At 41.2% G+C, this 72,089-nt stretch overlaps 1 pseudogene; it reads left to right on the top strand.

Moving 5' to 3' along the window:
• The first annotated feature begins 42,630 nt into the window (after positions 1–42,630).
• LOC149208573 (putative nucleoredoxin 1 pseudogene) lies at positions 42,631–70,397 on the top strand (annotated as a pseudogene).
• The last annotated feature ends 1,692 nt before the right edge of the window (positions 70,398–72,089 follow it).

Genomic DNA, 72,089 nt, shown 5'->3' with positions numbered 1-72,089 from the left:
TCCGCCGAGCTAGTGCCTTTTCCTCCTTTTCCGAACCGGTTTGCTTCAGCTTGCTTTGCCTCGTCTGCACTCGGTCCTTCGTCAAAGGGACAACAGTTACCCTGTTCTTATCTTCTTCTTTGGAACAACAGCTCCTCGTTTCTACCCTTTCCTGCACAGGAGAATGACAATCATCAGCGGATAAGTCTTTGCATACTAATTCCACGTATTCTACCACAATTCACTATTGTTTTCTTCATTCATGATGTAAAAGATTCATAAGTCCTTCTGAAAAGCCACTAAAATGATCATTAAAAACATACCTTTTTAGTACTCCACACACCCCCTGCTTACCCTGTTTCATGCCCTCATGAAAACGTTGTAGTTGACATGCAAAGTAGTGAGAGAGTAGGCTGGAGAAGGAATCTCATGTGGAGGCCTACAGCCATGGTGAGTGACTAGGTAGTCAAAGAACTGGCCTGTTTGACCTTCAGGCATCTCATATAGGGCTTGATATCCGGGTGTAGGGTGCCAGATAATTGGACTGCGGAATCTATATCCTAACCAGGATGGTCCTGCCCTCAAGATGCTTTCTCCATAGAGGTTCAAACGATTGGCGGCTAACTGAAAATTCTCATACTTAAATGGCTCCCTGAGCTGGATGTTTGGATTAGAGGTTCGGTACCGGAATTTGGCTGCATCAATGGCGAGGTCTTTGATAGAAAGAAAATATTCTAAACTTTGTCGAATGAGTGCCTCGTGCATGGGTCCTAATGTTTCAATGACACCCGAAGTTCTCATAAGGTTTCTATGTGCTCTCCATAGCTGTGCTGGGTCCCTAGGCTCAGCCCTTACCCACAGGTCTAGGCCATTTTCCTGTCTCTGAAAAGTGTTATAGGCTTTGAGCCATTTAATCTGATTGACCCCGAATGAGATGAATGCTTGCAATTGAATGTCCCCAACAAAAGGGCCAGGGTTCAACTCAGTTTCCTGATCTAGCATGAGGTTATGAAAATAGAATTCACATAGCAATCTTTGGACCTTCACCCCATAATGTTTACAACAATCTATAAAGTCATTGACAGTATTAATTTGTATTGGGGCACCTGCTTTAACAACCTTTATCTTTAATTGCAAGTATCGCTCCAATAAAAACAAAGCATAGTTTTTGGCAGGGGCCCTACATGCTAAAACGTCATTGTATAAAGAACACAAGGTATCCATCTGTTTGATAACAGTATCTAACCTACGGGTTACCTTTGCAACTTTCTCCTGTTCCTTTTGCCACCCTTCAAAGGCCTGGCTTTCAGATTGATTGACATTCCGTAGTTGCTGTTGGAGTTCTTCATACTTCTCACGAGGGACTGTCTGCTCTCTAAGCCTCTCCATCTCCTGCTGAGCCTCTTTCAATCCTTTGTGCAGGGTCCTTGTCTTTGGATCTCTTTTCCATGCATCAGTGGAGGCCGGGAGTTTTACCTGAACTTTCTTATTTCGTTGCTTTGAGTTCAGAACCCTTATCACCCCTGAGGGTGGTGCCTCTGTTTGAATCTCCTTGTTGTCTTTTTCTTTTTTAACACGAATACCGGCTGGCAGCTGTTCCTTTTCAAATGGAACAACAGTCTGTCCCTCAGCTTCATTTGGAACAGCAGCTGAACTTTCAGCTTCATTTGGAACAGCAGCTGGGCCTTCAGCTTGATTTGGAATGTCAGCTGGGCCTTCGGCTTCATTTGGAACAGCAGCTGGGCCTTCATCTTCAATTGGAACAACAGTTGGATTTTGGGCAGGGTTTTGATCAACAGAGCGATTTTTAGTCCTCCGCCGTTTTATCTTGCGGTTTCTTACTGCAGTGGTCATCTTTTTCTTACTGGCGGTCTTCCTTGTCCTCTGCCTTGCTTTCAGAATCCTGATCTGCTAGTGGAGCTTGGCTATTATGCTCAATAACCTCCGTTGTTCCTTTCATAATTCTCTAATTTCCAATGTTTTGTTAGAAGGAACAGCAGGCTTTTTGCTGCGTTCTGGGTCGTGACTAGTCCCTTGATCTTTCTCCTGGGGTACTTCTTCACTATGTTGTGCTGGCTGTTCCGGGGTAAGAACCCTAGCTGATTCCGTGGCTTCGTTTTCTATTCTCACTTCTTCTGGAATTTCTTCTGGTGCCGTGGGAACAGATTGTTCCCTCTCAGTATCTCCTATCTCTTTTTCATCATGAACGGGCAGATTTCCTTCCTCTGCCTCTTCTGCATGTGGTTTCTCAGGTGCATCTTCTTCCTGGGGTTTGTCGCAGAGGTATGGTGGAGTGGAAGGTTGGCCATACTCACCCATATTGGCCAAGATTGCGGCCAATTCCTCTTCTCCTACTGGGTCTTGTGGTGGGCTACCTACCTACTGTCCCATTTCCTCCTCCTGCCTGGATTGTCCATCTTCTGCCTCAGGATGCTCAATTTCCATTTCAGGGTTCTCAGATTCTATCTCAGGATGTTCAACTTCTGTCTCAGGGGGCTCGACTTCTGTCTCAGGGTGTTCAACTTCTGCCTCAGAGGGCTCGGCTACTTCATCGTTTTCTTCTTCGGATTGCTTAGCCTTCTCGGCCTCCCCTTCCTTTTCTCCTTCAACTTGCTCTTCTTCTATCTCTGGTCGTGTGGGTTGTTCATCCTCAATTACCACTGGCTGGCTAGTGCTTTCCTAGAGTTTTTCCAGCCTTCCTCTTATTCGGGCTAACCGGACTGATTTTCTGCGTTTCTCTGGCTGTTCCGGTGTCTCAGTGTCATGCTTCCGTTTTGCTGACTCCTGGCGGGTTTCTGGTCGTTCGGATGTGCTTGCAACAGGTGTTTGTTTTCTTAATTCTCTGCGTTTTTCCAGACGTTCTGGTGTGCTTAGAGTATGTTTACGTTTTGGGGAAGGTGCTGTCGCTCTCCCCTCAATTATTGCAATTAATTCTTTCCAGCTGCTTTGCTGCTGGGTGAGACTATGACTAACTATTAATCGGATTAATCCATGGTGGCTGACAACTGATTCTACATGCTGTGCCTTTTTCAGGCTTCGTGCGGCGTCATGGAGTAAAGAATTCAAAAGTGCAGGAAGGTTTACAGAGCATTTCTGTTTTAAAACAACTAAGAGTTTAAGGTGTCGTGGCCTTACCACGTCTTTTCTCCCCTCGCAGGTGATGTAGCTTTGCACTGTTCTCGCTAGTTCTGCCCAGGGTTCTCCTAGCGTTGCTGGCAGGACTCCCTTCCCTTTAACTGTTAAGCTCTGGCCTTCGTCCTGGAAAATTTCCATGATCTTCTGGAGTCTTTCCTTCTTCAATGTCCATATAGGTCTGGTGGCTGGTAGTCCCGAGACTTTGGCAATTATGTCGTCGGTGACTGCTATTTGCTTCCCCCGCACCGTGGAGTGATCCTCCTGCAGATTCTGCAGAAATTCCATTGCTACTGTTTCATTGGACTCCTTCAGGCGACTGAGATAAGTCAGCCACCCTGCTCTTTCCAGGATCTCCCGAGCAGCAGTGGAGACTGTCAACTTTTGTGGTTCGCTTTGAACTGCCCTGCCTCCCATGGTTTCACTGTGGATTCACAATGGAACAACAGCTGCTTGTGCTGTTTGAAACACAGAGAGAGTAGTGATCGTCGGATTTGGAAAAAAAACACAGAGTATGCAACAGAAATGAGTTATGAACAGCAACTTGTATAGAAAAAATAGAAATGTCATGCCGTTAAACCGTGCCATTTCCTGGTATGCTATCTTTCCCGAATAATGAGCTGACACATAACCCGGGGAATCATGAGGTGAACCTCCCCCCCGCAATGCGATAGGCTGCCCCAGCCGTCAAAGAAAGGAGCGGCACCCCGATCTATAACCAAGTCATAAAGGAACAACGTATGAAAATATGCCATGTTTAGAAAAACAACGGTTTTCCGAAATTGAGGCGTAAAGTTGGATCGCATATTACGTAAGAGGCTGCTGTGATATGATGCGAGGCCAGGGATAGGACGTCTGTTGTACTTGCCAAATCTCAAGTGGTTATTGTCACCTCCTTTGCCATGATTGGTGTAATAAATGTCCATGCGGTATATAAGTCAGGAGATAATGTATGATTAGTGCCTAGGATATAAGAAACAAAAGAGTATTAATATCCTGCCTATTGGTGTAATTAATGTGACCTCGATACCATTAACAGTGCTTTGTGGCTGACAGGTGTCCATAACCTTGGCAGAGTTGTTTATTTCACCCGCGGAACCATGATCCTTTGTGTGCATATTAAGGAATGCGATGTCAAAGTGTAGGTCATTATGCTGGCTTGGTAACCAGGTAGCCATAATGGCATTCACGAGGAGGGGGCAAAAAGTGGGCAGGCCGGCTCGTGATGAGACCTCCTGTTCCAAGGTTTTTTTTTTTTTTCTTTTACTATACCTTTTGGACCATATCCCTGGTGTGGTGGCCATAGTGGGAATGCCACTTTGCTTCCATCCTCATGATCATGGTAGGCTGGCTCTTGATGAGACCCCCTATCCTGCATTTGACATTTTATAATTCATTTGCTTTTTCTTTCTCTTTTTTGATAAAGCACTATTCCTTATATATCCACAAAGGGTGGTTCAACACTCCTTAAGAGTAGGAATGGTGGAAGAAGTCTTATCATCTCAATAGGAGGATATAAATCCTTTGCTCTTATTCCTGAACAAAATCAAAGAAAAGAATGGCATGATAAAAGATAACCAATCAGGGCAAGATTAGTAAGACAATGATAGCAAAAAGATAAGTACATCCTCCCTTCTGTCCTCTTACCAATACATAGCCTTATAAAGATAGCGATTTATAATTGCCTAATTTCAGTGTGTTGTGATTTGGATTCATTGCATAAGTGCATTGCTTGTCTCTAAAAGATTTTTGAAAGAATAGGGGCAAGAAGCATCCTTACTTGGACCAGCAAGAGGTTAGTTGTGTCACAAAGAGAGAAGAAGTATTCTAGATGAATAAAGGAGCATGAGTTCAAAAAGTGCAAATGCTGTTCCTTTTGGAAAAGAAACAGCAGAACACAGCAATGCCATTCCTTTTGAAAAAGGAATAGCAAAAATCAAAATGTGTTGTTCCTTTTGAAAAGGAACAGCAGAAAATCAAAACGTGCTGTTCCTTTTGAAAAGGAACAGCAGAAAATCAAAACGTGCTGTTCCTTTTGAAAAGGAACAACAGAAAATCAAAACGTGTTGTTCCTTTTGAAAAGGAACAGCAAAAATCAAAATGCGCTGTTCTTTTTGAAAATGAACAACAAAAAAATCAACAAGTGTTGTTCCTTTTGAAAAGGAACAACAGAAAATCAACAAGTGCTGTTCCTTTTGAAAAGGAACAGCAGATAATCAAAAAGTGTTGTTCCTTTTAAAAAGGAACAGCAGAAACATGAAAATGCCATTCGTTTTAGGAACGACAGAAAAATTGAAATCTATGTATGCACAACAAGTTTGAAAAAAAAAGAGATTATGTACAAATTGTGAAAAGAAATAAATTCCTTAATGAATTACGGGTGAGGAAGATTTCTCTTCCTCCCCTAAAATCTCCATATCAGCGTCTCTACGTAGTTGTTGGCAGAAGGATTCCCAAGTGAGTGGTTTACGATAGAGACGAACCCAGTGGCCATTCACTTTGAAGGTGTATCCAGACCTGTCAATGGTAGTTAAAGTGATGGTCCCATTGTCATGTACCTTCTGGATTTCGTATGGTCCTAACCAACGAGCCTGGAGTTTCCCAGGGAAATCCTGAAACTGAGAGTCATATAATAGGGCCCAATCTCCTTCATGAAAGACTTTGTTTTTGATAAGGGCATCATGCCATTTAGCTTGCTGTTGTTGAATCAATGCTGTATTTTGTAGTGCAGAGAGCCTGATTTTGTCCAATTCATTGATATGTTGTAGTCGATTAATCTGTGCCTCAGTTAAATCTAAGCCGACTTCCTGTGCTGTTTGTAATGTTTGGATTTCAAATTCTATAGGGAAAATGGGTTGTTTTCCAAACACTAATTGATAAGGTGAGTAACCAGTGGTGCCTCTCCATGTTGTTCTATAGGCCCAAAGTGCTTCAGGTAGTCGGGCAACCTAGTCACGCCTATGTGAGGCAATGGTTTTTGTTAGGATCGATTCTATTATCTTATTGCTGCTTTCTACTTGTCCGTTCGCCTGTGGGTGATATGGAGTAGTAATTTTGTGCTGGACATGATAATTATTAAGTGTTGCTGCTAATTTATGGCCAACAAATTGTGGTCCTCCGTCTGTGATTATTTCCCTTGGAAGGCCATAACGTACAAATAGATGGAAGAGGAACTGTATAACAGAGTCCTCTGTGGCCCTTGGCAATGCTTCTGCTTCAACCCACTTGGTGACATATTCTGTTGCCACCAAGATATATGTTCTCTGATTTGATGAGGGGTTGATGGGTCCAATGAAATCAAGAGCCCATCGCTCAAATGGTTCGATGACTAACTGAGGTTTAAGGGGCATCTCATCAGCTTGACCAGGACGTCCTGCTCGCTGGCAGCTGTCACAGGCTTGGACAAATTTCTTTGCATCTCTGAAAATCGTGGGCCAGTAATATCCTGTCTGTAATACTTTGTGTCCCGTTCTACGCTCAGCGAAGTGTCCCCCACATGGTCCGTCGTGACAGGCTTTTAGGATGTCAAAGATTTCATCTTCTCGAACACATCTCCTAATATGCATGTCTGCCCCTGTATGAAACAAATAGCCCCCAATCCAGGAAAATCGAGTACTCTTCTGAACAATCTGTTTTTGCTCATTAGGGGTTAAGTGTTTTGGTAGTTTGCCTACTGCAAGGTAATTGGCAACATCGGCATACCAGGGTGTTTGAATAGCAACAACAAACAGATGTTTGTCCGAAAATTGGTCTTCAACTGTTGCTGCATCAACTGGCTTTGGCATTCTTGAGAGAAAATCGGCTACAGGGTTCTCTTTGCCAGGCCGGTCCTTGATTGTGATATCGAATTCCTGCAATAAAATCAACCATCTAGTTATTCTGGCATTTGTGACAGGCTTATTTGCTAAGTATTTTATGGCGGAATGATCCATATACAAAATAACAGGATAGCTTGTAATATAATGTCTAAATTTATTGACAGCATGTATTACAGCTAGGAATTCCTTTTCAGTAACAGTGTAATTTAATTCAGCAGGGGATAAATTTTTGCTGATATAATAGATAGCATATGGTTTTTTATCTTCTTCCTGCCCAAGGACTGTGCCAATGGCTGTATCTGAGGCATCAGCTGATATTTGAAATGGCAGGTCCCAGTTTGGTCCTCGCAGGACTGGGGCTGTAGATACAAGCTTCTTTAAATCCTTGAAAGCACGTTCACATTTGTCTGTCCAAAGAAAATCAACGTTACCAGTTAGTGCATATAAAGGTGCAGCAATATGTGAATAATGTTCTATAAATCGTCTATAATATCCAGAAAATCCAAGAAAGTTGTGTACCTCTGTTTGAGTAGTAGGAGTGGGAATAAGCAAAAGTATTTGGATTTTGGCCAGGTCTACCTGAATGCCGGCTACTGAAATATAGTGTCCTAGAATAAGTCCTTCAGTCATCATCATGTAACATTTTTCGTGACTTAAGCAGAGCCTGGTAGCTATACAGCGTTGTAGGACTTTTTCTAGGGTATTTAATGCTGGATCAAAATCATCTCCATAGGGTGTAAAGTCATCCATATACACTTCAAGTCCATCATTTATTAAATCTGCAAAAATGCTAAGGATAGCCCTTTGGAATGTGGCGGGAGCATTACATAGGCCAAATGGTAGGACTCGGTAGGCAAATGTCCCCCAAGGACAAGTGAAAGTTGTTTTGTCCTGGTCTTCAGGGGCAATCTGAATCTGATTGTATCCACTGAAGCCATCCAGGAAGGAAAATAATTTTTTTCCTGCCAAAGTATCTAGCACTTGGTCTATGAATGGAAGTGGAAAATGGTCTTTTTGTGTTGCTTTATTGAGTTCCCTGTAATCCACACAAATTCTCCATTTCCCATTCTTTTTTGGTACGACCACAAGTGGAGAGACCCATTTACTGTCATAAATAAGATAAATAAAATTAACATCTAACAGTTTCTGAAGTTCCGCTTTGACCACATCTTTTAAATGAGGATTGAGTCTTCTCTGCGGTTGACGGACAGGTCTAGCATCTTTTTCTATATAAATGTGGTGTGTACACAAATGTGGGTCGATTCCTTTCATATCAGGGTAATCCCATGCAAATGCCTGTTGATATTTTCTTAATACATGGATGAGCTTAGTTTCTTGTTCAGATGTGAGGTTGGCATTGATATTTAAAGTTTTTCCCGGTTCAATTTCCACAATTTTACTATTTGCGACAGAAGTAACAGGTATTGTTTGATCATGTGTGTCTTTCAGAGGATCTTCCTCTAATTCATTATCAAATGCTGCTTCTATCATGTGACATTGTGTGCAGGATTCAGCTTCAGTTTGACTGATGAAATTATTAATGGCATCATCTTCTGTTTGATCTTTAAAATCAAGTGCCTCTTGCAACGTCAATGGAGATCTAATGTTGTCAGTAAGGTATGATACAGGATACTTGTTAGTTTTAATTATTGTGAGACTTGGCTGCGCTGGAGGGTATAGAACCAAATTCTTAATATCGGGTCCTTTAGTTATGGTCATATTTCCTTGCCGGCAACCAATGTAAGCATCGGCGGTGGCAAGCCAAGGCCTTCCTAGGATTAGTGGGTGTCCATCAAGTCGGGTTTTTGGATTAATTATCAGGAAATCGGTCGGATATTCCCAGGAGTCTACAGAGACCATGACATCATGTAGAGTACCTTCCGGTCTAATCACAGATCGGTCAGCTAATTCTAACAAAGTAGAGGTAGGTTCTACAGATGTAATGCCGAGCTTTTGACAGGTGGTGGTTGTTAAAATATTAATTGCAGCTCCTAGATCAACTAAGGCATTAGACAAGTTCTGACCGTAAATTTGAACAGTTACAATTGGATTTCCTGGGTCTTCATTTTTTATGGGTGTTTCTTTCCCGGATAAGAGATCAGATAAAGTGCCGACTACTTGGACTCTTGGATTAGTTGTTATATTCCTCCTTGGTTTCTTTATGCACAATTCTTTAATAGTTTTTGCATATATAGGAATGTCTTGAATGGCTTGGAGGAACGGGATTTTTATGTACAAATTTTGTAATTCACCCAGAATGTCAAAGTCAGGGTATTGTAAAGGTCGAGGTATGACTAATCGTTCTGGGAATGGGGGAGAGGATGTGGTTGCTTGATTATGAGACTGCTGATTATTTACATCCTCTCGTTGCAATTGATGTTCTCTTACTAACTGATCTTCATTATGAACTGTTTTATCCCCCTCATTTTGAATGATACGTCCAGATCGTAATTGAAGATCATTACACTCCCGCAGATCAGGTCCTATTTCTGGTGATTCAATGATTTGAAGAGATTGGACTGGTCTGTTATTTGGATTAGGGTTGGGTTGGGCTGGGAGTTGCGGTCTCAAATTAGACTGGGGATTTTGTTGTAGAGCTGGCAGAGTAGGTTGAGGGAGCGGAATAGTTCCTACTGGCTGTTGCATCGGTCTTTGCCAGTTTGTCTGCCAGGATGAACCTTGTGAAGTAGGGGGAGTCCATTGCGGAGGATATGGGCTATTTTGCCAATATGGTGAATTATAAGGGAAATTCGGCCAACTAGATTGATTTGGATGATTCAGCCATGGGTTTGAAGAAGGAAACGATGGTGGTGACCAATTTGGGAATGGGGGTGGGGGCTGATTTTGCCACATATTATATTGTTGAGCGTTATATTGTGGAGGCTGAAAAGAAGAGGTTGGGTCTGAAAACATACCGGATTGTCTTTGCTGCCACTGGCGGCGCTGGTTGATCAAGTACACTGATTCTGGTTCTTCCTCTGCTTCCTTATATACTGCCTTTAATCTAGGAAGTGAGGGGCAGCTTTCCGTAAGATGATCGTTTGTACAGATGGCACATGTTTGGACTGTATCCTGTGAACACTCCTTGTGGCTATGTTTTTTTCTGCATCGAAGGTAGAAGATTACCAAATTCTGTTTTGCCTCCATCTGCTTCTGCTTGGCCTGCAAAATATCAAGTTGTGTAGTTAGTGTCCCTAGAATATCAGTTTTAAAATTTTCTAATAAATTTCCAATCTCCACACACGTTACTCCTTCTGTTGCTATCTTATTGTCTCTTGCAAACCGATCATATTCTACTGGTTTTATTCTTGTGCTGCCTCTCGAACTCCTGATACATAGATCAATAATGTCAGCAAAATTTTCTTGATAAATATCCCCTTTTCCCATAATGTTTAATGTTTCGATCCACTATTCTTTCATGCCCCTTATCAATGCAGTTTTTAACACATTATCAGGTAAAGGTAGTGATGCATAAGGAGATCTTTGTAAATTATATTGGAAACGTTCCACATATTCTTCTAATGTTTCGTTTGGTTTGGCTGTCATTTGAAATATTTCATCTTTCAATTCTCTAGACCTACAATAATCCTGATATTTTTTTAAGAAGGATTCTTTCATCTGATCCCAATTATTTATGACCCCACCACCTAGTCCCATAAACCATCTTAGAGCAGCCCCTTTTAATGTTGAGGGGAATAATTTCAATTTATGGGGATCGGTGGTGTAATCATATCCCCTACACAACACATCGAATTCGAATAAAAATGCATCCGGATCTTCTGATGTAAGACCGTGAAAGGTTGGGATATGTTGAAGAGGGATAGCTTTCATGGGTGCATTTGCTGCAGAATCCACTATAGGATATTGTAATGTAGAGGTTTGAGTATTTGGCTGATTCTGAGCCATAGGATCAAATATGTGCCAATAACCTTCTGGGATATCTAGGAGGGTATTCCTAGGTTGAGAGGGAACGATTTTAGCAGGGATAGTTTTAACGACACTTCCTTTATCTGGGATAAGAGGAATACCTGATGTTTGAGGAGATTGAATTCCTTCAACAATGATTTTCGCAGCACTCCCCTTATCTGGGCTGTTTACTGGCTGATCTGTTCCAATGGGAGATTTTGGTTCTTCTGTTTCCCCTGTTTCTCCTTCTCCTTCACAAAAGTTACTGAAATTCCCTTCCTGCAATAGTTCTGGAGTAGAATTTTCAATTTCCTGAAAGTCCTGCTCTTCAGTTTGACTATGCACCTCAGCAAAGGCTACAGATGGTGATCCTGTGGCCTGAAGGGAACTAGTAGGCTGCTTAGAAATGGTTTTCCTGAAACCTACTGATGGCTGAGATTCTGTTTTCTTATAGATTTCGTCTATGAAAGTTGTTCGGCCAAGGGTCACCGGCCCCTTGGCTTTTTCAGGTTTGGATGGAAGCTTGATATTCTTTTCTGGTTTTTTTTGCTTAGTCATGCACTCAAATAAACTGCTAAGTTCTATTCAATCAAAGCAAAAGCAAATCTGTTAGGAAAGCGGACAATGGAGCAGGGCTTTTACATGCTCCGTACGCAGGTTCTTACCTTTCGTTTTTAAAATCCAACTCTTTCCCAGCAGGTTCGTACACCACTCTGAAGAAACAAATGGCTACACTCTTTCCCCGGCAACGGCACCAAAATGTAGAGCTATAAAAAGGGTCTCTTTCACCTCTAATTACCTCACATTAATATGTCAATCCAGGAACGTTTGGTTATTTCAAAGAGTGACTCAATCCGAGGCTATTTGTCAGAGTAATGCAAGTAGTACAACGTCCTACAAAATACAAGAGTAAACTGATGCTTGTCTATAACTAAGTTCCTTCAAATGACTAAAGCACACACTCTCAAAGTATCAGTCAAGGATCCGACAACTGTAGTCCATCCCTTTGGAAACTGATGGAAAAGGAAACTAGAGCATGGATCACGGGTCTGGGAGCAAGGCAATAAATGCAGAGGCTCACTACAGCCACAGATCGTCTCTCACACCAAATGCGGGTAAATGAAACGGCAGATAGAAATGGAACGACAAATAGGAATTTAAATAGTAAATCTAGAAAGGAACAACAATGCTTAAAATGGAACAGCAATTCTGAAATGGAACAGCAATCACTATAACTAAACCTCGCGAGTAACAATCAAACTTTATCCTATCAACTCAAAAGCTCTTATCGTAATCAAAACTCCAATCTTTCATTCTCCAAGCAAATCACGCAATCCACTAAAGGAACAATAATAACTCTCAATGATGGAACATCATGTGAAAGTCATACACACATAATATTCTAAGAAAGTAATCTGAATTTAATCTCAATCATCAACAGGAATTATAACTGTGTTTCCAAATGGACCACCATGGATTCTGAATCATAAAGAACACACCTTTCAGATAATTAGCTTAACACACATACTCAGCATAGAAGCTTCATAACACAAGGATAACACTGTTGAATCTAATAGGATTTCATCCACTCCGAAAGTATTGATAATATAATGCAGAGTCAATGGAAAGAACATTAATGAACGAATCTTAGCAGAGCATGTAATGTAACTTATAAAGCATATCAGATTACCAACTAGTGACGATAAGCAAACCACGCAGAAATCAAATCGTAGTGATACAGAAGCAAGTGTCCTCCGGGGCCGGGCCCTTAGCCTCAAGGGTACACCGCTTTAAGCTAATCCAGACGCGAAGATGAGATAATCACCAAGTTTATATTAATGCATAAAACAGAAAATACAATGAGCCAAGTTCAACGAGACTCGATGATCAAAGTTAAGTCTTAACAAAAAGTTACATAAAAAGTCTCCCCTCAGACTAACAGTGCCGTCCCTTTATATAAGGATAACGGCGGAGATGTCTAAGTGATAAGATAAATAAAGCAGTGATCCCTCAGGATCGAAGATCCTGAGGGATTCGCAAAACTGTTAATCCCTAATCACTTCTTTCTCTTCCGCCGAGCTGGTGCCTTTTCCTCCTTTTCCGGACCGGTTTGCTTCAGCTTGCTTTGCCTCGTCTGCACTCGGTCCTTCGTCAAAGGGACAACAGTTACCCTGTTCTTATCTTCTTCTTTGGAACAACAGCTCCTCGTTTCTACCCTTTCCTACACAGGAGAATGACAATCATCAGCGGATAAGTCTTTGCATACTAATTCCACGTATTCTACCACAATTCACTATTGTTTTCTTCATTCATGATGTAAAAGATTCATAAGTCCTTCTGAAAAGCCACTAAAATGATCATTAAAAACATACCTTTTTAGTACTCCACAGTTATATAATAATATGTTGTGGGGGATGGTGGGGTTTGACCACTTGCCATTCCATAATATATGTATATATTTATTCTATATAATTCTTTTTTTGGTCTAAAAAACAGATTCAAAAGCCACCGACCGAGTTTTTAAGGTCACTAGTGTTGAGAAATCCAAGGCATCAAGTATTAGGTGATTTCTCTTCTTAGATAACTACTTGTGAATGCTTTTTACTTCTTATATTAAGATCTTCTTTTACTTATGTTATTATAGTGTTCTTCTTCATCAAACAACTACCTATGCATAAACATAAAGAGACAAGAGGCACATAATGTAGGCTATCAACTAGGGCAAAAACCTCTCCCACTTGAGAAGAAAACTTGAACAAATTCTTCTTCTTATAGAGACTTCAATTGACAAATAACAAGACCAATGCCCTTGACCTATTTGCCACTCCAAGACCAAGTCACAAACCTTTCTTGATGAAATCCTTCCGGAAACAAACTTACAACTCTTTTCTTCTTCTATGGTCAACGCACGTCAAACTGTTTGCACTTCTACAATTTCGGTCTTATCCACAAATCTACAATTCTTGGTTTGTCTATATCCTTGCAATTCTCATGTGTGAGTTATTTTGAGATATCTTCCTTCTGCGCTTGAATAAGAGACTTCTCTCATGACCTTGGCTAGGATGTACGCTGATATAGAGACTCCTTTATTGGCTCCTTTGCTCACTAAGAAACCCTACTGCATAATAATGACACATGACACACATGCTAAGAAAAGTACCCAAAAACAATGCCACAAATAGATCGAATTATCCTCCTTTGTTCTTCGCTTGATGAGAGGTTTTTGTCTCCCTTTCTTGCACTTCTGTCAATAGCAGATCATGACTAAAAGCTTCACTGAAATTTTCCATCATAAATGAGGTCGAGCTGCCTATTTATAGTTGTTTCCCATCATAATGAGCCGACATGAGTATATGCGAGCCGACATGTCCTTTGGAGAGTTTACATTATTCCTTTTTGAAACCGACTTGAAGGAGAGGTCTTATGCTTGCCTTGGAGGGATTTCATACTTATTTAGTGACTCATACAAAATGTAACATGCCCAAGAAGGGTCCTTTATACATGACACAGACTCAAATTGACTTTTATGACTAGATGACAAATCGTAAAGGATCACAATGGGAGCCATCACTAAAACTAAAATTCCTTGGTCATGAAACCCATGAGACAAGTATTACAATAATAATTTTATTTTTCTTATTTTCATGAATTACATAAAATCACATTTACACATGTCATGAAGACCAAACCTAGTTACACTTTTCAACGCTCCCTCTTAACTAGGGAGGTATTCATAATGGTACTTGGTCATTCTCAATTTGAATAATTTCTCATTAAAAGAGTCGGATTGGTAACCCATCTGTTTAGCATCATATCAACCAACATTGTAACATAGCAAGGCCTTGACTAAGAACTCTATCTCTCCATGAGATTTGAGCTCAATGTTGGCGAGACCAATGATGTATAAAGACCCTCATCATTGTCTCTCTCAAAACATACTCCACCCGGGTTCTTAGGGTGTGTTCTACTAGGACTATTCTTATCTTGGATTCCCAATCCTCAAAAAAATATCGGTCCTCTACGACTACTCTTATCTTGGATGCCCTAACTCATCCTCAAAGAGTATCAGATACCAGATGTTTACCCAATTTCCCATTCTGTCTTCCCAAGCGAAGACAAGAATGATGTGGCTATCTCTCCCTCTTAATTAGGGAGGACATATCTATTCCAGTAAAGGAATGTACTCATTCTTACAGAAGGAATGTACCTAAGCTCCCTTTTGGCTTAGGAATTTCCAAGTTTCTTCCAAGAAAGAAAACTGTTTCTAGGCTCCCTCTTAATTAGGGACCTACATCAGCTCCTCAAGTGGAGATAATGGGACAGCCATCTACTTGAAGAATTCCTCCTCACGATGTCATGAACTTGTTTTTGTTCTCTAGGAGTCTTCATGTTTGGGATTTCTACATAGGGCACTAACCATCCATCACTTTCAACCATGAGTCAGCCATGTCATCATCGGAAAGTGATCCATCAGTCCATATCTGGCCTTCCTTCATGCCATGTTTACTTAAGGATCTTTCATCCTACTACATGTGCATCGGTGGTGGAAGGCATCCATAGATCTTCCCTTGGAAACCCTATATAACCCATCTAGATATTTGTTCAAAAATAAAGGAATGAACATTAAAATCAACATTACCTTTGTGATGGTCTTTCATCATGACGTCTTCTAGTTTGCATCAACATCCTGCATATATATTGACACATCTCCCAAAGATATATATTGTCAAGGGTGTCTTTCTCTTTCAGACTCCATCAAAGTCTTCATATCTTTCATGGAGATATCCTAGTCAAATATTCTTGGTCTTTCAGATGTTGATTGCCTTTACCATGGTTGCATATTCCACAATCTGTTGCTTTCTTTCTTCACACATTTCATTTCCAGGAGTTTCCAATCAGAATTCCTCCAATTGTTGTCAACCACCTCATATGACATATGAGGACACATTATGCTGGTTTCATCTAGACAATGTGTGACTCATTCCTTCTTGCATCCTTTCAGAGGAGGTGATCCTTTCTCTTTTGATCATGCTCTCAAGATAGAGCGTTGGTCCATGTTACTTGCAACCATATGACATGACTCTTTAATATTGAATATACACATACATACCTCATTTTCCTTTGGGTCATCCAGACTTCCTGTAGCAGCTCCCGTGATTGAAAAAGCTTCAATCCATTACTCTACTTCTTTTATGTCATCGTACCATCATCCCATGAATTCCACAAGTTAAGAATTATTGATGAAACAATTACTTCCCCTCATGATTGATGAATCTTTCAATGAAGATTCCATCAGAGAAACTTGAGGATCTAAAGTATCCCCATTAGCAGATGTTTCCTTTTGACAAATGTATGATGAACCTTGTACTAGATGACCTTGCCACTTATGTTTCAATGAGATTCCCAAGAGCTATATCCTTGACTTCCATATATTCTAACCATCTTTCATGCTTCTTTATGGTGATGTCCCGAGCTCTTGCTTTCAATGCTTCTATGATGCCATGATGCATCCCATCATTTTTCTTAGTGAATAATGATAGCCATATCTTACAATAGAATACTTAGGAACTTGAGAAGAACTTAGGTGAGGAAGACTATCTCAATCATAATAGAGATCTCTTACTTCCTCATTATTGGATTTATTCTTTCCAACTTCCTCCACTTCTTCGGTGATATGGGCTTCTTCTCTTCCTCTTTTGTTATTGTCCTTCTTGATCTTAGGACAATCTCTTTTGTAGTTCCCATATTCTTGACACCCATAGCATTGAATCTTAGACATGTCCCTTTTCTTTTTCCAAGAACCAGACTTTCCAAATTTTCCCTTTCTTCTTGTCATTGTAGCATAAGCTTGACTTTGCTCACCTACTCCCACATCAGATTTGGCCTTTAGTCTAGATTCTTCAATCTTGCATAGTGACCATAGATCCTGGAATGGAGTAGCTTCTTTCTTCCCATAAATAGTTGAAGTAAAGTTACCCCACTCCTCTAGTAGTGCATTTAATACCACTGTAGTCATTTCTCTATCACACATTACTTCTCCCAGATCTTGTTGTTGATCCCGAATTTCATATATCCTCATAATGAGGCTATTCCATCTTGTCTTGACATCTTCAACTTGTAGAGTTCTTTCCTTAATTAGATGACTTCTATAGTAGTACTTACGGAATACAACTCTACTAGTTTGTCATAGATTTCTTTTGAAATTTCTAGTTTAGATACATATGGGATGAGGGGATCCTTGATGGATTCTATAAGAATCCTTTGAGCCCTTATTTCCTCTTTCATATACTTGGCAAGAGCTTGAGCATCTTCCTTTCTTGGTTTAGTGATAGACCCTTTGACATGTTCCATAACCACATTTTCAATGAGAGTCAGATTTGTCCTTTTCTTCCATGGAAGATAGCTTGAAGCCCCAACCAATTTGTTGCTTTCCTCGCAAAAAGACATTTTGACAAATTTTAATGTGGACATAAATATACTTACTTGACATGATGCTCTTTCTCCTTGCTTCTTCCTTGATGTTGATGATGATATAGGGACTAGAAAACTTCTCTTTGATGAATATATTTTTCTTCAATAATGATCCTTGATCTCACAAAGAGAGAGTGTTGGCTTTTTGGGGGCCTGACCCAGGTTCAGAAGTTATTCCCAAAACTACCAGCCCTTTCGGCAACAGTCTGCGGTGCGCGGGCTAAGGTCTCACCTGAGGTAGTATGGGAGGGTGCTGGAACCAGGTTTCCGCACCCTAGCGATGTCTTGATGAAGGATGGGAAGTTCATGAACCGGTCCTGGACGCTTGCGCTGCTCCGCGCAGCTGTCTGACCTTCGCGTAGCTCTGTACAAAGCGCGAAGGGGCGCTATCTAGATCCTCTACCCTTAATGTGTTATTATTGTAGATCTGAATTAATTTTGTGGGCCCAATAGTCTTATCAATCATTCAACATTCATAACAAGTGCGTGCAATCATAGAATATAAAGAGATGCATAAAAATACAACAAAAGCTTAAACATACAGATCTACGAACAGATGCACGATATTTCAGAATCAACTTAGCTTTTATTTAAACTTCTGTTCTGTTACAATCCTAGCTCCACCCTGCGCACTCAACTACAGGGGTCCACGCACACAACTGCGGACTCTACCAGGCCTCTGCGCACTTAGCTACAGAGCCTCTCTCTACTACTATGACCCAAGACTCGAACTTACAGACTTAGAGTGAATATCACATTCAAAAACCCATATCACTTTAGATCAATTCTAAAAAAAAACTGTCTTCTACACTTAGAGCCTCGCTCTATAGGCCGACCCATTCTATATTAAATTACAATATTTTTAGGGCGGACAACCCTAGACTCTCGTGCTCCGCGCCTGCATTTTGCACGGTCTTTACATTACGTTAACCCAAAACTTCGGGCTACCAGCCCCAAAAATCCACTATGGGGGGATCCGCTGCCTAACAAGCCCCCAACACAATCATCGTGACTCGTCCTGAGTCACTTGGCTGGTGCGGTGATCTTCGCTTGGAGGCCATCCAACAACTTCTGTGCTTCGATGACGTCTACCACACATTCTGCATTCTGCCGCTGTCCGTTGTATCAATTGTGCACGACTTTTTGATGCATCATTGTCAGAGGCACCCTCTTGCCTTAGCGCATATGTATCCTGTATCTGGGCCAGCTTCCCCTCGATCGTGGCAGTGACCATGAACACTTCTTCGAGCCAAGGTTGGATGTGTGCTTTAAGCCCTACTTCTTTCTGGCGTGCGACATCCACCTGTCCTTTAAAGCCTGAGCCTCCCTCATATTGGCCAATCGCTGAGTGAGGGCGATTGTCTGTGCGGTCCCTCGGAGATTGTCATAGGCCTGCTGCAACTCCCGCGCTTCTGTCTCTAACTGTTGTAGCGTTGGGTCCTCCTACAGTGAAGTGAGCGTGAAGAGGGATTGATCCAACAATCCTGTGCAGTCCTGTACAACATGCTCTATCACCTCCAACCCCGATTGAATGGCGTGGTGGCGCTACTCTCTGACTTCTGTGGGTGTAGAGGGTTGTGCCTTCAGCCTCAGCTTCGTGATCTGCAAGTTCAGCTCCAACTGAACCTTTGCAGCCTCCTCCTGGGTCTATCGGACTGCAACTGCTAAGTGGTGAATCTTGTCCGTGGTGGGGAGTGCCGCCGGCATGACCAACTCCAGTATGTTGCTACAGGCCTCCTCCACGGCTTGTTCTAATCCCTAGTTTTGTGCGACCAGGTTGTCGCGCTGCAGGCTGAGCTGTTCTAAATTTACCTTCTGCTTGCTCAAGATTTGGAGAGCGCGGCCCTCCTTGGCGCGAAGCTCAGCAGCTACCCCATCCTGCAACTGGTATAGGGTTTCTCTGGGAAGGGTGGCCAAATTCAATCCCCAACCCCTCATATCACCCTCGGCTTCTACTAGGATTGCGCCTTCTGGTAGCACCAAGATGTTTGATGTGTGGGCTCGCAACATCTATTCAGCTTCGGAAGCACCCTCTGTAAGGTGCGGTGTCGTCATTCCCGGGTGTCGCACCTGTAACGCTTGCAACTGCGCTCTGAGCACCCCCAACACAGTTGTTTGCTCTGTCATTAATTCTACAAGAGCATCCTTACTGACATCGCGAATCGGTTCGCCACTATCAAGTAGGTCTCCCTCAGAAGGCTTTGTTACCTTTGTCTTTTTCCATGCGGTGGGCTTCTCCTGGACGCGCAGTCTCTTGAGTTGGGTCGATTTTGGTGTAGGGTCCATGCGTTCCTTTGTCTTAGCCTCCCTCTATATGTCCTGCTCCATGGACATTTCCCTACCTTCCTCGATCTCTCGGTAGTCACGGTTATGATTTGTGCCGTCTACGCTGTCACTGCTGCCTTAGCCGCCTCTCGCTATGCTGCTGCTTCCTGTTCCTAGCGCTTTCTCTTTGCCAACTTAGTGATGCGCAACTTGGCTTCCTTCTATTGGCATTATGACATAGGTTTGGCACTATGACATAGGTGTTGTCCTTGATGGCAACTCACTTAAATGACAGATCATAGTTCAGGCTCTTAGAATGAAGGAAAAAGAGATATACGCAGGTTCCTCTTAACCAAGTTGCGTATACACGCGAGATCTCTGATCAAAAGGCGCGTATGCGTATGCACGCACTTACATGCAAGGAAAAGTGCGTACATGTGGGAAAACTTGTTTTTAGTCCATGGTATTTAGTCCTTGGTATTTGGACCTATGGTTTTGGACCATGGTATCTCGTCCAAAGTGTTGAACCTAGGTATTGGGTCCCAAGTATTGGTTCTAAGTGGTTTTGGACCATGGTATTAAGTAAAGCCTAAGACTATAAAATGGGAAGGAGATCATTAGGCAAGGGCACTCAAGGATTGAATATCTTATGAAGAGCAAGATCTAGAATACTGGTCATTGGGCTATGGTGCATAGCTGGATCTGAATTAAGGAGGAACCTGAGCGCAAGGAGAAGGATAAGTTCTATTGATGGGTCAAGATCTTAAGGCTTGAAGAGAAGTATCTTTGTGTGATTTTGATCTATTATATTTGGTGCATGACTTGATCTACAAATCTGATGATCTAGGTATAACTGATATCTGAATAATTGAAAAGGGTAAATTATCTTTTATAGATTTGTACGCAGGTTCAGCATAGCAAAGGCATGTATACATGCTGGTTCGGTATTACAAAACAGCGTATACGCAGGTTTGCCGTAATACAGCAGCGTATGCACATAGGTTCTACATATTGAAGTAGCGTACGTCTCATAAAATATGTTTTAGCTACTTCTGTTTATTGCTGCAGTGTTCTAGGTTTAGGATTGGTTTCTGGTTACTGTTATTGTATTCTAGTTACAACATTCAAAGAAGTGATTGTTTGATTCAGTTTTGTTTGGTGCAAAGGAGATTGGTTGATATAGATACTTTTGATGTTTGATTGACGTTATTAATGGATCCAGTCTGAAAATTTATGAAACGTGGTCCTTGGAAGAAAAGAGAAGGTTGTAGCCTTCTGTAGGTCAGCACCTACGTACTAGTACATTAGCTAGTACAAGAGCCAAGGGGGTTGTAGCTCCCTTCAGGAGAAGCTAGAGAATGAGAGAAGGTTGTAGCCTTATGCAGGTAGAAGCCTGTGTACTGGTATAAGATTGCACCAGTACAGAAATATTGTAAAAATAAATTTCTTATTAAAAGAAGATAGAGACGAATTGCAGCAGGTGGTTTTCACCCACATTGGGTTTCCACCTTACATCCTGTGTTCATGTGTGTGATTGCCTGTACTGTTACTACACTTGATTACTGTTTTATGGTTCTGATACGTAGATTAAGATCAACTAACTAAATTAGAAGTCTGCAAGACATACGCGGTTTTATCTAAACACAGTTGCGTACATACACAGGTTTACTTAACAGAAGTAGCGTATATCAATTTTTTTGTGGAAATGAAAAATTGTTAAATTGCTAATACTGATTCACCCCCCCCTCTCAGTATTATTTCCAACAATTGGTAATAGAGCAGGTCCTTCAGAAGAAGCTTGATCTCTCAAAGGAAGATCTTTCATCATGAGCAACTACGAAAAAGAGGCATCCATCAGGCCACCTATCTTTGATGGGAGCAACTTCGTCTATTGCAAGATAAGAACCACATCCTATCTTCAATCTCTGGGTACAGAAGTTTTGGATATTGTGGAAAGATGATACACATTTCCATCAACAACTCCTACAGATATGGCTGGTAAAAAGCAGTATGAAACAAAAGGTGAAATATTTAGTTAACTTTGCCCACGCGCGCTCCTCTGCTGCGATTAGGTCAAGACTGCTGCGTGTTGTGCCGCCGCCGCCATGGGAGCTCCAGGGGGCGGAGAGTCCTCTCCCCCCCTCCAAACTCATCAGCAAACGCATTTCGAAACCTTCTGAATCAGAAAGGGAAAAACAACCATCTCCTGAAGTTCCGACGTTCATCAAAAAACTCTAAGAAATACCAGAGACTGCTCTGCCTGAAGAACAACCGATCAAAATAGCTCTTGCCTTGGCTGACAGAGGTTTGGTCGGGCAATTTATGGGTCGATGGCCATAAAAAAAATCGACAGATGAATGGGTCCAACAAAATTGGAGGCCTTTGCTGACGAACAACGTGATTTGTTATGTTGTCGGTAAAGGATTCTTCATTTTCGAATTCACTACCAAGGAAGATCGTGACCTGGTGTTAAGAAATGGGCCATATTTCATGGGAAATCAAGGCCTTTTCCTGAACAAATGGACCCCTGACTTTGATCCTTCAGTCGATGTTCCAAAAGAGGTTCCTGTTTGGGTCCAGCTCCCCAACCTGCCGATCCGCTGCTGGAGTTACCAATCCCTACAAAAGATTGGAAACGGGCTAGGTCGATTCATAGAAAAAGCTGACAACAGGGGCCAATACACCTACGCAAGAATCTCCGTGGAAGTCAACTTGGAAGCTGGTCTACCGGAAGCCGTTAAACTTACAGTTGGAGATTGGCATTACTACTAGAAACTGGACTGCGAGCAACTGCCCTTTAAGTGCAGAATCTATCATGAGCATGGTCATTTCCAACGAAACTGTCCTAAAGCCCCATCAAGGGACAAGGTGGAAGAAGAAGGATGGAAAGAGATTAAAAAAGGCAAGGTAGTCTCAAAGCCTGCTGTTCAGACAAAAAATGGAACAATGGGGAAACCCCAGCCCATTTCTCAGACCAAACCAATCACAAATGAAGGCCCCCCCCTCAGTTGAAAAGGTGAATGTAACAGAGAGTCACGAAGAAACTGAAGACCAATCGAATAAGCTGAAAGAAATCGAAGAAAATTCAACTGATCCTGTAGCTGCTGCTGATCAAAGGGGAAACGAAGGTACTGAGGAGCATATCAGTCTAGCCTCTGACTCAGGCGAAGAGTCAGAAGAGAGAGACACCGAATCAGATGGCTCTCAAATCACTCCTATCAAGTCGGCTAGGGGTCGGAAATCCAAGAAGAAACAGAGAGAGGAGAAAACTTATCTGGACGTCCTGCAAGGATCCCAGAAAACTCTCAAAGGAATGATGAACACCAGATCCGGACGCAAGCAGAGCAGAGCTCCAAAAGGAGCCACCACCTCCCAAATCAGTAAATAATGAAGTACGTCTCCTGGAACTGCAGAGGGTTAGGCAGCAAACTGAAAGAAGAAGCCCTGAAAGACATTGTCAGGATCCATTCGCCTGAAATCCTGCTCATCCAGGAGACAAAGATGGAGGATAATCCGCTCCTCCAAACTAGTAAGACATTCTGGCGTAAAGGTCTCGGAAGAGCTGTCAGTGCTAAGGGCGCCTCTGGCAGGCTTGCCTCCTTCTGGGACAGCTCCAAATATGAATTGATTCAAGAAGAAAACTGCTCTCATTGGATTTTCACCCAGCTCCTTCACAAAGACTCTGGTCAACAAGTAAGTATGTTCAATATTTATGCTCCGGTCCTTCCAACGGAGAAAAAACTTTGCTGGAACTCGATTCAGTCCTTTCTATTATTGCACAATCTAGAAAATATCATTATTGCAGGTGATCTGAATGTCACTCTAGCCATTGATGAGAAAAAGGGGGGTTCCCTAGTAAGGGACCTAGCTAGAGAATGGGTGGAAGACATAATGCTAGACTGGGATCTTGAGGATATCAAGCCCTCTGCAGGGAAATATACCTGGACTAACAAAAGATTAGGGCCTAACCACATAGCTGCTCGCCTGGACAGATTCCTTGTCCAATCCTCTTTCCTTACATGTGGTCTAACAACCTCTTCTAAAATCCTCCCAAACTGCACTTCTGATTATAAACCTATTAGCCTCGAGCTCTCCCTTGTTGCAACCTTGGTCCAATACCTTTTAGATTCAGTCCTATGTGGATCCAGCAAGATGGTTTTCATGAAGTGGTTTTTGAAGCTTGGAATCGATAGATCTTGGGATCCCCATTCTATGTATGGGAAGAAAAATTGAGGGGCCTTTAAAGAAGACTCAAGGAGTGGGCCAAAACTCTGGAAACACCGCTGCCAAGAGAAAAGAATCCTTAGAAAACCTTGTTGCCCATCAATCTGCAATGGAGAATTCTGTTGTTTCTCAAAGTCTGCTTCAAAGAGAAGTTGAGTTGCAAAAAACTCTCCATAGAGCCAGCAAGGATGAAGAGGAATACTGGAGACAAAAATCCAGAAACTTATGGTTACAAGCCGGCGACAAGAATACCAATTTTTTCCATAAGCAAGCCGAAGCTCGCAAGTAATTCAAATCTATTTTAGAAATTCAGTCCCATGATGCCGTGGTCAAAGATCCTGAAGGCATCAAAAGAGCTGCTTTCACCTTCTTCAAAGAGCTTTATATGGCTCCTGATAATCCTCCTTTAGACTCCCAAGCCTACCCCTTCGATCTAATTCCTCACTATGTTCACGACTCTGTTAACTCTATGCTTACTGCTCCGATCAGCATGGATGAGCTCAAGAAGGCTTTGGACTACATGGAGCCGGATAAAGCTCCTGGGCCTGATGGGTTCAATGCTAGATTTTTTCAGACTTGCTGGCCTATAATTAATAAAGATCTTTTGAGAATGGTCAGGAAGTCGCAATCATGTTCCAAGATTGGAGGCAGCACCAACTTGGCCTTCCTTGCCCTGATTCCGAAGGAGAAAGGAGCTTCTGATTTTGGTAGATTTCGGCCCATTTCACTGTGTAACACAAGTTATAAGCTGATCACCAAAACAATTGCCAATTGTCTCAAGAATGTTTTGCCGGACATCATTCCGGAAAATCAAGGAGGTTTCATCAAAGGGCGAAATATTCTGGACAATATTGTGCTGGTGCAAGAAGCAGTTCATTCAAGTTGCCAACGAAAAGAGAAAGGAATGGTGATAAAGCTCGATTTGGCAAATGCCTTTGACAGGGTGAAACATGATTTCCTCTATGCTGTTATGAAGAAACTAGGCTTCTCTATAATCTTCATTAATTGGGTGAAAGCCTGCATTGCCTCCCCTTGGATTGCGCCGCTGGTTAATGGCCGATCAACAAAGTTCTTCAATGCCTCAAGGGGCTTAAGACAAGGTTGCCCGCTCTCCTCGCTACTCTACGCTATTCAAGCCTCTGTGCTCAGCTTCCAACTTGACTGATGTCAACAAATCCAATCTCTTCCAGGACTCAGAATGGTTCCCAATGTTAAAGACATTAACCATGCCCAATTCGCCGATAATACTCTGCTGCTTGGAGGAGCGAGCATAAATTCGACAAGATCCTTTAAGAAGGAGTTGGACATCTACAAGGAGGTCTCGGGTAACAAGATAAACTATCTAAAAATCACTATCTACGGCTGGAACTGCTCGGTCAAGGAACTGGCTGATATTGCCAGGCTTTTAGAGATGAAAGGAATTCAGACCTGGGAGTTTTTTAAATATCTGGGGATTCCAATCTTCAAATCCATTCCTAAAGTGGCCCACTGGATGCCTCTGCTTGACAAACTAAAACTTAGAATTCAAGCTTGGGGAGCCACTTGGCTGAATAATGCTGGGAAGGTTATCTTGATGAAATCTGTTCTCATAAGTATGCCTCTTTATCAACATTCCATTCTGCTTGCTCCCAAAACCTTCCTCAGTAAATTGGACAGTCTGCTGAGAAGATTCCTCTGGGAAGGGGGGAAAAACAATGAAAAAAGACTTCATTTAGTTAAATGGGACACCATTAAAAAGCCAATTCTGGAAGGAGGTCTTCAATTAAGAGATCTGGGTGTCCAGAATCTCTCCCTGGGCTCCAAAATTCTATGGAGTATTGTTGCTGGAAAGGCTAGCTGGAGTAAGAAAGTGCTGTGGAAGAAATAATTCAATGGACAACGGCTGAGATGCTTGGACCAGCCCCCAAAAACCATTAAAGGCTCTCCGATTTTCAAACTTTGTCTTTCTGCTATGGAGCATTTCAGTCACAATCTATACTGGATACCAGGTAATGGGAAAAAAAATCAGAATTTGGGATGACCCAATCCTTGGTGAACAGCCACTGAACCATGTTGAAGGTCTGACAAGCATTAAAAACTAGCTACAGTCCAACAATCTGAATACCTTGTGGGACATCTCAACCTTGACGGATGATACTAGAAGACGTTGGGCTAGTTGGAATCTGGGAGAGATTCCCCAAAGGCTGCAGGTTGAAGCTTCGCTTCTGTTAGATAAGCTCCAAGGAAAACCTCCAATCAAAGCAACAGCCAATGACAAAAGAGAGTGGGGCTCCCTCTCTAGAAATTTCACAGTTTCTGAAGGTTACAAAAGTATGACCGCGATTCCTAATGTTCCCCCTGACCCTACTCAATGGAGATTTATTTGGATTTTCCCTTCGCTGCCCAAAATTGACTTCTTCTGCTGGACGTTAGCTCATAACAGCATTCTCACTAGAGATAACCTGAGAAAACGTGGAATGGAAGGACCTTCCAGATGTCCTCTGTGTGTGTCAGAGGAAGAGTCCGCTAACCATCTGTTATTGCTTTGCCCTTTTGCCCGTGTTGTCTGGAGGGGGGTCCTGAGATCTGGGGCTGACAAAGTTGAGATTCCTGGTAATATTCCTATCCTGCTTCACAACTGGGCCACATTATCTCCGTTCGACCTCTCTAAAAAATGCCTCCTTAAGACAACCTGGATGTGGATCCCTAAGTTCACCTGCTGGAAGCTGTGGTTGGAGAGAAACAATAGACTTTTCAGGGATGAAAAATGTACTCCTGGCAAAATTATCACTAAAATCCAAGCTTTACTGGGAGAGACTCTGTATACCAAACATGCAATAAAGAATGAAGCAGCTTTGGACAGCGAGGAGGAGCTATGGCTCAAAGAACTGGTTCCAAATTACGTTTCCAAGCCCTTGTCCCCTGCAATTCCCCAAGCGAATTGGGAAATCCGCCTGGAAGAACAGATGTTTATCAAATGGCATTTTGCTTTGGAGGAACACTGCCTCTTCTTCGACGGGGCCTCTAAAGGCAACCCCAGAGTTGTGGGTGGAGGTGGGGTTCTTCTGAATCCGGATGGATCTACTGAGTTTCGGTATCAATGGGGGCTGGGCATCGAATCTAATAACAGAGCTGAGGCTTTGGCTCTGTGCCAAGGGCTTAATCTGGCCATCAAAAGGAACTTTCTGACTCTGTCAGTCTTTGGAGACTCCAGGATGATCATCCAAGCGCTGAACCTCAATTCAAACCTCTCACAGATCCACTTAGATTCCATTTTCAAGAAAATCAGGCTTACTTTGGCCTAGTTCCGGAAAATATCATTTTTCCATATTCTGAGGCACCTGAACGATCATGCTGACCTTGAAGCCAATCTGGGCTCCACCCATAGCAGAAAATCCCTGTTAGTCAATTCTAGTGAGACTAGCTGCATCATTCCTTAATCCCCTGTGGTCGACATGCTCTCAAATTTGCTTTCAAAATCCAGACCTATTCCCCCTCTTGCAGTCAATGATCCCGGTCTCTATATGATCAATAAGCCAACTTCTATATCGATAAGGGAAGTCTGTTTCTTAGATAATTAAAATGGCTGAAGCAGATCACTCAGATCCCCAAAGTCTGCCTCTCTGCACAGAACAAGAAGATGAAGGCACTATTTTTCAGAACAACCTGTTAGTTTTCATGCTCTTGAAAGCGCTCTGTCTGCCGATGCTCTGCTTGCCGATCGGAAGTTAAAGCGCCGACCATAGATCTTAAAAGCAAGGGTTCCATTCTCTGAGGATTCCTTGTATTGCGCATCCACCTCATGAAAATCTGTATGATTCTACCTCGTTCCTTTCCTCTCAATTTCGATGTGTTGAGGCTTGGCCTGGGAAGCTGAAGGACCTGTACAACCTCTCTTTTGATGGAAGGAGGTTCTGTGAAAGATTTATGCGGACTCTGGTTAAATGGAGGTTCGCCACTATTTCACGCCAGAGCAAGGAAGACGCAAAGGTTAAGAACTGTGTATTTCAACTTTGACTTTAGACAGTCCGAGGCTCGATTTCATCTGAAAGTGTTTCAAAGAGCGAGATCCTCTTCTGTGCAACAGGAATATCAATCTCAGACTTACTGTAACGCTTCAGCCCGTGGCAGCTGGTTTTCCGCTCTTTAATACCATTAACCATTACAGTCTAAAAAAAAAAGCAGTATGAAACAAATGCAAAGGCTGTCAATACTCTATTGGGAAGTCTATCTCAATCAGAATTCGTCAAGGTTATGCAGCTCAAAATCGCCAAGGAAATATGGGACAAGATCATTCTAAGCTATGAAGGAGACGATCAGGTAAAACGTGCAAAACTACAATCTCTCAGAATTCAATATGAAACTCTCAGAATGCAAAATGATGAAAGTGTGGCTAATTACTTCTTACGCATAGATGAGATTGTTAATCGCATGAAAAACTTGGGTGAAGAGATAAAATAAGTTACTTTAGTTGAAAAGATTTTAAGATCTTTGTCTTCTAAGTTTGAATCAAAGGTCTCTGCCATAGAAGAAAAGCAGAATCTTCAGAGTATCACCATGTCACAACTACACGGAATACTAACCGCATTCGAAATGAGAAAAGGGGGTCCATCAGACCTGAGAGAAGCCGCATTCAAAACTTCAAGAAAAGGAGAATACCATGAGTCAAGACATACGTCAGAAGGAGAGGAAGAATCAAACTTTGTCAAGAACCTTCAACGGGGTTCTGGAAGATTCAGAGGTAAGCTACCTTTCAAATGCTTTGCTTGTAGAAGAGTCAGTCACTATGTAGCCAAATGTCCTCATAAAGGTAAGCTTGATAAAGGTAAGGAACCAATTAAATGGAACAGAAAACAGAACGTATGTAAGAAGAGCTATTATACTCATGAAGACAACGATGGTTTTTCAAATAGTGATGAAGATGAACATGGTAACGATTATAGACTTTTGATGGCCTTTGAAGATGATAATTTCTTGGATGCTATAGATGAAGATGGTCTCTATGAAGAAATTTCTAAACTTAAAATTTGTTTAGAATAAAATAATATGATTATAGATACTCTGACATTCCAACTTGCTGAAAGGGAAAAACACAATGAAAAATTAGAATGCGAAATTGTGGGACTTAGAAAAGATATTGAGAAAACAAAAGCTCTTAATCTTAGATTTGCTAAAGGATCTGAAACTTTAGATGAGATTATCAAAGTGCAGCGTTCTCCTCTAATCAAGACAGGTCTGGGATATACTGAAGAAGCATCTCAAGCACAGAAGCCATCCACCTCCAAAAGTTATCTTGATGTAGCAAGGAGAAGTGAACAGGTTGACAATCATCAGCAAAGGCATAAAGCAGATTACCAGTTAAATTGGGGTCAATGTACTTCAAGGATGAACAGAAGCTACAAACAACTGCAGGTAAATAATTCTCAATTTTCCAAAAGAATGAATGTCAATGGAAACTACAATCACCCGGTCGGTAGATTTGATAATCGCAGGAATTTCTTTAATGGCCAATGTTTCTCATGTCATAAATTTGGACACAAAGCTACTCAATGTGTTGCCTACAAGACCATCATGACTAGAGAAGCACAAAATCAACAGAGTGTGACTGGGATCATGAAGAGGACTTACAATAACTTTTCTGCTCTTGAAAATGAAATAGAATGATCTATTTGTAACAACTTCGATCATGAAGATTCTGAATGCAGGGGTAATTTTCGGCAAACATCTCAGAAGGAGCAAGCTTCATTGGGTCCCAAAACATGGAGAAAGAAAGAACCGCAACCAGAAAGATGTGGTATAGCCTTATATGCAGAAGGACAAGAAAATCAGTGGTACGTAGACAGTGGATGCTCAAAACATATGACAGGTGATAAAGAAAAACTTCAGTCATATAGTTCCTTAGAAAAGGAAAGGAATGTCTCATTTGGAAATGACACCCCTGCACTCATAAAAGGTAAAGGTTCTGTTCTTTTGAAAGAAAAGGTCAAAGTTGGAAATGTTATGCATGTTGATGGCTTGAAGCATAATCTATTGAGTGTTAGTCAAATGTGTGATCAAGGAAATGAGGTCATATTTCGATCAAATGGATGTATTGTTCGTGAGCTTGATACAGGAGAAACAATGATCAAAGGCATAAGAACTCCAAATAATCTATACATACTCAAGGGAGGACAACAACAATGCTATCTAAGCAAAATGATGAACATTGGCTATGGCACAAAAGATTGGGGCATCTAAGCTTCCCTCAGATAAGGAAAGCATGCAAATATCAGGTTGTTCGTGATCTTCTTGACATCAGAATTCCAGACAATACAATATGCAAATCATGTCAGTTTGGTAAACAAAACAGAACACATTTCCCTAAGATGGAAGGATTAGCTAGTAAGCCACTTGAACTTGTCCATACTGATTTTTGTGGTCCATCAAGGAAAAAGTTACCTCGTGGAGAAGAATACTTTATATTGTTCATTGACGACTTTTCCAGGATGTGTTGGATAGGACTTCTGAAGCATAAAGACGAAGCTTTCGAAAAGTTCAAAGCTTTCAAAGCCTTGGTTGAAAATGAATCAGATCACATAATCAAATGCCTCAGGTCTGATCGAGGAGGGGAATTTACCTCGGATGAATTTTTTGACTTTTGTGAAGAACATGGAATAAGAATGGAATTCTCTACTACAAGGACTCCTCAACAAAATGAAGTAGTGGAAATGATGAATAGAACAGTTCAACAAATGGCTCGTGCTATGCTTGATGAGTCTGGAACTCCTGCAACCTTCTGGGGTGAAGCTGCATTTGCTGCTGTTACTATTCTCAACAAAACCAACGTTGAGGTAAACAACACTCAAACTCCTCATGAACTTTGGTATGGTAAGACTCCTACGGTAAAATACTTCAAAGTTTTTGGAAGCAAATGTTACATCAAAAGGACTGATGAAAACCTTGGCAAGTTTGAACCTAGAGCAGATGAAGGCATTCTCCTTGGTTACTCTTCCCGAAGTAAAGGATATAAGTGTTACAATAAAAGACTTGGAAAAATTGTTGAAAGTATTGATGTGGTGGTTGATGAAGCAGGCAACATAAAAACCGAAGATTTTGAAGATGAAGAGGACTATCCTTCAACTTCAAATCAGACTAATGATGAATAAGAAACCTATGAGGCACCAGAAGAACAGATACGGGTAGAAGGAAAGACTCCATCCAGGTACATACATAAGAATCATCCAGAGACTCAAATTTTGGGGCAGAAAGAGGCAGGTGTTCAAACAAGAAGAACTATTACAGAAGCTTGAATCTATCTAGCATTGCTCTCCTCCGTCAAACCACGAAATGTAAGTGAAGCATGCAAAGATGAATGCTGGGTTAAGGCCATGAATGAAGAACTTGAGCAGATTGAAAAGAATAACACTTGGGAATTGGTTCCTAGACCTAACGATAAGAATGTCATAGGGACCAAATGGATATTAAAAAACAAGCTGAATGAAAATGGAGATGTTATTAAAAACAAGGCCGGACTTGTTTGTAAAGGGTATGCTCAACAAGAAGGTATAGACTTTGAAGAAACTTTTGTACCGGTGGCTAGACTTGAAGCCATAAGAATGTTCCTTGCTCTTTCTAGCTTTTAGAAGTTCAAAGTATATCAAATGGATGTGAAGTCTACCTTTCTAAATGGAGACTTAGAAGAAGAAGTGTATATTGAGCAAACAGATGGATTCATCCTTGGAAATGATCCAAAACTTATATGCAGACTAAGAAAGGCTCTCTATGGTCTTAAACAGGCTCCAAGGGCTTGGTATTATCATCTGGACAAATACCTCCATCAACAAGGTTTTTCAAAAGGATCATCAGATAGCAATCTATATAATAAAATTGGCAATGATAAATTGCTAATACTTGTTGTGTATGTTGATGATATCATCTTTGGTAGCAATGAAGAAGCCATGAGTCAAAACTTTGCCTTAGTGATGTAGAAAGAATTTGAAATGTCCCTCCTTGGTGAGCTCACATATTTTCTTGGTTTACAAGTCCAACAAAACAAAGACGATATCTTTCTATCACAAACCAAGTACCTCAAGTGTTAGGATATTCCGACACATAGGAAATAGTTAAGTACAACTTGGTCTAGTATAGAGTTAGGTAAAGTGTGTTTCTTTACCGTTGTACATTTTGTAACTTGCAATCTGACGGTCACAATATGTAGTGATCCGATGGTTCATTCTCTCCTTGGTATTACCGACACTTGATCCGTGGCTTGACACCCGATTGGTCCATGATTTCTATTTAAAGTGCATGGAGGGTCATTTGTAGGGTAATCCGTGCATAAGAGAAGCATATGTAAATTTTCATTCTTTTATTAATAAATTTCCTGAAGTGGTCGCGTTGGCTCAGGCCGTGGACTGTTTCCCTCTTTGAGGGTTTTAACCACGTCAAAAATACTGGTGTATTGATCTGCGATCTGGTTGTGAGCGGTGTCCTTTGGTGTTCTATCTGAGGAACTTACCCTGTAAATTCCTACATGGTATCAGAGCTATTTGAGGGCCGCGTCCGTTGGTGATCCAAATCTGAAGCCGGTAGAACTGCATCCGACTGCCATTTCCTAGATCTACTGTTTCTGACTACTTTCGGGCCGAGAGGACTGCTCTGTTGTGTTGGGAGCATCTGTTCCAGTAAGGAACCCCTTTCGTTTCAGGCGAAAAGGTTTCCGGTAGCCCTAGCTGCGTCATTTTTAAGATCTGGAGGTATACAGTGTTTATTTGCAGTTTACAGTTATTTTCTCTCTGTTTATTTCGGTTTCGGTTTATTTAGCCTTTTTTATTACCAGATCTATACCTTTCATTTCTGCGTATGCTCTTTGCCCTGCGACTCTGTGCGATCTGGGCAAATCAGAAACAGAAAGGAAGGATTTTTCTCATGCGTATGCTCTTTTCCCTGCGCCTTAGGGTGATCTCGGAAAATCAGAAACATTGAGGAAAATATTTAGTTTCCGGCTAAAGCTAACTTTGAGCCGCAAGGTTCATTTTTGAAAATATTTAGTTTTTCGGCTAAAGCTAACTTCGAGCCGTAAGGTTCGTTTTCTTTGCATGTCCGTGTCGGGTTTTGTGTTTTTTGTTTTGTAGGGAAAAAGAGCTTTCTTAAAGCAAGCACGCAACCCAAAGCACCCCCCCCCTCTCTCTCTCTCAAATTTTTTGTATAGCTCAATTGGTTCAAAGCTATTTTAAGAGAGTAGAGGTCTTGAGTTCAAGTCTCCATTTTGTGGGGGCGAACTTTTTCATTTCCGCACATTCCCGCACTTCGTCGGCAACTTCATCAATTTTTTTTCAAAATGCCATAACTTCTTCATCCGAAAGCCGTTTTCAGAGCCGTTTTTTTTAAACCAGCCTAATTTTTCGAGATCTATCCATTGGAACACTTAGTTTCAACATATTTAGCTTTAGTTTCCGTTGAAATGGAAAGTCAATACCAAGTTACCCTTGACAACACCAACTACTTCCAATGGTTGGCCTACATTGAGGATTTACTTAGAAGTAAAGGTCTCTACAGAATAGCCTCAGGCCAAGAAAAGAAACCGAAGGATGAAGATAAAGCTGCTAAATGGGAAAATAGGCAAGATCAAGCACGTGGATTGATAGGGATGTCTATTTCTCCAGATCTTAGATTCCATATTGCAGAACTTGATACTCCTGATGAAGCAATGAAACAAATCAATAAAGTTTTTGGGATTAAAAATGAACTTAGAGCCCATCAACTTGAAAATGAGTTGCTTACATTGGACCCTAATAATTTTTCTTGCATTGAAGATTTCTTGTCCAAGTTCAAGACCCTTAGATATCTGTTGGAAGGTGTTAAAGTTAAGAAAGAAGATAGTAACCTTATCTATTCCATTCTTACTAAGTTGGGACCAGCCTACTCTGTGTTTGTTTGCACCTTCCATTCTACAAGAGAAGCCTTCATTTCTCAAGGAACAGACTACAAGTCCCCTTCCTTTGACTCTTTTTGTGATTCTTTAATAAGAGAACAAGAAAAACTCTTACACCTTGGTCTTCTTAATCTTGGAAACTCTTCCAAGAAAGCGTTAGCCACCCAGCAACAACCAAATTCAAAGAATCCTAAGAAGTCATATCCTGAAAAGAATGGTCCTAAACCAAACAAGGGTCCTAAGCAATCTTAGCCTCAAAATGAAAAATCATTTCAACAAAATGATAAGACAAATAAAAACAAATGGAAGAACACTGATAGACATTGCAACTTTTGTAATCGAGATGGCCACTTAGAATCAAAATGCTTTAAGAAGATGGAAGCCTTGGAAGCAGCAATGAAGAAGCATAACATCCATTTGGGGCAATCTTCAACTTCAACTTCATCTTCAGGAATGACACTTTCTGCATGTGGTTGTCAAGCATCTCGGTCTGGCTATGCATTAAATGTATCTTCTTCTTCTCATTCTCATGAGTGGCTCATTGATTCTGGAGCTTCTTATCACATGGCCAAAAACAAAGCCATGTTTTCTTCTTTAAATGATTGTAACACCAAAAATATATATGTTGGTGATGATAGATCTCTTAGTGTTGTAGGGACTGGAACTGTTCATCTAAACAATGGTCAGTTTAATGATGTATTATGTGTTCCAACCTTATCCTGCAACCTTCTATCTGTATATCAGATAACTCATTCAGGTGAAGGTAAAATCGTTGAATTTTCACCTCATGATGTTGTAATCAAGGACCTAAGAGATCCTAAACAGATTTTAGCTACTGGCATTGCTGATGATTCTACAAGGTTGTATAAGTTTCACAACTTTGGGTCATCAAATCTTCCCTCAGTATTTGTTGCTCATAACGATGAAGTGAGCAAACTTTGGCATGAGCGATTTGGTCACTTAAACTATCGCTCCCTTCAGCATCTATGTAAAGAAAATATGGTGACAGGTCTTCCTATGGTATCTTGCAGAGATGGTGTTTGTTCCGGATGTGTACTCGGAAAACATCATCGGGACAGTTTTGAAAAACGTGCCTCTTGGCACGCCTCAGCCCCTTTACAGCTTGTGCATAGTGATTTATGTGGTCCACTTCCTGTTGTTTCATTCTCTGGCTGCAAGTATTTCTTAACTTTCATTGATGATTTCTCCAGACGCACTTGGGTATACTTCTTAAAACTCAAGAGTGAAGTATTTAACACATTTTTGGCCTTTAAGGCCTTTGTTGAAAAACAATCTGGACATCAAATTCTTAAGCTAAGATCTGATAATGGCGGAGAATATGTTAAAAACACATTCATCAACTTTTGCACTGAGAATGGAATTCAAATGCAACATACTATTCCATATACTCCACAACAAAATGGTGTAGCGGAAAGGAAGAATCGCACCTTAAAGGAAATGGCTAATTGTATGCTACAATCTAAAGGACTTGGTCTTAGTTTTTGGGCAGAAGCAATTAACTGTGCAAATTACATAATAAATCACACTCCTACTAAGGCTTTAAAGAATATCACTCCAGAAGAAGCATGGAGCTCAATCAAACCAGATGTTAGTCACTTTCGTGTTTTTGGAAGTGAAGCGTGGGCCCATATTCCAGATGAAAAGCATAAAGCTTTAGAACCTAAGAGTGAAAAATGTACTTTTGTTGGATATTCTGAAGATGTCAAAGGCTATAGACTTATTCCATTTAAGTCCAAAAATGTTATCATTAGAAGAGATGTAAAATTTGATGAAAATATATTGGCCTGCGAGCCTAGTACGGTGGATGTGCCACCTCTCCCTATCTCTTCTACTTTTGAAAACATTTCTTCTTCAGATGATGATAGTGAGGATGACAATCCTCCCCCACCTTCTTAGGATCCTCCTTCAACTCCTCAACTTCCAAAATGGGTCCGTGCTACTCGTGATGTAGCAGGTGATCTTGCCGGTGATCCTACAGATCAACGACGTACACGTTCTCAGTTTGAGAGAGCCTCTTCTTTACTGGCTCAAGCTCCAGTAAATTATGATCCTGACACCTTTGCAGAAGCTTCAGGCCATCCAGATTGGGAAGCAGCTATGAATGAAGAATATCATTCATTGTTGGCAAATGATACATGGGATCTTGTTCCTCTACCAAAGGGACGAAAACTTGTTAGATGCAAATGGGTTTACAGAACCAAGGATGGACTAGATGGGAAAGTTGATAAACATAAAGCTCGTCTTGTTGCTAAGGGTTTTTCACAGGTTGAAGGCATTGACTACACAGAAACCTTCTCCCCTGTTGCCAAAATGAACTCTATCCGCCTTGTTCTTTCCCTTGCTGCCTCTTTCAAATGGGAAGTCCATCAGATGGATGTTAAATCTGCCTTCTTGCATGGGGACTTGCATGAAGAAATCTATATGGAACAACCCATTGGCTTCATACAAACAGACTCCAGCCTTGTATGTCGACTTAAGAAATCCCTTTATGGTCTCAAGCAAGCTCCTCGGTCTTGGTATGCCAAAATGGATAGCTTTCTTTTAGAATCTGGCTTTTCTAGGTGTCATTCTGACAATACTGTCTACACCAAGCAAGTGGGCAAGTCTCTTATCATTCTTGTTCTTTATGTTGATGATCTTATCCTTATTGGTAGTGATCCCAACCTTATAAACCATGTGAAGTCTAGCCTTAAAAGGAAGTTTGAAATGACAGGCTTAGGACACTTACATTATTTTCTCGGTCTTCAAGTCTTGCAATCCAAGGAAGGTATTTCCCTTTCTCAGTCCAAGTATGCCTGTGGTATTCTACGCCACTTTCACATGGAAGACTGTAAGCCAGCCCCTTCTCCCTTTCAGTCTGGAGTCAAACTTTCAGTCACTTGTACTTCTCCTGAAGTTGATGCTACCTTATACTGTCAACTTGTAGGAAAACTTTTGTATCTAACCCATACTCGTCCTGACCTTTCCTTTGCTGTTGGCCTTGTTGCTCGGTTTATGCAAAAACCACGTGAAAGTCATTGGAAAGCAACTAAAAGAATACTTCGTTATGTTCGAGGTACAGTTTAGTTTGGGATTCATTACAGTGCCGAAGCAGCTCCTCTATTGGTTGGTTTCACTGATTCTGATTGGGCTGGTGACCCTGATGATCGGAAGTCTACTGCCGGTTATGTGTTCACTCTTGGTTCAGGACCTATTACATGGGCTTGCAAGAAACAAGCTGCCATTTCTCTTTCATCAGCAGAAGCAGAGTATCTTGGTATAGTAGAAGCTAGTAAGGAAGCCTTGTGGCTTCGTCAGATCCTGTTAGAGTTTGGCTTTCAGCAGCAGCATCCGACTACACTTTGGTGTGATAATCAAAGTGCCATTCAACTATGCAAAGATCCAGTCCAACATCAGAGCAGCAAACACATTGAACTGCACATGCACTTCATCAGAAAGCTCATTCATTACCATGTTCTTGAAGTGCAATATTGTTCAACAGATGATCAAGTTGCAGACATCTTCACAAAGGCTCTCACAGAGGCGAAGTTCACTAAACTTCGATTTATGGTTGGAGTTCAGGAAGTTGTCACTAAGGGGGGATAGGCTCTAGTGCCTCCTTCCTTCTCCTATTGTGTCATATTTGTAAATCCTTCAATCCTATCCCAAGTTGTTCTTAAGGGGGGATGTTAGGATATTCCGACACATAGGAAATAGTTAAGTACAACTTGGTCTAGTATAGAGTTAGGTAAAGTGTGTTTCTTTACTGTTTTACATTTTGTAACTTACAATCCGACGGTCACGATATGTAGTGATCCGACGGTTCATTCTCTCCTTGGCATTACCGACACTTGATCCGTGGCTTGACACCCGATTGGTCCATAATTTCTATTTAAAGCGCATGGAGGGTCATTTGTAGGGTAATCCGTGCATAAGAGAAGCATATGTAAATTTTCATTCTTTTATTAATAAATTGCCTGAAGTGGCCGCGTTGGCTCAGGCCATGGACTGTTTCCCTCTTTGAGGGTTTTAACCACGTCAAAAATACTGGTGTATTGATCTGTGATCTGGTTGTGAGCGGTGTCCTTTGGTGTTCTGTATGAGGAACTTACCCTGTAAATTCCTACATCAAGCAGATCTTGAAGAAATATGGCATGGAAGATTCGAAACTAGTATGTACCCCTATGGTAATAGGATGCAGCCTCAGTGCAAATGATGAATCAACAACAGTACATCAACCAAACTATAGATCCATGATTGTAAGTCTGATCTATCTGACAGGTACCCGACCAGACATCATGCATGCAGTGGGAATAGTTGGAAGATTCCAGGCTAATCCAAAGGAAGCACACCTTCAGGCGGTTAAAAGGATTTTCAAATATCTTCAAGGAACAAAAAATTATGGCTTATGGTATCCTAGAGATACAGATCTCACACTTCATGCATATACAGATGCAGATTGGGCAGGAGGCATGGATGATAGAAAAAGCACTAGTGGTGGTGCATTCTTTATGGGTTCCAGATTAGTATCTTGGTTCAGCAAGAAACAAAGCTCAATTGCATTATCTACAGCTGAAGCAGAATATGTGGCTGCTGCATCTTGCTGCACACAACTCCTTTGGATGATGCAAAATTTGCAAGACATTCAAATCACTTGTACTCCACCTATCTCCATTTTATGTGATAATACAAGTGCAATCAGTATTTCAAAGAATCCAGTCATGCATTCAAAGACCAAGCACATACCTATAAAATATCATTTCCCTGGGAATAAGTGCTTGAACAAAAGGTCATATTGGAGTATGTTCCCTCCAAGGAACAAGTTGTTGATATATTCACCAAACCACTGCCCAAGGAGACATTTGAATACCTAAGATAGAAGCTGGGAGTAGTTGATGCATCATCTTGCTGTTGAAACTTATCTGTTTCAGAGAAAAGTGGTTGCACGCGAATTTCATGAAGAGCATCCGCGTACATACGCATGTTTCTGTGGATACAATCGCGTATATGTTGGTTTGAAGACAAACCGTGGGCCAGATTTAGGATGAAAAAGGTATGATATGGGTCTGATAGAGACCATCTGGCACAGGTTTAGGGGGAGCATATACTTCTAATAATGCATTATTGGCATTATGTTTGAAGATCTTGGTTCAATTTCACAGCTATTTTGCTTCAGGTGGAACAGGTGCAGAGGGAGATCATGGTTGCTGGTCTGGATGATGATTGACAGATGCTGCTAATGATAGTTGTTGATGGCTATCACAATCTAGTTTTAGATATTTTGTCTATAGGTCATGTATTTCTCTTATTATGAAGGTCATGTAACGACCTATCTTGGTTCCCCACTATGCTTGGGATGGATAATGTAATGTTCTTGTTTTATCATGTATAAACTTTTGGTGTATTCCCACTTGGTTGGGTGGATGAGTCAATCTTGGTACATCCCCAATTGGTTGGGAGATGGATGTATGTATGAGTCTTTGGTGATAGGAAGGTCATTTATGATGTATAGAGTCATGTTTCTTCTTGTAGAACATCTTTTTGCAGACCTTGCCTACAGTCAGGGGGAGCAAGGATAGCACATCGAGTAGAGATTTCAGCATGTACTCAGGGGGAGCATAACCCTTTGCCCTTGATGACAAAGGGGGAGAATGACTTTGAGTAACTTGGGGTTGCCATCAAGTCCAAAGGGGGAGATTATTGGCATTATGACACAGGTTTGGCACTATGACATAGGTGTTGTCCTTGATGGCAACTCACTCAAATGACAGATCACAGTTCAGGCTCTCAGAATGAAGGAAAAAGAGATATACGCAAGTTCCTCTTAACCAAGTCGCGTATACATGCGGGATCGCCGATCAAAAGGCGCGTATGCGTATGCACGCACTTTCATGCAAGGAAAAGCGTGTACATGTGGGAAAACTTGTTTTTAGTCCATGGTATTTGGACCTATGGTTTTGGACCATGGTATCTCGTCCGAAGTGTTGAACCCAGGTATTAGGTCCCAAGTATTGGTTCTAAGTGGTTTTAGACCATGGTACTAAGTAAGGCCTAAGACTATAAAAGGGGAAGGAGATCATTAGGCGAGGGCACTCAAGGATTGAATATCTTATGAAGAGCAAGATCTAGAATACTGGTCACTAGGTTATGGTGCATAGATGGATTTGAATTAAAGAGGAACCTGAGCGCAAGGAGAAGGATAAGTTCTATTGATGGGTCAAGATCTTAAGGCTTGAAGAGAAGTATCTTTGTGTGATTTTGATCTGTTATATTTGGCGCATGACTTGATCTATAAATATGATGATCTGGGTATAACTGATGTTTGAATAATTGAAAAGGGTAAATTATCTTTTATAGATTTGTACGCAGGTTCAGCATAGCAAAGGCACGTATACACGCTGGTTCGATATTACAAAACAATGTATATGCAGGTTTGCCGTAATACAGCAGCGTATACACATAGGTTATACATATAGAAGTAGCGTACGTCTCATAAAATATGTTTTAGCTACTTCTGTTTATTGCTGCAGTGTTCTGGGTTCAGGATTGGTTTCTGGTTACTATTACTGTATTCTGGTTACAACATTCAGAGAAGTGATTGTTTGATTCAATTTTGTTTGGTGCAAAGGAGATTGGTTGATGTAGATACTTTTGATGTTTGATTGACATTATTAATGGATCCAGTCTAAAAATTTATGAAACGTGGTCCCTGGAAGAAAGTAGAAGGTTGTAGCCTTTTGTAGGTCAGCACCTACGTACTAGTACATCAGCTAGTACAAGAGCTAAGGGGTTTGTAGCTCCCTTCTAGGAGAAGCTGGAGAACGAGAGAAGGTTGTAGCCTTCTACAGGTAGAAGCCTGTGTACTGGTATAAGACTGCACCAGTACAAAAATATTGTAAAAAGAAATTTCTTATTAAAAGAAGATAGAGATGAATTGCAGTAGGTGGTTTTCACCCACATTGGGTTTCCACCTTACATCTTGTGTTCATGTGTGTGATTGCCTGTACTGTTTACTACACTTGATTACTATTTTATGGTTCTTATACACAGATTAAGATCAGTGAACTAAATTAGAAGTCTGCAAGTCATACGCGGTTTTATCTAAACACAATTGCGTATATATGCAGGTTTACTTAACAGAAGTAGGGTATATCATTTTTTTTTTTTTTTAACTTAGTAACCGGAGAACCCACAGTAAAAACCATTTTCCATCAACGTTTCAAATCCCATTAACAGTCCTGATGATGGATCCCTTTTGGGATTTGAAACGTTGATGGAAAATGGTTTTTACTACGGGTTATCCAGTTACTAAGTTAAAAGATATTAACCACAGAGGTCTTAAATCCAGTATATCAATTTGTTTGTGGAAATGAAAAATGGTTAAATTGCTAATACTGATTCACCCCCCTTCTCAGTATTATTTCCAACACCTTCTTCCGCTGCTGTGCTGCAATCTTTTCTAGTTCTGCCAAGTCCGGAGTGCGCCACTTCGGAGACCATGCCGCCATTACATCAAAGATTGCATCATCCGTTGCAATGAATGGAAGCTTCACCCATGTTCGGGCTGGATCCTTTCGCGCCCGGATATACAAATTATGCATATCCGCCTTGAATTTGGCCGCGCTTTGCAAACTGTTGTATACTGTCGGGGACAAATGTGGCCTGCGGTTGATCCATGTTCGGATGCTCGCCTCCATGAACACCCAAAACACCTTGATCTCACGAACCCTCGTCGTGTCTTTTGTTGCCTAGAGCGAGGTGTACCTCGTTGCTTTGGGTAGGTTCCTCTCAATGGTGGGAAACTAGCTGTCTCCCAACAGCTCCCCTGCAACCAACATGATGGATAAGAGCAACCACGCGTAGTGGAAGGTCTTACCCTGCTCCTGGGCCTCCCTATAATTTTTCAAAAATTCATCGCAGAGAAACTGCACCCAGTTGAACTCGACCCCCTCTACACATTGCTCCACCAACGCAATTACAGATGTTGGCACCTCGTCTGCGCGACATTTCCTCATAAGCTTTCCGTCCAGCAGCTGGGTGGTGACGCGCACCCCTCGGTCCTTGATGCTTGCTATTACATACCTTCGCTTCCTCTTCTCCAGCTTATATTTGGCCTTCATAGCGTCTGCGAGGCCCAAGTCATTACTCTTTCCTACGATAGCCGTGGGATTGTTTCCTTTGATGGGCAGCCAAGAAATCTGGTGAATTAAGTCGGTCGTGATGGGAATCGGCTCCTCCAGCCAAAGATACCCATCATGTACTAGACACAGTAGCTGCCGGATGACAAAAATTGTGATGGGCGCGTGGTGGTAGTGGGGTATCCACCGCAGATGGAGCAACCCAGCCTTCTCGACACAACGTAACCATTTTTGCTGCAGTAATTTCTCCGTGGCCAACTGTGGGAACTTCTCGTTGTCCGTGAGGTCCCAGTCTTCCAACTTTATATTCGGTACTCATCCTAGCGGCGAGCCGTCAAACCTTATTTCATCTGGAAGAAGCGGGGTCTGGAGCGCACTCTTCGTGGCCTCCAGGTCCTTCAATATTTTGGCTGTCCCTTTCCACGGGGGCATGTAGGGGGGTAACTTTATCGCCGAAGGTACTTGGGAAACATTTTCCGCCTCATCGTCCTGTGCTTCAATTTGAGCGATCAGGGCTTGTAAATCTTCCTCCTCCTCCTCAGTTTCAATGGTGACAACTTTTCCCTTCTCTGCCATTGACAATTTACTGAATCGTGGGTTCCGTGGTGATACCCGGACTGGCCCCATTGTCTGCTTGTCTTTCTATGGTCGCGGCGTGCGTGGGGACTTTGGAACCTTTGGTGTAGCTGCTGCCTCTCCAAGCTCCTCCTGGGTCACACGGGGCTCTGGGGTAATCTCCGTGAATCTCACTCTGGTTCTTGTAGCCGTAATCGTTTCTATACTGGACCTGTTGGGTCACGTACTCATGGGTGGCAAGGTAGCTTGGTGCTCAATGCTCTGTACTGGCACAAATCTTAAACAACAAAGTGTTGCCTCGAAGCTACCACATGGGTTTTTATAGTCACGTTTGAATTTGAATTCGACCATTCCCTCCACTTTTGGGTCATTAATACCTTTTTGGCGGCAGATCGTCCCGAATCGAGCTCTTAATTCCTGTCTTAATGGCCCACTGCCAGCTCCTTTTTGCCTTAAATTGGAACTCTTGTCATGAACAGTGACCTCAACTGTCACCTCCCAAGCTGCCTATGCAGCAGTGCAGCCCCTTGCGCGTGACTGTGATCCCTGTGAAATACTGGCCCTGCGCGGAACCTCCTTCCCGCGCAGCTCTCCTGCAGACTTGTTTATAGTCCCGTGCCTTCTTTCAACTGCTTGGAGCACTGGGAATGTACTTCCTACAGATAGTCAGGTGATCGCGCCCCCAGTATGAGGCTTCACCTTTCCTGCTAGCCCAGGGCGCGGGCACCCTTCAAATACCCTTGCATCACGTTCTTCTTTGTATGGTACGCTCCCCTATTAAGTAAGATGCGGTTGCAGCCATGGTAGTAGGGTCACTACTCCTTCTAATGCAGCAGTAGGGCTAACTAGACTTGGTTCTATCATGCTTAGTTTCTCATGGCCCGCTTGCGCGACCTCGGTTTCCAGTTCGCTTATTTCTTTGTTCAATGTCACGCTTTTCTTCCTTAGCTGTGCCCAATCTTCATCGAGTTAGCGAAGTTTCAAGCTCCCTCGTCGAATGGTTTCCTGTAACTGCCTAATTCCTTTACCCAGGTCCTCGCTTCCTGTCCCAACTACGGGAGCTATGGTTTGGGGATTCTTCTCTGTTCTCCTGGTTTTGTTTCTTCTTGTCAGTGTTGGGGTCATTTCCGCGCTCAGATTTTTGCTTATAGTCCTATAAGCCCATCAAACCGCTGGTACGCGCAAGTCCTAGTCAGTTCGTTTCGTCTGGTAAACTCTATTCATGATTCCGCATAGCTTTGTGAAGGCTCCGACGTGGAATTTTTGGAGGTGTGTCTACCCCCATCGTGTGGGTGTCGCGCGCAATGCCCATTCTAGCGCACCGTACTGCTGTTGTTCCGGTACTGCACTTTCAAATTTGTCTAAGGATTCTTCCATTCTTGTTACCCCATCATTTGTTGGCAGTTCCATTGCTTCAATCATCACGTGCCGCAATGATCTAATCATCATATTACAATTCATCGTTGTTACTTCGTGCAAATGGTTCTGCCAGCGTTCTATTTCTTCCTCTGAATCCGAAGTGTCATGCGGAAAGAGTCAATTTTGCGGACAAAACCGACCTCCCTAGAAGCTAAGGCTTTCTAGTGACAAACAAAACAATCAAGCACTATCTTTCCCTAAATATGCATTTAAAATAAAAGTAACCAGGTGTTTAAGGCTTACCTCTAGTCCAACGCTTGTTTGTAGCAGCCAAGCCTCTTCGATCCAGATGAGCTCCTTCTCCTTGAAACCTGCATTCACTAACAAGCAAAAGATCACATAGCACCTGAATAACTCATATAATAAAACATATTCATCATAAAGACCAAGGAGTTTATGAAACAAATTATATATAACAACTTGTTGAGAAAAATGAACTTAATTGCATTAATTGGAAACAAAAGAAACCATTACAACCAGTGCCTTGGTGTTGTGCAGGTCCCTCCCAGGGTCCAGCAAGAGTTCTCCTTTACTTTGATCAGCTCACCCACTTCCAAATGAAGCTAAGAAAGGATTGGAATTTCTCCTCTCAAGCTCTAAAAGGGAGTCCTAATTTCAGCAGCATCTACCCTTAGGAATGTTCAGCTTTCAACCTCCCCTCCCTCTGGCCCAATGCCTGTATTTATAGTGCTTTGGAGGAAGTTAATCAGGTCCACCATCAATGGGATAGCTCCCCTCTTGATGGGATAAGTTCCTCTTTCATTGGGATGCATGAACCATCTGGAGGCGCTCAATCCACGTCAAACCATCTTCTAGAATGCTCTAGAATCGACCACAAGTAACTTTTTGAAGTAAAACTTGCGCCTTTTGACCTTTACAGGAGTACGCACCCACCCCTTTACAGACAGAGCGTACAAGTACACAGGTATTATATACTTGAGGTGCGTACACGCAGGTAAGAGTAAGAGAAACTGCGTAACCAGAGTTATATTGACTTTTAAAGACTTTCTCTCTTTTTTGGAGTTTGACATGAAGAGCAGAGGTATAAGACTTGCCAAGGAGGACAATATGGTTATTGATGGAGCCATACTGACTGCAAATAGTCATGGTGACAAATTTTAGTGTAACAGATTGCCCCCTAAAGTGCGAAGCCTGTAGTAGATTAGGGTTTCATATCATCTAGGAAGGGTGAAGCACTTTATCATTTCAAGGATTATCTTGTGGAGAGCCCAGTCAGAACCTGCAAATATTCAACACAAAATACATATATGAGATCATATCATCGCTGAGGTAGGCATTCCCATACTCAGATAAAAAACTTTAAATAACAAACTAACTACTGCTCTGATATAGGAATGATTTCGCAGTACATCATAATCATAGACTCATGTAGACACAGTATGGATGCAGCCATCTGTTTATAATTAGTCTACTATATAATGAATACAAAACTCCTCGCAGCCTGGATGGCGGAAACTAGATCCAGGGTCTTCATTTCTAATTCCCGAAATAGTACGATTCTATCCATGCGAATAAATGAGTTGATGTCGAACATGGTAGAAACCACTTGATTACCAGTCAATGATGTAAACTGTTAACAAGTGTGAGAGAGACCACCAGTGATGTCAATGGTTCTCAAAGTACCCAGTACAATCCATGAGATGTGAATGAATGTGTTGATGTCGAACATGTCACGGAATCCTTCGATCGAAAGTCAATGATGTAAACTGTCGTCAAAGGCGAGAAACCTGCCATTGATGCATGCAGATTTCAAGGTACTGACGATTTCTATATCATCTTTCTAGATAATGTGCTGATGTCGATAGAAAGTGATCCGTCGTAGGCAAGCCCACAACACGAAATCATAGATCAAGTTGAAGAAATGTAGCTGTAAGGACTGACTCAGGGATGGTCAAGATGGATGACAGGTATTTTGCAGATGAATGGTTTATTTGCAGTGACCTCTTGAACACATAACGACACAACAGATGGCTTGGTGACAATTGACCCAAAGTTAATACCCGGAAACCGGCTGAAGACTTTCAATGTGGTTTGATCAACTGTTAGGCAAAGGATTTCCCAACCCAGGTGAATGAAAAGTGTCGTGTTCAAGAGTGGTGATAAGGTTTTTCTGAGACAAAGGATAACAAATAGGCTCATTTTTCTCTCTTTTCCCCCACCATTTCTGGCAAGTACCTCTTTATTTTTTTACAAGCTTGAGGAGGATAACATTTGCTTGATTATAAGCTCATCCTTCGGATGAGTCCAACTTAGTTTAGATTCGAACCCTAAGAAGGAGTGGTCCGTTCCTATTTGTAATCGAACAGGTCCTTTACTGTGAAATTTTAACGAGTCCAGTATAGGAGAAACTCGGCGTTTTTCAATTTTAGAGAGTCTGAAAAACTTAAGAAGACTCCAGGGTTGACCTTTTTCGTAAATTTGTGTCTCCCAAGCCCGAAAAAGTATAAAATAATACTTGAGAGAACCGCTTGATCTTTACGACCAAGGAGTACTTTCATGATTAGTGTCTCTGATCTGAAAAGTAAAAAGCGATCAAGGACACGTCGTTTTATTTCCAATATCGAATTTGAAACGACAAAAATCCAGCAATCTTTTCATGTTTTTACAGTCAGAAAAGGGCTATAAGAGGACCGTCTTTTAATTCCGTTTTAACGAGTGTAAAAGAAACGCTCGGCAATCTTTTCATGTTTTAGGAGTCAGAAAAGGGCTTAAAGATGACTCTGATGTTTTTGTTTGTAAAAAATGACAATTTTCCCTGAAAATCCTTTATCCTGCACAAAAACCAACACATTACTCATACCTGTTGAAGATAGATAAAAATACTTTGAAAAATACCTTTTCATGGTGAAAAATAAACAAATTTACCATTTATTTACCCAAAAAACCTATAAAAAGGGCTTTTACCAATTCATTTTTACCATTTTACTGTTGAGGAGAGAAAAAGGGCTTTTGGCAAGAAACTTCCCATGGACATTGCGGAGAATCCGACCGTCGAAACCGAACACCGTCTCTTCCAGGTAATTTTCAACATCCTCCTCTTCAATTTCATCCGTTTAGAATTCTTTTTTAGGCCCTAGATTTTATTTTTTGGAGGCTTTGGGGTTTCAAGAACCGCCTCTCGGGGTACGCAGGTGCCACACTAGGGACCCGCGTACCCCGACATTTTCTCAGTTGGGAAAATGTCGGGCGTACGCACCTTGCCTTAAGGGAACCTGTGTACCCACGCTCTGTTCCTAAAGGCGGGGTGCGTACCCCGCGAAACGAGTTTTCAAACCCCAAATTCTCCAAATTGGACCAATTTTTTTTGATTTCATGGAATCTAATGGATGTTTTCTGGTGTGTAGATTGTTCACCATGCTTGATTGGCGCGAGAGAGAGCACGAAGATGTTGATTTGGCCGCCATTAATCATCAACCGTCAATTGATGCTTTGAAGGCATGCGACCTTTATAAATACTGGGCCATACCTGGCATGAGGGCCTAAGTGAGATTTCTAGAGTGGCTGGTAGAAAGATGGAACGTTCAGGACCAGTGTTTTTATATTGGAGGGCACCAGCTCGAGATGGAGCCCGCAGATATCTACTTTCTCACTGGTTTGCCCAAGAGAGGCGAACACTTGACTCTGTTCGGGACTAGGCCGGGTGGCCAGTCCATCGCTAGTCTCCGACTAGAGTGGTGTAACACTCAGACTCAGGAGAAGGGGATAGAGATCAAAACTATATCCCACCCTGAACTTATGGTGATTGCTTTTACAGTTACCAGACTTTGCGGGGCTGCCGCTTTACACATTGCCACTGGATCCCAGATGCGGATGGCGATTGATTGCTATCGAGGTACCATTTTCAACTGGTGTGATGTTGTGTTGGCCAATGTAAAAGGCCAACTGACTAGAGCCAAAAACGAACAGCTAAAGACTTTTGGTTATGGGCCTTTAGTTGTGAGTTTTGGCTTAGAGAGGGTTCCGATGCTGATCCCACAGCAGCTCACTGTTGGTGTTGGGCTTCCTCGAGAGCCCAAATTGATGCGATGGGTTGCGGTTATGGCCCGTCATCCTGATGAGGGAACGGAGGTTGTTCGATTTACTCCGGAGTACTTTCACTGGTTAGAAGACCAGGTCTTTTCTATACAGGATTTTCCTTATGCCGGAGTTGATTTTCGTGGAGATCCGGACATGGTTCTTCCACCGGGAGAACAATGGGATGATACAGGTAACTTCATTTTCCACAAGTTTTTAAACTATCTATTTTTTTTTGTTTGTTTTTATATCGTCTCAAAACTGATAGTAATAATTTTCAAAATGCAGATGTAGGCCCACGACGTCCAGCCAATCTCCGGCCTTACGAGAGGAGACTACCAGTTGCAGCGGCACCGGCCCCACAGGACGAGGCCACAGAGACTTTAGCTGAGTTGGAAAGTGACCTAGAGCGTCTTACAGCAGATATACCGGAGACTACCATAGATGATATTCCTATCAGGCTTCAGCGCTATGTAGTCGGGGTCCCAGGACCTTTTAGGAGGTTCTTGTGTAGGGTGGCCCGTGTAGTGGTGTCATATAGAGATCATCACCAGTGATTGGATGGTCGTTTTTGTAGACACATGTGACATTTTGGTTTTTTGTACTTATCATTTTTGCCGATCATAAGGTGTTTTTCAACCTATGATCGAAGACGATGTATTTTTTGACACACTCCTATCTATATATATCATTATTACCGGCTTATCTTGTAAATCATGTTATGGAATGTTTTAAATTTACATGTATGATTATTGCAAATGTCTATTTAACATTCGAGAAGCAATTGCATCTGCTAATGTATTTAAAGACCTTGGAATATGTTGATATTCAATGTAATCAAACTCACGTTCCAAGAGACGCACTCTCAAAAATAAACTTAATAACACTGGATTTCTAATGGCATACACTCTATTAAGTTGTAATACAACGAGTTCAGAATCTAACCTCACTATCAAACTCCGAATCCCAAATGAAATAGATTCAGACAATAACTCAATCACTGCACTGTATTTGGCAATGTTGTTTGTTGTTTGATCGAGGCTCACCCCATGCATAGAAACTAACTCGTCAGAGGGCGAATAGATAACCCAAGCTGTGGAAGAGATATTCCGTGTACTACGACAAGCACCATCAGCGAAACCAATGTATGTTTGGAGAGGCATCGACATCTGCATCATCAAGAGTAAAACCAAGATAAGCCAGAATAACGACGAAAACACACTTTCTAAGCTAAGCACACTGTCTAAACTAACAAACACACCAGCTAGAAAGAAAAACTAACCTAGAAAGAAAAACTAACCTAACTAAAAATCTCCATACCCATCTTTTAAGCATAATACCTCTTTAGGTAAAGTCCATTTCTGGGTTTACCCAAAGAGTCCCCGTCAAAGTCTACCAGCTCATAGGCCCCTTTTGCTAGCTTTCGCTTGACAATATAGGGCCCATGCCACATAGGAACAAATTTTCCAGCACCTAATTTATCATTAGCTTGATCATATAATAACACTAGGTCTCCTTTCGAAAAAATTCGAGGGGTCACATTTCGATCATACTGAGCTTTCATATGTTTTGCGTGAGTCTCGATCGCCAATGCAGCATCACGTCGATTCTCATCTAATTGAGCTAAGTATAATAAACGCTTCTCCTCTTCGGAAGTAGCTGGAAGTAACTCGATGGCCATTTGCAGTGACGGTATTTCGCATTCAATGGGTAGCACAGCTTCCAAACCATAAACTAGTTGGAAAGGAGTGAACCCTGTTGATGTTTTCACTGAGGTTCGGTACGCCCAAAGCGCTGAAAATAACATGTTGTGCCAATTCGACCGATGAATACCAATGATTCGTCGGATCATGATAACTAAAACTTTGTTGATGGACTCAACCAGACCATTCGCTTGTGGATAATAAGGAGTTGAATTATCGTGATGCAAACCAAGCTGGCATGTAAGTTCTGTCATCATAACGTTTCGAAAATGGCACCATGGTCAGTGATTATCGCTTGTGGGACACCAAACCTAGAAATTGTATGATTGAACACGAAAATTGCAGCTGTCTTGCCGTCTACCTCGAATGTAGGCATCGCCTCGGCCCACTTAGTAAAATAATCTACCGCAAGGATGATATATGCATGCCCCCCGGCCGAGTGAGGGTTACATGTAATAAAATCGATACCCCATTTGGAAAAAGGACCAACGGCAATCATAGGGTGGAGAGGAGCAGGTGGAGCGCGCATCTTTCGATCAAACACTTGACAGTTGTGGCATTTTCGGACCGCAGTAATACAATCTTTGAACAAGGATGACCAGAAGTAGCCAGCGCGCAATATCTTTTGGGCTGTGGCATACCCAGACAAATGACCGCCACACGCTCCAGAGTGACAGTCATTTAGAACCCTTTCAGCCTCTTCGTGAGTTAAGCAACGTCGAAAAATAGAGTCCGCCCCACGGCGATAAAGAGTATCTCCAATAATTTTGTATTGTTGGGATTGGAATCGAATTTTCCGACGTTTCGACTTTGAAGCTTCGGGCCGAAAGGATTGGGTCTGGAGATAGATGATGATATCCCCATGCCACGGATCTAAAGTGCTGATTAGAAACAAAGATTCGTTCGCAATGGGCTCCTCTGCCACAGTTTCTGTGTCAGCACGCGGGAAGTCACACATTAACTCTGCAAAAACTAATGATTTCTTAGACTTAGATTTCTCAAATTCCAAGTCAAACTCTTGTAGGATAACAATCCATTTAGAGTACTTGCCCCCTAGCAATTGTTTAGTCAAAATGTAGATCATAGGGTTGCAATCCGAAATGACTGTAGTTTTGCGGAGTAAAATGTAGTGACGAAAACGTTGGACAGCTTGAACGGCTGCCAATGCCAATTTCTCCACATGTGAGTATTTTAGTTCAGTTGGATTTAACGTCCGACTAAGGTAATATATCACATGTTCCATTCCGAAGTCGTCTTCCTGAACTAAGACCATTCCAATGGTGGAATGAGCGGCAACTCCTGCTTTAATTGCAGCAGCTTTTCGTGGGTGAATCTGACGCAAACATTGCCGGACGGGTTTAGCGTCCGGGTAAGTCTTGATCTCATGAACAACAATCGCGGGATCAATTCCTGGCATTTCCTCATAGGACCAGGCAAACACGTCGTGAAATTCTTGAAAAAGGCCTTGTATGTCTGAATTTCGTCATCTTTACACGAGGCACCTATATGAATGTTTTCAATAATTCCAGGCTTAACCGAAATGTCAATGGGAATAGTTCGAGAGATGTTCCCCAAATTCAGCTCTGAATCAGGATGTTTCATGGGATTCTAAGCTTCCTTGACATATTCAGCTATAAAAACTGATGAGAAAAACGATCATCCTCAGGTAAAAACGAAGATCTATGATGGAGATCCTCCCACGGTAAATCATCTATACACAGGACTTCATGAAGTTGCTCGTCAGATGACACAACTTCGGGAAACGCTATTAACTCCGAGGTTGATGTGAAAAGTGATTCCTCACAGACCACATTCATTTGGCCGATTTTGGTTGAACACGGGTCGGTAAAAGACTGCACGGCTTCATAGGCAATTTCATATGGACTCAACGGCATAGAATTACCAAATGAGTCTATTTCAGATTCAGAAGGAACGATCCAAGGATCGTCATAAAAAATAGTGTCTGATGTAATCATATGAATAGTTGCAAATGAAGATGATGCGTTGAGTGGAGGAAAAGGAAAAGTTCCCAGTAAACCGACGTCTTTAAATAACCTACTCCAACATCCTTATATGGGATAGTCGTTTTACCGACATGCTGAATACTCTCTGAAGAGGATGGGTCGGATGAAAAGTAAGCCAGCTGGTCTATTGTTATGATCTTTCCATTATGTGGGAATTTTATTACTCGGAAGACCGATGAAACGACTGCTGTCATAGCGTAAGTCCAACTTCGACCCAAGAGAAGGTTGTAGTCTAGAGGGGCATCAACCACCTCCACATCTAGACTAACGGTTTTTCCTTCAACCCCTATAGGCAAATCCTGTAGAATGCCAAAAGGATGAAACTCACGGCCATCAAAGGCCTTAAGAATTGTCGGGGATTGATTTAGTGAAGGAGAACCAAGCGATCTCCAACACTGTATCGACATAATACACGTTGAAGCTCCCTCATCAATTACAATCCGATGAATAGGCCTGTTTTTGACTATCACTGGGATCTGGAAAGCCATTTGATGAGGCAAACACGGTGTACTATTTTCTAGATCAAAGATTATTAGGTTCAGGTCCTGAACATCAACAGTTCCTATAGCCGACAAAAGTAATTTGCGTTGTGCTGGGCATGATTGCAGTACTTTCAAAGCCAACATTGCTGAGGGTGAAACAACTAAGTCCTCAACAATGTTGTAATTCTGGGCCGCTCTCGCATGTGGATTGAAAGCAGACCTTCGAAGTACACCCTTGGCGGGCGACTTGATCACTAAGTCTGGGTTAGGTTTCTCGATCTGTAGTGGATCAGAACCGGGAGCTGAGGTTGATGGATTAGAACGAGAAGATTCTGCTTCTTTGCCATCAACAGGACTTTTACTACCATAATCTTGCGATCGAGTCGCAATCCTTACATGGGACATCATCAATATGGGTTCTTCATTGGCACTCGAGGAAGAACCTATCATTTTGCTATCTTTTGGAAATGGATCCTTCAAGACAGCAGGAATTTGGGAACCTTTGACGATCTTCGCAACCTCTGCTCGATGAGGGCAGTCTCTTGTAAAGTGTTCTTCTTCACAAATGAGACATGGATAACGAGGCTTGCGCTTTTCATCATTAGATTCTGCCTTTTCAGTTTTCTCCTTTGGAGTTTTGTCTGCTTTATTCTTCTTCTTCCCTTTCTTCTTCCCACCGGATTTTGATTTAGTCGTAGATGACTCTACAGCGTGAATATCGGCGGAGAGTTTAGCGGAAGAATCTCCCGTCGGGGAGTCTGGTAAGGTTATAATAGGAGAAGAATTCTTTGAAGATTTCTTCTTGCTTTTAGTGTTCACCGTACCAATCATGCCATCAGCAGCATGAGACCCTGACGGAGCAGCAGCGATTTGATTTGACTTAGGAAGATCTGGGATCTTTTCGTGTAACGTACCTGACTGAGTATAAACTAAGTCAAGGTACTGTGCTTGAGCAATCACTTGCTCCTCAGTAACTACTTCGGCCTTAGCTACGTCTTCAGTAATCTTCGGTAACAATGATTTAACAAACCATTCAACTAAGATCTGGTCCGGGATAAAAACTTTCACTAATCGCCTTCGACGTCTCCATTCATGAATATGATCGGAAATATAAGTGGACGTCGATTTCTTTAATGAAGTTAGTAACTTCGTGCCATTATCATATCTGACCGGCAACTGAAAATGAGTTAAAAACGAGGTAGCTAACTGGCTAAAATTATAAAAAGAGGCCCGTGGTAACTCAATGTACCACTTGGCCGCAAGACCAATGAGAGTGCGCTGGAAAAGACGTAAGCGGATCGAATCATCCGAGATGGAATTAGAGGCACACCAGAGGTGGTAAGTCATCACATGATTCAACGGGTCCTCTCCAGACTTACCCTCGAACTTGGGAATGTCACTGGGCAACTTATTCGGCATTGGCGGCCAAAACGGAAGATAATTAATCGGATCGTTCGTTAGGCGTGACAAGTCTGGTAAATCCAAAGTTGCGATAACCGGTAGCTGCCGATTAGGATCCCTAAAACTCTAGGTCACTATACCAGCCCCAGGAGGAGGATATCCAGGATAACTAGGAATAGGAATTGCATCCGGGATATTGTATCCTCCTGGAAAACCAGGATTAACCGGACCGTACTGGGGTTGTTGTGGTTGTTGATAAGTATACGGTTGATACTGGTAAACTAGCTGTTGGACAACAGAACCGAATTGGTACTGTCCCTAGTACGGTTGATAAGTGAATTGTGGTTGACTTGTGACAACCGTACTTAAACCAGGTTGTCCTACAGGCATCTGAACCGTAGTTTGAATCATGGATCCAGACAATGGTAAAGATGTCTGAGGAGTAGATACAGGGACAGTAGAAACCGGAGCTGTCGATACTCCAGAAGTAAGTGGGGTAGATGGAACAGATGTTGCGGCAGTTGTAGCAGTCGTTTGAGATGGAGTACGAGGCGAAATAGGCCCAGACTGAGAAACTACCGAAGGTACAGAAGTTTGAATATTAGACTGGACTGGTTGCTGGGGTGAACCAGAAACTAAGGGTTGTCCAGTTTGAGATGACAACTATACATTTGGCTGCAACACCTGTTGAACTTGCGATGGATCCCACACTATGTTTATTCTGGGGTATTGACCCATAACAAGTTGAGGATATTGAGATCCATAACCGGGTTGAGGGTAGGATTGATAATTGAAAGGTACATTTCCCTGAACATAAGATTGACCTTGGGGTGGTTGGAAACCTTGGTTCGAGTACTGACCTTGGGGTAGATACCCTTGAGGCATGTACTGATACTGGGGTTGACCTTGAGGTATAAATTGATACTGGGGTTGACCTTGGGGTACATATTGAGTCTGGGGTTGACCTTGAGGAATGTAATGTACCGTAGGCACGTACTGTCCTTGAGGTTGCCCCCAGATGCAAATTGTGTACCTTGAGGTTGCCCCCCAGGCATTAATTGAGGCTGCCCCCCAGGCGGTAACTGGCCACCGTGAGGTTGAGAAGCGGGAATAAAACCTGACATCATAAGAATGTCTTCTACGCTCAACGACTTTGCACCATTGCTTCCAGTGAATACCCTTTGTTCAATGGGTTGAGGAGATGCTCCTGAAAAAGTACCAGCAAGTGACTGATACCCAGCGGGAACAGAAGGACCGCCGTACAAAAAAGATTCAGGCGATTGAGTAAACATGGACGACTGACCTGACATATTTACAGGAGTATAAATACCCCTAGGTGGATAAGAAACACGAGGTGGTGAAAAACTCGACACTAAGTTGTCCAAATAATTAGTTAAAGAAAGATACCAAGTAGTACTTCTAGGTGGACTGTAAAAAATTGATTCACGCTCCATTCACGCTCCCTTAGATCAATAGTAGGTTGATTTTCAGGGATAGGGATGCCTATTTCTTCTTCCGGAGCAAGCTCTTCAATAGCTATCAAACCAGAAGGAAGATTTTCGGTGATGACTCTTTCTACCCTAGGTGAATTAGGAGCACTAGAAGTTGGAGAGACTAACCTCGATGTTGGAGTAACAGGTTCAGATATCTCGGGTTCTTCGCCTATATCACTAGTAGATGAAAAGCTACCAGCAAGTTCGGAAACCGAAACAGCTTCAGGATTATAACCTGTTTCTAGAGTTTGGTAATCAGGATGAACAACCAACGAAGACTCTCCTTCTTCAGGTGACCCTACTTTACTGCCACTAGGAGTTACGAGGACTTTCAGACCTTCGTAATGGCCGGGACTTCTTCAGGAGGTTGGCCCCGAAGTCTACGGGACTTCCTCAACAAATCAGCCACGGTTACAACCTCAGGAGACTGGCCCCGAAGTCTACGGGACTGTCTTGGTAATTCAGCCACAGCTAAAAACTTTTAACTACTACACACGCAAACAAAGTAAAATCTCAAAGCAAACCTCCTAAAGTCTCTAAAGAACCAAACAAATTCGAATCACACGCCTAAAGAATCTAGGGTGTCAAACCACACACAAACAGTAACCTTCCAGACCGAAAACACTAGTTGGTGATGAAATCCAACATCGCAGAATTCAGTACAGAAGTGGCGGGTGGAACAGTTACCCCGGTGACCTACTTAATGAATAGACTGGACCAAGTTCCTCCACTTTAACCGTCTCGAGTGAAGTGAACCCCCCAGAAAATCCAAGTGAGTCTAGCCGACGTCTGCTCCAGGTACAGTGGGAGCTTCCCTCCACCGTCACCTTAGGAAGAATCCTAAAGATAATAGTCACTAAGGTCACCAACAGCAACAAATATACCTGGGGGAACAATCTACGATCCGATAGCACGCAAGGGCAGAGTAACAAGCTCAATCCCCTTGCCGGCTCCTTGACAATAATCCAAGGTTTACCGACAAGTGACCCCAGGCTCCTCGACAATGGTTAATCCGAGGTTTACCGTTTGTAGTACATGCATATCTGGCGTCGTTACCAATGAAGGAGGATTGATTCCCTCACTGGTTCAGACACGATCTCGTGCTTCTCCTTTAAGAGGAGCTTTCCCAGAGCATAAATGTAACTATTGGATTTATCCTACCACAAGATAAGCTACTTGTTTGTTTTTACTGTCTTGGAGAGTTAATTACTCTCCTACTCCAAGACACTAGCCTGATCTATGTTGGTGTATCAGAGCCCTAGTAAATAAAAAGTTACTAAGTTGATTTTACTTTAAGTGTTAATTTTTATGGCTTTTCTTTAGGACAAAAGGTAGCGGAGATGAAACTGATGGTGTGTAGACTCGACTCAAATCCACTAAAAAGATGCACCTAGGATGAAAAAACAATATTTCCTTTTCAATGAATTCCCTAGCTAAGAGAGTTGGAGAATGCAAAATTTATAAAGACAACTTTCTTCGCAATGAAAATCAAAGAAACAATCTCTTTATCTTTTCCAAAGCACACAACACATGACCACTAATTATTTCACGAAAACTTCCTTTCTCTTTTCAAAGACTTCAAACGCTACTAAAACAAACTTTCTTCAAAAGAGATTTTGTATTTTTCCTATTTTAACAAAGCATGTAAAACTACTTAACAAAAATCAATTTTAAGATCTATGAAAATCAAATCAATTTTAAGATCTATGAAAATCAAAGAGAAATTTACCTAAAAGCAAATCTAAGAGAAATTTACCTAAAAGCAAATCTAATGAGGTAAAAGCCTACAAAATATAATTCCAGGTTGTTTTACTCAGTTACAATTCAACCAAGGACTAATTCATGCAGAATCATAAATCAGTCAAAAACAAAAATAAAAAGATTTTGTTCTTTTTCTTAAGAATGAAATTCACAGCTTAACAAACAAGCCTTCTCAAAATTCTGCAAAGAGACAACACAACGGTAGGTTTCTCAAACAAAGGTGGATTTTACGAAAGGTCCGACTCCTAAGAAGACTGAAAAGACCAGGGATATCCAAGGTTTTTACAACTTCTAAAGCCAGAGTCACTACAAGACCAATACAAAAATCAAACCTAGGGCTAGAATTTCTATGAACTTCACTAAAACCCTTGACGCTAATGAAACAAGTCTAGATGAAAGCTTCTGACAGGTAACCAGTGGATCTGGGCAGCAAAAACAAGCTATAAACAAAATCTAATAGGTAAAAAAGGCAAAAATGGAAATTTTCTAAACTTTTGACAGGGTACGCAGGCAGCCTGTTTGCACAGGTGCGGCCACGCTCTGTGTACAAAGCAGAAGTGCGTACAAGTACGCACTGTGCTTAACGCAGAGGGTGCGTACTGCTCTAAAAAACAAGAAAAATAAAAACTAACTCAACCCTAAGCTATTCCACCCAAATTCACAGTCAATCAGTCAAAAACTAGAAAGAAATCAGATTTTCTCAAATCAAAGTATCAATCAAAAGAGAAATCAATCAAATCCATGGATTCCCCAGTGGAGTCGCCATTTTGTCAAGCGGAAAGAGTCAATTTTGCGGACAAAACCGACCTCCCTAGAAGCTAAGGCTTTCTAGTGACAAACAAAACAATCAAGCACTATCTTTCCCTAAATATGCATTTAAAATAAAAGTAACCAGGTGTTTAAGGCTTACCTCTAGTCCAACGCTTGTTTGTAGCAGCCAAGCCTCTTCGATCTAGATGAGCTCCTTCTCCTTGAAACCTGCATTCACTAACAAGCAAACGATCACATAGCACCTGAATAACTCATATAATAAAACATATTCATCATAAAGACCAAGGAGTTTATGAAACAAATTATATATAACAACTTGTTGAGAAAAATGAACTTAATTGCATTAATTGGAAACAAAAGAAACCATTACAACCAGTGCCTTGGTGTTATGCAGGTCCCTCCCGGGGTCCAGCAAGAGTTCTCCTTTACTTTGATTAGCTCACCCACTTCCAAATGAAGCTAAGAAAGGATTGGAATCTCTCCTCTCAAGCTCTAAAAGGGAGTCCTAATTTCAGCAGCATCTACCCTTAGGAATGTTCAGCTTTCAACCTCCCCTCCCTCTGGCCCAATGCCTGTATTTATAGTGCTTTGGAGGAAGTTAATCAGGTCCACCATCAATGTGATAGCTCCCCTCTTGATGGGATAAGTTCCTCTTTCATTGGGATGCATGAACCATCTGGAGGCGCTCAATCCACGTCAAACCATCTTCTAGAATGCTCTAGAATCGACCACAAGTAACTTTTTGAAGTAAAACTTGCGCCTTTTGACATTTACAGGAGTACGCACCCACCCCTTTACAGACAGAGCGTACAAGTACGCAGGTATTATATACTTGAGGTGCGTACACGCAGGTAAGAGTAAGAGAAACTGCGTAACCAGAGTTATATTGACTTTTAAATACTTTCTCTCTTTTTTGGAGTTTGACATGAGGAGCAGAGGTATAAGACTTGACAAGGAGGACAATATGGTTATTGATGGAGCCATACTGACTGCAAATAGTCATGGTGACAAATTTTAGTGTAACACGAAGTACAAGAACTGTCGCGCTCCCATGAGATTCTCCCATCTGCTGTTGGGTTTCCCCGATCCTGGTCTTGCGCCGTTATCTGGTAAATGCAATCCAGCTCATAGTTGCTATCATCGTTGCACACGGGTTTAGTGTAGTGCTCCCCTTCGGCTAGGTCTAGCGGAATTATTACACGTAGCGACTTTTTCTCGAATATCATCTTTCACTTCTTCAGGTTGATGACTCCATTCATATCAGTGGCCCAGTCTATTCCCAACAACGCGGGATACAGATTGCTGTCATCAACAATCTCTATCACTTCAAAGTCTGTTTGTGTGCTCGCGCCTTCGATATCCACTGTTACCCCTTGCAATCTCCCCATGGGCAAGATATTTTGTTGGTTCGCCAACCGTAATTGAATAGGAGACCACTGTAATGTGGGCTTGCCCATGCATTCCCATGTCTGCTTTGGTAACACATTCGCATCCGAACCCAGGTCCAAGATTACCTGATCCATTTCATATTTGCTAATCTACACCGTCAATCTCATTTCCCTTCCGGTGTGCAATGCATGTTTTCCCAGTTTTCGGACTATGCGCGGTTCCCCCGACCTTGTGCACCTAGTTATCAACTTCTGTAGTCCTTTAACTGCCTTATTGTCACGCAACAACGTCATGCATGTCTCTTAAAAGGTAGTAAGCATAGAAGGATCCATTCTCGGCTCTGGTTGATCCTTACTACCTGAAGTAGAGGCCTCCATGAAGCTCTTCTTAGCTTCCATAAACGTCTCTTTTGCATGTTCCAAGTCAAAATCAGGTTCCTTTGTAGGAGCCTTGCGAATCCATGTATTTTCCTCGGGTTGTTTCCCCTTGTCTTCTCGTGTGGTCGTGCCACTTCTAAGCACCATATTCACATTTGGGTCTTCTTCGCGCGGTTCAGACCTCATCATTTGGATATTCCGAGTCGGAGTAGGTTGTAGTACCGCTTTCTCATGCATTTGTGCGATTAGCACAGGACAATCTATCATTTCATGATCAAACTGCTCACAGTATGAACAAGATATTCTCATTGGGTTGGTACAATCGCGAGCGTAGTGCCTTGGTCCTCCGCAATTGTAACAGATTAACTGTCCTCGACCTCGCCCTTGAAATCCAGCGCCTGCCATTCCCGCAGATGGGTTAAGGGCTCGCGTTTCCATGTGCATTCTATATGCTGGGGTCCGCTCCATCATTAACTCGTACCTGTCACAAGTACGCTCGTCATGGCCCACCGATCTACAAAAATTACAAAACAGCTACTAGGGAGTCTGTGTATACTTCTGCAGCAAATGACAGTTGTCCGTCGTGTGCTTTCATCCCACCTGACAAATCGCGCACTAGAGCGCGGGTGCTGCACTTGACCCTGCCTGTGCCTCTGGTCTCAACGGCATTGGTCCCCCTCCTGCCAAGTAGTTCGTGAATACTAGATAGTGATCCTTATCATGGCCCTGGCCTTTACATTTTATGCACCACACTTCTTCGCACGCCTTTGGTCGCGACGCCCTATCCTACTTCAAACTCTACATCTCCAAGCATAGATTTTGTATTTGTGCGTGGATTTGTTGGACTCCCAACCCCGGGTCCTGTATCGGTGTTTCATGCAACCTCATCGCCATTTCCAATGCTTCGGCCTAGGTTGAAAGCTTCTATTGTGACAACGTCGTCCTCAAGTGTGGTGTCAAAGACACCATAAACCACGCGCAGTGTTGTGCATATGTTAGCGTCATATTAGCCTCGCGGATCGTACTCTTCAGCCTCTGATCTAGATCCCAGGGGGTCTCGCCTGGAAGCATCGTGATCTCTTTAAATTTGATGATTGACTGTGTTTCTGATTTCGGCCGACTAAATTCTCTATTTAGCACATTCTGGATCTTCGCTATTCCTGCATTTCGGTGCTCATTCGAGTGCTTGATATACCATGTCAGAACGCGATTCTGTAGTGCGCTTACTAATGTGGCCTTCTTAATGTTGTCATCCATGACCCCTTGTGCTTCCCATACTGCTCTTACCACGAACTAGAACTGGTTCATATCCTCATTCCGTACTCCTCTGAATACAGGTAGCTTGATCACGCTCACCATGCTGAACCGCGGGTTGGGTGGAGGTGGGGTGGTTGAAGATGGAGGCGAAGTAGGTGATGGCGTAAGTGGAGGTGATAACTGCGGAATGTGCTGCCTTATCAAGCTGACCGCACTTCTCAGGGAAACCTGAGCGCGCTCTTCCTCTTTCGCTCACGGAGGTGAAATTAAAGGACTATTTCCTAACCCTTCAATCCCTTTGTAGATCTTTCCGCTTCGCGTCATTCCAATCATTAATGTATTCGCATAACTCGCTTCTCACATAATAGCATCTTAATCTAGGTATTCAGGGATTTGATGTAGCTACCTCGCGGTCCCTTGAGAAAGTGTCGTTCTGCTTTGCTATAGCTCACGGTTGTGTTTATCGCAAACTCAGTGATAAACCCCCCAATTATCCAGTCGAGCCAATGGTCCACGGCCCGTGCGATCTTATCTTCTGATGCCTCTAGTCTGTGCACTAATTTTGGAGTCCATACTATCGGTTGATCGAGCTTGTACCTTCCCTGGCTGTCTGCTAACCTCGTGATCCACTCATACAGCTCTGAAGAGAAGGACGCGAAGAAGACCTCGTGGATTTCCGTATATACGTAGCGATCTAGCCACCTCTTCTCGGATATCTACGGAGTTCTGTTTTCCTGTGTCATGAACTTGTGAAGCTTCTGATCCAATCGATCTTCAATTTCCTTCTTCATAGGGTTCCAATGTTCCGACATCAGACATCCCTTAGGCAGATCCTGGTCCTGGCAACGGAACCATTTGTTGGCTTATTGGGGCCTGACCCAGGTTCATAAGTTATTTAACCAAACAAATCCCAAAACTACCAGCCCTTTTGGCAACATTCCGTGGTGCGCGCGCTGAGGTCTCACCCGAGGTAGTATGGGAGGGTGCTAGAACCAGGTTTCCGCACCCTAGGGATGTCTTGATGAAGGCTGGGAAGTTCGTGAACCGGTCCTGTGCGCTTGCGCTGCTCTGCGCAGCTGTCTGACCTTCGCGTAGCTTTGTACAATGCACGAAGGGGTGCTATCTAGATCCTCTACCCTTAATGTGTTATCATTATAGATCTGACTTAATTTTGTAGGCCTAGTAATCTTATCAATCATTCAACATTCATAACAAGTGCGCGTAATCATAGAATATAAAGAGATGCATAAAAATACAACAAAAGCATAAACACACAGATCTACGAACGGATGCACGATATTTCATAATCAACTTAGCTTTTATTTAAACTTTTGTTTTGTTACAATCCCAAATCCACCCTGCGCACTCAGCTGCAGGGGTCCGTGCACACAGCTGCAGACTCTACCAGGCCTCTGCGCACTTAGCTGCAGAGCCTCTCTTTACTACTACGACCCAAGACTTGGACTTACAGACTTAGAGTGAATATCGCATTCAAAAACCCATATCACTTTAGATCAATACTAAAAAAAAATTGCCTTCTACACTTAAAGCCTTGCTCTATTTATACATTCCCATGGTCCGTAGACCATGGGTAGGCCGACCCATTCTATATTAAATTACAATATTTTTAGGGTGGACAACCCTAAACTCTCGTGCTTCGCGCCCGCATTTTGCGGGGTCTTTACATTACATTGACCCAAAACTTCGGGCTACCAGCGCCAAAAATCCGCTATGGGGGGATCCACTGCCCAACAGGGAGATCCCTTTTGATGGTGAAGTCTTGTTGATGAAGATCAATTATGACTTCCTGATGATGTTTTCTTTGTGGATCTTGAATTTTATATGATCTTCACTTTGATGCCTTCCTTGAGATTTGATCCTTGAGTGCCCCTTTGTTTCTCTTGATAAGATTCCCTTCCTTGACTTTGTCACCTTAGCTCTGATACCATGTTGAGAAATCTAGGGCATCAAGTATTAGGTGATTTATCTTCTTAGATAACTGCTTGTGAATACTTTTTACTTCTTACATTAGGATCTTCTTTTACTTGTGTTATTATAGTGTTCTTCTTCATCAAATAGTTACCACTGCATAAACATAAAGAGACAAGAGATATGGAATGTAGGCTATTAGCCAGGGCCAAAACCTCTCCCGCTTGAAAGGAAAACCTGAACAAATTCTTCTTCTTATAGAGACTTCAATTGACGAATAGCAAGACCAAGACCCTTGACCTATTTACCACACCAAGACCAAGTCACAAACCTTTCCTAATGAAATCCTTCTTGAAACAAACTTGCAGCTCTTTCCTTCTTCTATGGTCAATGCAAGTCAAACTGTCTGCACTTCTACAATTTCGGTCTTATCCATAGATCTGCAATTCTCAGTATGTCTATATCCTGGCAATTTTCATGTGTGGATTGTTTTGAGATATCTTCCTTCTTCGATTGACTAGGAGACTTCTCTTGTGACCTCAGCTAGGATGCATGTTGATATAAAGACTCCTTTCTTGGCTCCTTCGCTGACTGAGAAACCCCACAGTAGAACCATTGACACATGACACATGTGCTAAGCAAAGTACCCAACAACAGTGCTACAAATAGCTCAAATTCTCCTCCTTTGTTCTTCTCTTGATGAGAGGCTTCTTTCTCCCTTTCTTACACTTATGTCAATCGCAGATCATGACTGAAAGCTTCACCGAAATCTACCATAAGAAATGAGGCCGAGCTACCTAGTTATAGTTGTTTCCCATCATAATGAGCCGACATGATTATATGTGAGCCGACATGTCATTTGTAGAGTTTACATTATCCATTTTTGAAGCCAACTTGAAGGAGAGGTCTTGTGTTTGTCTTGGAGGGATTTCATACTTATTTAGTGACCCATACAAAATGTAACATGCCCAAGAAGGGTCATTTATACATAAATAGACTCAAATTGATGTTTATGACTAGATGACAAATCCTAAAGGCTCACAATGGGAGCCATCACCAAAAATAAAATTCATGAGCCCCATGAGACAAGTATTGCAATAATAATTTTATGTTTCTTCTTTTCATCAATTACATAAAATCACAATTACACATGTCATGAAGACCAAGCCTAGTTACACTTTTCAACAACTAGACAAATTAATTAGGAGACAAATTGGTTAGTTCCGGCCACCGCGCAATGTCAAATTGTCGCTCTGTTAGTGGTCGCCAATTTTAGTGGCTTCCACCAGACTTAATTGATATGCTAAACTTCGTGAGTCCAAATTTATCTGGTGTTTTGCTAAATTTAGCTAGTGGGACAAAGTTGAGCAAAAAATTGACTGTGAATATCTTGAGCACACAAACTCAGATTTGAGTGTCGTTTGCATCGTTGGAATTAGGATGACGAGATTTACATTCTGGTCCTAGTTTAGAAAAAATCCGTTTTTAATTTTAATTTTAATTTTTTTAGCCTTTCCGCCACCTAGACCAACTAGGAAACCACATCATTATGGTAGTGTCGTGTGGCGAATTTGCACATGGAGGCTAGCAACTGTGAAGCGCTTGCATTTCTTATGCTTAGCTACATAACCATTTTCTGTGTTACGAGATTAGTGTATAGTTAACTGTATAACGGCAGCTCTGTACAACATAGGGACGTGATTCTGAAGCTATGTAATGAGAAGGCACTATTTTCAAAAAAATTAAATGGGTGTTTGAAAAGCACTAGTGGCCAAGGTGAAGCTAAGCTTTATTTCATGTTGGCATACATGGGGTAGTGTGAACTGCAAAAATGCTAGAAGAAATCATCTTTTTAAATATAAGATTGCAGTTGCTTCCATTGTTACCACCTTTGTGACACCACGTTCTAAAATAAATAGTTTTTAAATGTCCTATACGTTAAGTGTAATATTGACTCAAGATAAATAAAACCAAATTTAGATTAAGATTATGATTTAATCGAAATGTGTTAAATATGACTCCGGTATAAAGGACCTTCGTCGCTCCGACAACACTCCGCATAGAGCCATAATAGAGGCACTCAACCATTTAAAGGTCTCTTGGATACGTGTAAACAAAAACCTCAGTTGACTCGCCATAACTGCACTCGTTTGCAAGCTCGATCAAGATCACTTTTCTGCACTCACATGGATGCCTTGTTCTTGTTCTTTTGGAGCTTTATGTTAGAAATTACCACATCTCTCACATTCATCATGAGAATTCAATCGACACCATGATTGCCACTAATTTAATTCACTTGATTCATTTTCTAGCAATTGCAACTGCCCTAACACCCCGACTTCTTTGACACAAACACTACCAAAGTATTAATAATGCAACTCCAATTTTCTAGTCACATTAACAAAGCCTGTTCCGTTTCTTTTTAAATATTTTTGAATCAAAAGCACATAGAAGTTTTGAGGCAGAGTATAGGCGTGCAGATCAAGTTTTTAACGTCACTAGACAAATTAAGTACGCGGCAAATTTGTTAGTTTCAACCATCGTGCAATGTTAAATTGTCACTTCGTTAATGGTTGCCAATTTTAGCGGATTCCACCAGATTTAGTCAATCTGCTAAACTTAGTGAGTCCAAATTTATTTGGTGTTCTACTAAATTTAGCTAGTGAGGCCAAGTTGAGCAAAACATTGACAATTAATATCTTGAGCATATGAACTCAGATTTGAGTGTCATCATCGCCGTTGGAATAAGGATGATGAGATTTATGTTCTGGTCCTGGTTTCTATGAAATCCAAATACTTTTATTTTTGAACCTTTTCCAGAGCCACCTAGATCAACTAGGCAACCACATCATTATGGCAATGTCACGTGGCGAATTTCCCATGGAGACCAACAACTGTGAAGCGCTTGCATTTCCTGTGCTTAGCTACATAACCATTTTTTGTGTTATGGGATTAGTGTATAGTTAATTATATAGTGGTAGGTTTGTACAACATAGGGACGTGATTATGGAGCTATGTAACGAGAAGGCACTATTTTTGAAAAAATCAAATGGATGTTTGAAAATCACTAGTGGCCAAGGCGAAGCTAAGCATTGTTTCATGTTGAAATACATGTGGCAGTGTGAGCCACAAAAATGCTAGAATAAGGCATTTAAATTTTATGTTAACTTTTGTAAATATAAGATTACAACTACTTCCATTGTTACCACCTTTGTGACACCACTTTCTAAAATAAATAGTATGTCTTATACATTAAGTGTACTATTGACTCAAGATAAATAAAACCAAATTTAGATTAAGATTATGATTTAATTGAAGTGTGTTAAATACGACTCCGGTATAAAGGACCTTCGTCATTGTGATGGTGCTCCGCACAGAGCCATAATAGAGGCGCTCAACCATTTAAAGGGATCTTGGATACGTGTAAACATAAACCTCAGTTGACTCGCCACAACTGCACTCGTTTGCAAGCTCTACCAAGATTACTCTTCCGCACTTGCATGGATGCCTTGTTCTTATTCTTTTGGAGCCTTATGTTAGAAACTACCACATCTCTCACATTCATCATGAGAATTCAAGTGACACCATCACTGCCACTAATTTAATTCACTTGATTCATTTTCTAGCAATTGCAATTGCCCTAATGCCCCAACTTCTTTGACACAAACACCATGAAAGTATTAACAATAAAAATCTAATTTACTAGTCACATTAACGAAGCTTGTTCCGTTTCTTTTTAAATATTTTGACTCAAAAGCATGTAGAAGTTCTGAGGCAGAGGATTGGTGTGCGAAGCTTTTTGCACACGGAAATCTCTACACAAGCAAAGCTATGCAAGCTTATCCTTTACCTCAAAACTTCGATATACTTTTAAAAAATATTTTAAGCATAAGCTCTCTCTCTCTCTCTCTATATATATATATATACACACACACACAAAATTTTTGTAAATTAAAAGCAAGATCACTTATCCAAAAGCTATAAAAGCCATGTTACAAATTGAATATATCTTTATAGAACAAATATTATAAACTAAAAGCAAAATTGTGAATCTGAATAAGTGTTTTATAAAGTTAGTATATTTTTACTTAGAAGTGGAATACATTTTAATAAGTAAGGGTGTTTTGCATTATTGTTTAAAGTTGACATTGTTAATTTAGGAGATAAATTATTATAAAGTCGGAGAGAGGAAAATCGTTTTCCACTTGTGAACACGGCCAGGCGGTGCATGGGGTCTAGCCATGGCGATGGTTATGTCTACAATTAAAAAGATTCGCAACCTTTCAAATTGCAGAAGAAGAGGAGGTAATGACGAAATATTTAACTTTTTGTGTGTGTGTGTGGAATACAGAATAGTGTTGATGAATACTAAGCTTCCTCCGCATAATTTTTCAATGCCCCCCTTCCCACCCTTCGCCTATGTAAAGGACTCACCACAACTGCACTTGTTTGCAAGCTCGATCAAGATCGCTTTTTCACACTCGCATGGATGCCTTGTTCTTATTCTTTTGGAGCCTTATGTTAGAAACTACCACATCCCTTGCATGCATCATGAGAATTCAAGCGACACCATCACTGCCACTAATTTAATTCACTTGATTCGTTTTCCAGCAATTACAATTTCCCTAATGCCTCAACTTCTTTGACACAAACACCGCTAAAGTATTAACAATAAAAATCTAATTTACTAGTCACATTAACGAAGCCTATTCCGTTTCTTTTTAAATATATTGAATCACAAGCACGTAGAAGTTCTGAGGTAAAGGATAAGAATGCGAAGCTTTTCACACACAGAAAGCTCCTCACGCTTATGCTTTACCTCAAAACTTTGCCATACTTTAAAAAAAAATATTTTAAACATAAGATATATATATATATATATATATATTAAAAGCAAGGTCACTAATCCAAAAGCTATACAAGCTATAAATTATTATAAAGTCAGAGAGAGGAGAATTGTGTTGCACTTGTGAACACGGCCAATCCGTGCATGCGTCTAGCCATGGCAATGTTTATGCATGCAATTAAAAATATTCACAACCTTTCAAACTGCGAAAAAAAGAGGAGGTAATGACGAAACATTTAACTTTCTCTGTGGGGGAATACATAATAGTGCTGATGAATAGTACTCTTCCTCCGCACAATTGTTCAACTCGCCTCTACCCTTCTGCACCCCACACTTCGCCCATGTAAGGGACCTGCAATATTGGACAATTTCTGTGTGGAATACATAATAGTTTTGATGAATATTACTCTTCTTCTGCTCAATTGTTCAACCCCCAGTGCCCCACACTTCGCCCATGTAAGGGACCTGCAATATTGAACAAAGCAGTAGCAGTGTCAGGGATAGCAAGGTCAAGCATAACAGTGTAAGTGTCAAGCACTCACAAACGAAATAACCATTCAGTTTTTTTTAATGAACTGTCAAGAATAACAAATACCAAAAATAAAAAGCCCTTCGTTAAAAAATATCCGTTAAACCAATCAAAAATTAAAAATAAAATTACCAAAAAAATTAGAAATTATATTAAAAATTACAATAAAATAGTAAAATTCAACATTTCCATAAAACCAGAAAGCTCAGGGTCAAATTCATTGATTCTTCTTCATTTTCGGCTATATCGTCGAGAACGGCAGAGCAGAGAGCAATGCCAGTATTTTCTGAAACGTCTGATTCTTGAGCAGGTCCCGCAGATTGAAGCCATGACGTGGGATCAAGAGTGCCCTATAGCGTAGGAATACAAATAATGCAAGAAGCTGGCGAAGAAGAACCTGAGGGATATGGATCTTAGACCAGAGGGTTGCCCTATAATTCCGACCAATTACGTGTAGACTCTCTACCAACACTTCTACATCATGCCCCGTTGGAATTTATTAAATCCAATGCAAACCCGCTCAAATTTCAATTTGGCCACTAACAATTTTAATTTTAATTAAAATAAAAGAATTCTACTTAATGTTTTCAAATAAATTGAAAAATAAATAAATAAAAGCTCAACACAATCTAGCATCCCAATTTGATGATGACGGTGGTTAACGTCCACTAAGATCAAATTGGTATATCGGACCTATAAATTTCTTAGTTTTTAATTATCTGGTTCCTCGTCTTTTTTGGCGAGATTGGTGTTGTAGCTTTTTTTTTTTCTCTACGGTCTTCTAACTTCCTTTATCTTGCATCTCCTTCATCTCTTCTGGTTCTTGGGACATTGGTATCTTAGCTTCGCGATCTATTGTGTTCGTCCTTTTAAAGATAGTCACAGGAAAAATTTGGTCTAGGAGATCTGTTTCGCTTTAAGTGAAGATTTATTTTGTGCAGTGTTCGAATCCTCATAACTATTGAGAGAGGTATTTTAGCATTTAAAAAATAAAAATTGAGAAAAGTTATTTATCATTTAATATATATATGAATGAGAAAAATGTTTATGAAAAATATTTTTAGCACTCAAGATTATAATAATTAAAGAGTAAAATATAGTATATACGTGTATAAAATGGAATATATTAGATTTTTTAATTATATAATAGTTTTTTTAAATTACAATTTTGATAATTTAAAATTATTATTTATAAAAAAATTAAAACATATTTATATAATAAATTAAAATAATTAAATATATTATTATAATTAAATTTTATGTCAAATAAAATAAATAAATGGTTATATTTAAATTTTATAATATTAATATTTAATATATAAAATAATGTTAACCAAATTTTAGGTATATATATTTATATTACTTTAAAACACATGAAAAAAACTTTATAAGATATTTAGATTATAGTTATATACTACCTCAAAATTAATGAATTTAATTAGGAATCAAGTTAATAAAAAAAAATTATAATGTTTTCAATTATTGAAGTTATAATATTGGTTGATATTGATAAGTGATTTTTAATAATTGTCACATACAAAAGGGTTAATTTATGTTATATAATATTTATGTCGAAAGTGTTTTTCATTGTGGACTTTGATGTCCAAAGGCTATTCACTGCACCCAATGAGTGAACTTAATTTTCTTCGTCCTCGATCAAATGAAAATTTGATATGTGGAAGTGGAAAAAGTTCACCAGAGTCACTTCACATACTTACTTGATAGGAAATGTTGATTGTCTGAGGAGTAATGTGCTCAGAGGAACAACAACTACTTGCAGTTGATCACTCATTGGACATGTGATCTGCATAAGAAGGTGGCCTTGAGAAATCCCTTTTGTGAATTGGGAGCGGAAGATCCCTTTCCTTCTTTTGCATTGTCAGAGTCGTGGTTCCTGAGAGTGAACAAGGGACAATGTTAAATAGTGAAGAGTGTGAATTTGTTCATGGAAGTATGAAATACTCATACGATGAGGCTCTACATTTCCCAGGCCATGAACTTCAACTGTTTTCATGGTGGATTCTTGTTATCAACAACTAAACCACAACTTGACATGGAATCTGGTAAAAACTTGATACTCTCTTGCTAATGTTGATAATTTATATGGTTTGATTCTTGTAATAGGTCTTGGTATCTGAGCTTGTGGGCAAGACAATTGGTTTGTATTTCTCCGCCCATTGGTGCGGTCCTTGCCAAGATTTCACTCCAGAGCTTGTAAAGGTACACAACAAACTCAAGGAAAGAGGAGAAGCATTTGAGATTGTTTTCATCTCTAGTGATAATGATCAAAAGGCTTTTGAAGATTACTGCAAAAGCATGCCATGGTTGGCTCTTCCATTTGGAGATAAAATTGAGAAGGATCTCTTAGAGCTTTTCCATGTTAGACACATCCTATCATTGATTGTGGTGGGTCCAGATGGAGAAACTGTGACAGATAATGCCAAAAGTGCAGTGTCCACATTTGGAGCCAAGGCATATGCCTTCACCAAGGCTCATCTAAAAGCATTGGAGGAGCCAGGGCTGAACCCTTCATCGATGCTCATATGGAAACATTGGAGAAGTAATGGAAGAGCTGGGTGAGAAATTGCACAAGGAAATAAGGTACAACCAACTTGATCTTTACAATAATATATATGCTTCATGTTGTAAAGTTTGTAAATACGATATGCTTCAAGGTCTTTGATTTTGTGTTTGAAAACACCTTGTTATGGTTGGATAGGTTTATAGATCATTGAACTCTGTTAAGTGTAAGGTTACCTATAGTGTCAACAAATAATTTCAGTACTTCATAGTCGATGTTTTCGATTCTGCCATCATAGTTCATTCTGCAGTCGAGTTAACTTCCAAGAGTATATAGTTGTGGAGTTTGCCTCACATGTGCATAGTTTTAATGGGTTTCCTTCCGTTCAGTTGTCATGTTACTCTGTAACTAAGTTATGTAATCGAGTTGACCTTGAAGAATATTTGTGGAGTTTGCTTCCACATGTGGATACTATTAAATGGTTTACTTCTTTTATAATTAAGTTAGAGGCCACTTGGCCATTAACTTTAAGACATAGAACTCTACATAGTCAATATTGCAACCTATCGTGCCACAACCTTCAAAATGAAATCATAGAACATTTATGCAAGATGTTCTCCCTCCTCTATTTATCACTCTCTATCTTAGCTCATCCAAATTTTCTGAACTTATATGCGCCTTGTCTGTTTAGGTAGACTCGTCCATTCCATCTGCGTTGGTTCACTTTGTGTGCTCAGACCCTTGCCTTGGAGTCATGCTCCAAACATTTTGTTTATAAGTTGGTCTTGTCCAAGCGCTTAAGTTATCCAATAATATGTAATGCTATTATCCACACGTGATGGAAACAACTTGCTTTGGGTTCGCACCATTGTATAGTGGGCCCTCTTACTCATCTTGTATAAATAAATTTTAATGGTCATCACTTCATTCATTATGTTTGTTTAGGTAGGCATAACCACATATTTCATATATCCATAGTAACACTCCTGCTCTGAATATATGATAATGGTTGAAGTGAGATTGCATTTTTTTTATAATAAAGATAAACTTCGACAACAAGGTCATAAAACATATATTAGCAATTGCATCGAGAGGTGTAAAGGAACGTCGATATGAGGAGTTAGGGAATGTGAAAGGTTATAAAGAAGTAAAATATATTGATAATGAAATACAATCTAAATTTAGGTTTCTATATTTGCTAAAGAATGCAGCAGGGGTTAAATTTAAGAAGAAAGTCAGACTAACATAAATGTCCCAGAACAATGAAAATCCTTGTGCCACAAGGTACATGCAAGATAAGTTAAATTTATTTGGGTTTTTGAAAATGAAATTTAATAAACTCTCGAAGAAAAAAAACACATATTTTTTATTATTGTTATTCTTCTATTGTTACAAAAAATATAACGAGACACAAGACAGATGGAATCAAGGAGATAGGAGCATAAAATAAGAGCCCAAAATTTTGCTGGAAATTTGCGGGGTTAATGCTCGCAATGGAAAATATTGAATTAAATTTATAAGGCCCTGAATTAAATTTACAAGGCCTTGGATAAGATCAGATGAAATTTCCTAATTCTGACGCTGTGGTTTCTCAAAAGCTTTATAGAAAATCCCTTTCCATTCCATCTCCTTGCACCTGTTTGAAGACCGAATATGTGCATCGTGTCACTTATTTAATGAGAAATTCCACCGACCAAGAAATGGTCATACTTTTTGGAAAATGGGTCTTTTTGTTTGGGGTGAAACCGCGT

The sequence above is a fragment of the Pinus tabuliformis genome, chromosome 1_2 (assembly GCF_031772625.1).
Source record: "Pinus tabuliformis cultivar Carrire ecotype Pingquan chromosome 1_2, CPIR1, whole genome shotgun sequence".
Classification (NCBI taxonomy): domain Eukaryota; kingdom Viridiplantae; phylum Streptophyta; class Pinopsida; order Pinales; family Pinaceae; genus Pinus; species Pinus tabuliformis.
Note: the sequence above shows the minus strand (reverse complement) of the source record. Positions and strands in the feature narration are given on the sequence as shown.